The sequence below is a fragment of the Rhagoletis pomonella genome, unplaced genomic scaffold, assembly GCF_013731165.1.
Source record: "Rhagoletis pomonella isolate Grant_MI unplaced genomic scaffold, Rhpom_1.0 Rhpom_scaffold_00006, whole genome shotgun sequence".
Lineage (NCBI taxonomy): Eukaryota > Metazoa > Arthropoda > Insecta > Diptera > Tephritidae > Rhagoletis > Rhagoletis pomonella.
In genome coordinates, this window is record NW_023458560.1 from 9,125,871 (window position 1) to 9,197,959 (window position 72,089).

At 36.4% G+C, this 72,089-nt stretch overlaps 1 long non-coding RNA gene across 1 annotated transcript; it reads right to left on the minus strand.

Moving 5' to 3' along the window:
• Nucleotides 1-19,999: 19,999 nt before the first annotated feature.
• Nucleotides 20,000-42,968, minus strand: LOC118741620. The gene is made up of 3 exons (XR_004993303.1): nucleotides 42,917-42,968; nucleotides 20,276-20,516; nucleotides 20,000-20,207 (listed from the first exon to the last, which is right to left on the minus strand). It is a non-coding gene; the product is annotated as an uncharacterized LOC118741620 (long non-coding RNA).
• Between the last annotated feature and the right edge of the window lie 29,121 nt (nucleotides 42,969-72,089).

Here is a 72,089-nt window from a genome sequence, read left to right on the forward strand (position 1 = left end):
ACAAAATCAATAAAAATATCGATAACAAATCCGACAAAAATATCGATTATTATATCGATAAGTTCCGAGAATCCCGAAAATCTCAAGAATCTCGAAATAGTTCCCAGATTGAGTCTCTGTGTTTCTATCGATATCCTTTCCTCTATAATTACCTTTATTTTAATTTTTCTTTTCCTTTCTTCACCTTTACTTTTATCGGTATCCTCATGCTCATCTTTTTCTCTATATTAACCTTTTTTTTACTTTTATGTTTATCGTTTTCTTCATCTACTTTTTTTCCTTTCACCTTTGCCCTTTTATAAGTAAAGCGTTTAAATTTACCTTGATCTTCATTTTTGCCTTTATCTTTACGCATCTTTGTTTTTGTTTTTATTTTTACCTTTGCCTTTATCCTTTTCTTTACCTATGTACGTACTCACCTTTACTTTCATTATTGTATTGGTCTCTTTCTAAGTGTTATTCTTTAACCTTTTATAAGCAAGTTTTTGTTAAATTAATACCATGCGCATACAATCAAGAAGTACTTGTTTCAGCCCCAACCATTTCCGTGTGCAATTTCCGTTGAATTTGCCAATTTACTCCCAACCAACTAACCGCCGCGAACGAAGTTTCACTTCAAAAAGTTGATTTTCCTATGTATTTCTGGGCCACCCTAATGTACATATGTATGAAGTTCAAGTTTTATCCATACTATATAATGTCTTTGCTTGGTCTTATGTCGAAAGCTTATTTTAAATAAATCGCATTCATTGTATAGTTAGTGGCCGCTGTGGTGTAGAAGTAAGCAGTGCGCGCTTCCACTCATCAGGCGCTGGCAACATTTTTTTTCTTAACAGCGATCGCTCCTCGGCAGGCAATGGCATACCTCCGAGCAGTGTTGCCAACTTTTGATTTTCAAAAAGCACCAAAAACTTGGAAACAAAGCGTTTTACCACACTAAAAGCACCAAATGGTTTTGAATCAATGGATGCTTTTTAACCGACTTCCAAAAAAGGAGGAGGTTATCAGTTCGTCGGAATTTTTTATTTATTTTTCTTATAATACCGAAGTACTGCACATTAAAACTGATATATCTCAAGAAAGAAAAATCGCATCCCAACAAACGAAAATCATGCCCTAAGTAGAAATGAGCAAAAAAAATTTATGTTTTCATTATATAACCTCAAATATCGCCAAAAACCGTGATTTAGCACTTTGAGGTTAGGATATCTCAAAATTCCAGTGCTCGAGTAATTGTGCGGCCAGATTTGGATTCAGCACGATGTGTTTTAATCAGGTGGTACAAAAATAAAAATTTTTACAAGTAATTAGAAAAGAAAAAAAGAAATATAAACTTAACTTACTCGCATATCTACTATCATTTTCAAAGCGAATAGAATTGAACAAGGTGTATTTGCAAGTTCAGCTTTTTATCAATCATGGTTGTATTTAAATGCATTTAAATTTGTAGATTTTTGTAAATCCAGTGCTGCCACAGCTTTAAATATTTAAAAGTTATTTCAGGTTTTAACTATATCGGAGTAATTTTAGTTCAGAAAAAAAGCACTAAAAAATGCACTAGGCACTAAATAATTTGTTTTGGCGTTTTAATTTTCAAAAAGCACTAAATCTAGTGCTTAAAGCACCAAGTTGGCAACTATGCCTCCGAGTGTATTTCTGTCGTGAAAAACAGCTTCTCATAAAAATGCAATCACCGTTCTGAGTCGGCGTAAAACTGTAAGTTCCTCCCCTTTGTGCGATAACATCACTCCACGTCACAAATCGGAGGAGAAGCTCGGCCAACACTAACATATGTGTAAGCGCCATTCTATTATGGTACCCTTACTGGTATCTCGCGCTTCGATTGTACCCCTAATAGCACATACAATAGCGCCGCTACTGGCGTCCCACAGTGTGCTTTTTGAACACTCCATGCGAATTAATCGTAGCGCTTTCGACAGAAGCAATTTTTTGATATGACACGAAATAGCTTTGAAAGCTCATGTTATTCCCTTTCACAGAAAAATACTGCCATTGACCTACAACCAGTGTTGCCAAACATGGGCTTTTCCTACCAAAACTGGTAGGTTTTTTTCCATTTGGTAGGTTGGTAGGCTCGATTGGATTTTGGTAGGTTTTGGGACTACGAGTAATAGTTATTTGAGAAAAATAGAAAATATGTATCTCCAAACATTTTAGCAATTTTTTTACATGAATATTTCACCGGCCGTTTGTATAACGGCGGCCGCAAACATGATTCCTCAGTACAAACATATACCCTTATTATTGCCAATATACAATACGAACATCCATATATACTTTACGGCGTACTTGGACCAAGATTCCAGGAAAGTCTGTCAATGGGCTTGTACCCAACCATATTCTGGGCGGAGGTCTTCGCAATCGAAGTCTGTGTTCACGAATTTTATCGTAGAAGGCAAATGAGGCCAGAATAAATATTATGCCAGATATTCAGGCAGCGTTAGAAGCCTTAGAGTCTTTTAAAACGGCATCAAGGCTTTTGAACTCTTGAACCACCTGGGAGCCCACAATAGCGTACCTCTGTGGAGGGTTCAGGGACATGAAGGGTTTGAAGGGTTTGAAGGCAACGAAAGGGCTGACTGTCTTGCAAAGATCCCAATAGGTTTGCATGGTTCCGAGCCTTTCTGCGGTACATCTAAAGGATACACTGCAGACCTACTTAGGAGCTAGCTGGGAATTGCTGCACGCTGGCGGAAGTCGAAGGGAATAAGACAATCAAAGAGATTCATAACTTTTCAGGAGGTAGGTTTTGTGGGCCGGTGAGGAAAACCCCAGAGTATATTCTTTGTGCCTATCCACGAAGCATGAATAGTAGATTGATGCACCTTGGAGAAGGATTGTCTTCTCCATCTAAAATTTGGAAAATGGCATTAACCAACGTGCTGAGCTTTTTAAATAGCCTAAGGTTGGAGAGATTACAATTAGGATTTAGCACAATATATCTTCTTACGTCGCAACGCGGGTATCTCCGACGTAATAATAATAATATAGTCACTTGACACGAATAAAGACGCTCGGGTGTTTTGACGGCGAAAAAGGATGCGTGAAAAAAAAATTGCGAAAAAAAAGCGTGAACATGGGGAATTCGTATACTCGCAAACATAGTCGAAAATAAGTCTTCTTCGTCTTTCTTCGCTGTCAAATAGGTTAACGCGTCTTTCTTTGCCCTCGCCTATGTTAAGAGTCCTTCTTCGCCGAAATTTTTTTACGCGTCTTTTTTCGCTGTCAACTTTTCAGCTCGCGCCTTTATTTGTATCTAATGACGATATGTATATATGCACAGTAAAATGAAACATTATACGCAGTTAATTTGCTTTTATTGTACTAGCTGTGTTTTAGTTTTTCTAAATGTTATGTTAGAAAAAAAATATTAAAACTAAAAAAAAATGTTTGGTAGGTTTTGGTTGGTTATGGTAGGAAATTTTGGTAGGAAAAAAATGTATCGGTGGCAACGCTGCCTACAACTACTCCTTGACCTTAAAAAAATTGGTCAAAAATTGTGTTTTTCGAAAAAAAACGGATTTGTTCCAAACAAAAATTTCGTGCGTTTTATTACACTAATATTATAGAATTTGAAACAAGAAACACGATTCCACTGTTTAAAAACCGAAAAAAAATTTAACATGTAACAAATGTAATTGTAGTGTGTCCCTGGGACCCTTACGGGAATCTTGCGTTTCGATTCAAGGGGAAAATCAATTGCTTGGATTGAGAGCTCTGTGGGATTGTTGGACTGGACATCTTACATTGTCAAACATTTTTGAAGCGATTGCGCCAGCCTTATTTTATTACTAAAAGATGGGCATCAATCGAAAAAGGTTTGAAAATGCTTTATTTGTGACCTTTATTTAGGAGGGTTGCCATTTGTCCGAGCAATCAAATTCAAATTAGTTCATCAGTTTATTGAAATAAACACACATATCACAATATCAGACGAAAGAGAATTAAGAAGATTTTAGTTTGAGAATACTTTTGAAAAGAAATTTCAAAATAACAGGTCAAATTAAAGATCTCAGCCTGTAGATATATGATAAACAGGGCCGAAAGATTTAAGCTTTTGCTTGGAATTGCTTATTTGCTTTCTGCTTGGGTACAAAAATTGTAAACCAATGGTTTGTCTCTACGGGAAGGCACTGGTGTTTTGAAAAGATTAAAAACCATTTATCTCAAATGAAGAATAACGAATATTTAAAAGAAATTAATACGACCAGTGCAGATCTCTATTATTTCAGAATATCAAGCAACACTTGATTGTCCATTATAATTTTTCAATCCTAAACTGTACACTCAATTTTGTTGTTTTGCGAGCATATTTGCAAGCATATTTACCAATGTTTTAGTGCTTATCTAAGCGCTTAAAATGGATTTTTTCTTTCTTATTTTCTTCGGCCCTGGTGATAAAGTTTTATTTTTTGATTAAGAACTATTTCCATCGGTATAAGGTGATTTAAATTTGATGAAATTAAAAATATGCACTATGCGAGACTGCTTTTCGCTCAGAAACGGCCGCACGGTTTTAGATGAAATATGGCACTCGGATCTCTTATAATTCTGAGTAACATTTGGAATATTGTTTAAGTTTTTGAAATTCAATTTTGGACGTTTTAACGTCATCAGAACAAAATATGTATTATAGCCATAGGACCACCATAAATCCAATATAACTACATAAGTATACAATCGGGTGCAGCAAGACCATACAGAGTAACTTCTATACTCTTGTTCATCTTGGGACAATACCACAGGCCGACAAGGTTTCAGAACTTGAAACCTGTATATACTTTTCCGAAGGTTTTCGGTGCGCTAAATTAGAATATGAACTCATAATTTCTCTGTTGACTCCGGTTTAAAAGATATCCTAACCTAAAGGTGCAAAAATCGTTGTTTTCCCCTTTTTGAGGTTATGTAGCATCAGAAAAATTTATTTGTTCGCAAAACCATTAACGGAACCTTAAAGCATAACCCTTACCCTTCAAAACGCCGTTGAGTTTGTTAAAGTATGTTTTAATCTCGTCGAGAAATCGTATCTATAACTTTTTAGTTGTGTAAACTTTTTTCCACTACATACAAATATATCAAGTATACATAACCGAAAAGTTCAAAAAAAAAAAACTTTCGACGAGAATAAAAGATATTTTAACAAACTCAACGACATTTTGAAACGTAAGGGTTATACTTAAAGAAGGCTTTGGGATCACATCAGCATCTGTGATGCTACATAACCTCAAATATAGGTACAAACAGCTATTTTTGCACTTTTAGGTTAGGATATCTTTTACACCGGAGCCAACAGAGGAATTCTGAAATTATGGTCGAATTTTGTTGGCCTGTCTAATTTGAGATTCTAAGTTCTTGTTACAATTAAAATATAGGCTATAAATGAAGCTCTGTTCAGAATTAAGAATGAAGGTAAAATTTTGCTCATTTTCTGGAGTTTTGCAATAAAAATTGTACACAGACTCAATAAATATCGTATGCATATATAATACCAAGCTTTGAATTTTTCTTCAATAATATTTCAAAATCAAATTGCACTAAGTCAATTAAAACACCTTTATTTTACTGAGGCACACCTTATAAGATTAGACTAGTTCGAATTTTCTACAAAAGTTTCTTTTTAAACTCAACAGCTCTAAATTTCTTGCAGGGCATGTTATCTGCATATATCTGTGTAAACACATGAATGTGTTTATGATTTTATGATGGTGTGCGAAAAAATTTTGTTGCTTAAGTTTATTAATTTTAGCAAGGCTGAACTCAATAATAATTTACATATTGCATTAATAATAAACACATATGTATAAGCAGATAATTGCATTTTAATAAGATAATTCTGGGCTTCATTGCTGGATATATGTATGTATGTAATAAAATGCAAATCTACTGTGGCATGCATACACGTATAATATGTACATATTTTATTGTTTATTTTGAGTTGAATAATTGAATTTTTTTCCGAATAGCAAACTTCTGGAAAATCGTGTAGAAAAGAAGTAACAGTAGGGGAGCCCACGATGCTAAATCGGAATTTGCTCGAGCGTCATTTTGACGTGTTGGATTTTGAAGATTATATGATGGGAAGAAAAAAAGGGCGTGTGATGTTTTTCCTTCCAGCGGTGGGCTGAGGATATACAGGCTTCAAAAATGTAAAAAAAAAACAGTTACATGGATTTACTCGAGCGCATCAGATATTGATACTGAATAAATCAAACGTGTTTCTAATGACGGAAATATGCTAATCTGCCGGTCTGGATGGTGGGGTTGGGCGTACGGAAGGGTCAAAAATGGGTGACAAACAAATTTACTCGAGCGCGTCAGATATTCACAAGGGATGTTAAATGGACCCCAATGAACCTCCCATTCAATAATCGTGGCGTCTTCTTAAAGATGCAAAAAAAATCGCCATTTGGATTTACTCGAGCGCGTCAGATTTTCATACAGAAGATTCATCTCGATGCCCTGGTCGTGCTGTTCCATAATCTGACGATTATCTGGAGGGGTTTTCTTAATCTGACGGTTTAAAAAAATAACTTCGTTTCTGAGATGCACAGCATATTATTTAGTAAAATTTTAAAGTTCCACCACGAGTATACTATACTAAAGTACTATAAAAAGAATGAGCAAGAAGGAAGCGGAGTTTAACATTTTTTCATGTATATGTAAGTAAACTTAAGGTGGCCGTATTCAAAATTACCTGAAAATAGTGATTTTAGCTAAGAAATGAGTAAAATTCACATACACAAGTTAAAAAAGTAATTTTGAACTGATATTTGTTGAGCTAAAATTTACATCATGTGCTATTAATTTTTCTTAATATAATTTTAGTCTAATACTCCTTCGATTTACGATTATTTCAATCCTCATTCAAACTATTTTGAGACTGGGATTAAATTAATCGTAATCGTAGACGCACTTAATTACAAATGTAATTTCATCGCCCAGCTGAAATTTAGATAAAGGATTTGATTCGCAAATGCACATACGTATGTACTTATACATATACAGCGGAGCAACATACGAGCCTTTAGTGAGAGTTTGTTAGGGCTAATTCTCACATTTCACTCGCAACTGGTATCATTTGCGAGCATTTGGTCCGCTGGGTATACTTACAGTCATATGACTGTGACAAATAATATGAACGGAAACAGCAAACAAATCAAAAAATAACAAATTTCGTAAAAAAAAATCTGTAGTAGTTTTGAAAAACAGCAAGTGTACACGACAATCTTTGTTGACGTTTTTCGTCACTCCGGCTTGTGGAAATCGTCAAATTATATACTTCCCGTTATCCTTCAGCTGTTTGCTTCATAATAAAACAAAATATTGACCGCGCTCGAGAATGTCCAGGTAACGTTTTCTTTTTTTTTTTTTTTTTGCAAATTTGCGACCCTCCCAATCCCTTGCGTCACGCTCAAATCATCAGATTATTGAAATACACACTCTTCAGCATGTAATTAACCCACTATTTCCTAATCTGACGCGCTCGAGTAAATGCACCTATCAATTTTTTTTACTATTCCGATCGCCTCCTATGCGCGCGGCTCTACATAGATGGCTTAGATTTGGCAGAGGTACTCAACAGGATGCAGGATATCCCCCACATGTTAATCTGACGCGCTCGCGTAAATCCCCGAATACCCTCTTCGGCTGCCCTACTATAAAGGGCGTTTTGAAAAGATATACTTATGTAAGTATATTCTGATACCAATATTTTGTAGAATTCGTTGACATTGTCTCAATAGAAAAAAATTATAAAAAATGCATATGCGAAAAAAATAATTTCTTTAAAAATCTAATTTTCTTATAAGTAGCACATAAATGAGATCTCATGCTATGGTGTATACATATTTTGATGAGTATACCTAAGTATGTTTGTAGGTAAAAAATTGTGCACTGACCATTAAAGTTTTGCATGCCACTTATGGTTCGCTCATTTTGACTGGAAATCGCTTTCGGCTGTATCGTCAATGCCGCCTCTACTGCTACCATTTCTGGCTTTTCGGCTACCGCTAGCGCACTCTTGGCTCTGACTCTGTTTCTGGCTTTGTTGGCCGCTGCGGTGGCTATTGTGGCCGCGTTTGTTGTCGCTGCGGGCAATTTCGGAGTAGCGTGCGAATAGAGCTGCGTGCCGCGGAATTATATTCATTGATGAATTATTTGTATCGCCTTCAAATATCAACGCAGAAAGCACTGAATCTTTTGTTCTCCTTTTTGTCCCAGTTTTGGACGACATAGCCGCCGCGGCTGGCGCTTGTATCAATTGATTCGGCAGGCCAGCAGCCATGACGTCAGTTGTACACATTGACAGCAGGGATTTGTGTAGTGGATGGTGGTGCTGCTGTTTATGTTGCTGTGGAAGCTCTTCAGAATTGCAATTTGCGACCTGTGGCACCTTCTCACCATAGAAGTCGCGACATAGCCTTTCGTATTGTTCTCGTTCGGACTGCATAGCAGCGGTCAAATACTGAAAATTACTCGCATCAAGCATATCGGCTGTTGATAGCCTTAGCGAGGCGGGCGTTGCTGTAGGAACTTTTAAGCCAAAAATATTATTTAAATGCTGCAACGGTGTTGGACTACTACCGGCACCGGCACTTTGTGTTGACAGCTGTTGCTGTTGGAGCAATTGTTGTCGTGGTGGGTTGTAGTAGTATGAGTCACAGTGTTGTTGATATGAAAATATCTCCTCAGCCGCATGCGACTTTGGCTCATTGTCGGCCGAAAAGCACATTTTCGGCTCCTCCATCGCCCTACACGCCGACAAATCATTGGAATATTTACGGCAGTGCTCGTCATCAGCATTTATTCTATTCATCACGTAAAGATTATTGTAATCCAGTAACATTCCGTAAGCCACTTGAGTAGCAACAATACTCGTCTGGTGATTTGCTAGCAACAATGGCATACCGGCAACAATTTTAGCGACTACTTGGCTAAAACAACACCAGACATTCCGCGTAAGATCCTATTCTCATTTAGATTCTTAGTTAATATAGTTAATTTAGTTATTGACTAAATCTGGTGTGTAATTAGTCCAAATATATTTCATACTGTGCACATACAAACATTCATATCCATTAAAGCTTTTGTAAAAATATGAGATTTAATGGAGATGAAAATATTCAGTACGACATAGGGCTGATGATTTCACCCGGGTATTGTACTACCCGAGTGACCCGAGTAAAGCGGATACCCGGGCAGCGGGTACCCGAAAAAATGTGGAGAAATAAAAATTAAGTGGTGTTTACGATTATATACCGCAAACGAACGTACATAGGGACAATCTATAAGAATCTTCCATACCATATGGGGAAATATTATAATATACTAGATCGCCCTCACCCGCTTCGCTGCGTGTAATTTATTTCAATAAAACTCAACATACTTAAACTATGCCAAAAATAGAAGATTTAAAATTTTTGTTTAACCATCTTCAAAATATTTTCAATCTAAAACTCAAACCTCTCTTTTGTGATACTTTTTCAATTAACTTATATTCTGAATTGAATTTTAGTTTTAAAACAGGTGACGACCCCCTAACATGTAGTTTGGAGATGAAGTCAGTGTTGCCACCGCTCTAAGAACTTTCTAACCAAGATTAGACGAAAAAGTTACCAAATGTAAGGAAAAATAACCAAATTTTTTATTAGATTAACAATTCAGGTCATCACAAATTCTTTTATATAATACGTATAGAAAAAGTTTACAAACCAAAGAAAATCATTTATTTGCATTTTGAAAAGTAAATCCTTTTAAGGCTGTAATATGTAAGTACATATTTTAGAAAATCAGTCTTCCCGTATTAGATGCATATGTATGAATGTAAATATCTTCGTAAACATTACCAGACTCTAAATGACGTTTTTAAATAAGTACATAGGTACACAGTTTCCAACTTCTTTGTAAGAATCAATAAAATACCTAATCAGCGTGAACAACCACATTGAGTATATTTTAAGATTAAGACTAAACAAGTAAAAATTGGACTTATTGAACTATATCGTCGCTCAGCGCGAAATACCCCGTATACGCCAAACGTAGTACCGCCTATACGATGGTAATTAAATTTTAAAAGCGCGAAAACTCGATTTTTCCAAAACTGTGGAATGGTATTTTCACTGAACTTACTTGCTATAAGATAATTATTATTAATCTTAACCTAAATTAATAAAGTAAGCAGTAATGGGAAAAGAATAACCAAATCCCTTTTTTATTGTACATACATCGACAGGTCAATTAAAAACTACAGTAAATATTAAAAAATAACCAAAACGGGAAAGATCTTAACAACTTAACAGCCAAGAAAAAAATAACCAAAATTGGTTAAAAGTAACCAAAACGGCAACACTGGATGATGTCCTTTCAATCCCATTTCCATTGCTACACACATTGTAATAATTCGTTGAAATTAGTGAATAGTTTGAATTTAAAAATTTTAAACTACGTACTGAAACCTCTTTCGTCATTCTATAAAAACTTATTAAACCCCTTTCGCCTGACACCCATATTGGGACACATATTCCGATTGATACCCATATTGAAGTAATTCATTTAAATTAATTGAATTTAATTTTTAAACGGATGGCAATCCTTGTAAAACACCTCAATAATATTCTAAATGGTTAATCTAAAGTTTTCTTGGCAATCTTTGTTTCTCTAGTTTTTCAGATAGCTTGCGTATAACTTATTTAAATTTGACTTTTTAAAACTACAACCTTTTTAGGCATCTTTCGTCTGACACCCATATTTTTATACAAATTTCAAATAAATAATTTCTTTAACCTTTAACTGTGGAGGTGGTGGTAAAATTTACCCTTCCTTTAAATTTTTTTGAATTACTCTCCTATGTTGCGCTCCAGTAACTTGATTCTCTCAGTATCTTCTCATTTCGTTTCAGTTTTTTCAAGGAAGATTGACGTGTAATTTTTTACAATTATATTTTTTTAATATAATCTCTTGTATTTCTTTAAATATATATTTTTTGCTGAGAAAAGATGCCCCTTAAGCTTTGAATTAATTTTTATTTTACTCTTTTTTATAAGTTTACTATGTGATGTTTTCGTTCTTGTGAATAATAAAAGCCTTGTGAAATAAAGCGGGACTTTTGTTGATTTTAAAAGAAAAATAAAATTTTGTATTTATTTTAGCTTAAAAATCTAGTAGCTTAGTTTAAAAGGAAAAATAATTATAAAATGGCCAGTTTGCATTCAAATTTCTAACTGAAATTCGAAGGGGTAAAATTTACCACCAGGTCATAGACTAGTCCAAAAAATTCACCTCCATAGTTAAAGGTTAATTCAAACTGAATTTACTTTTTCAAACAGGTGGCAGCCCTTCTCCATGAGTATGGAACTGATTTTATATATCCCCATAACAAGTTCCAGTACTCTATCACAAATATTTCCTGAGATATGGATTATGAAAAATTCCGTTTATATAAGTCTAATCGAGATTAAATCTAACCTATATTTGAAGGTGACCTAAATGACACCAGCTTACAAAATTTCATGATGATCGGTTGAGTAGTTAAAGGCCTGTATGCAGTTCTTAAGAAAAGCTAAAATTCTATACAAAATGACGTACAAGAAATGGCTAAGAAATTTTCTTAAGTCAAATTTCCTTTAGGCAGTACGCAGTTCTTGAGAAATTTGCTACGCTTTTTACTACAGTTTTCTAAAGTTTTGTGTGAAAAAAGACCACAAGGCAACCCAGGTTTGCAACAGAAATATATGCCCGTTCCATTATTTATTGAGGAAAGCGTGAGGCAACAGGCTGTGAAGTATCAAAACTGTCAAAATTCCTTGGACACACACACGAAATAATGGCCAATTTTTCTTGACCGATTTCTTGAGAGCTGCATACCAGCCTTAAAGCGTGAAAGCGTAACAAACAAACAAACTCACTTTCGGATTTTTAATATTAGTAAGGATATTCGTATCTAAAGGTAGTAGCAATAATGAGAAGTGAAGTAATGGTTTCTTTTTATCCGTGACTGCATAGCTTAAGTTTTCCCATCGCTCGAGCAACATATTTATGATTAGCTTTATCATCGCTGATCACAAACAGATATATGACACATTTCAGATTAGCAGATAAGTAACGGTAGCAGTCCGTGGCCGAATTTATTGATATTTGTCAAACTTTAAATTGTGAGGGGTGTGTGACATGTGACGGGCGTGACCAACATAATATGTTCTTTTTACGCACATATTCGCCTATGTCTTAGCGCTACTTTCGTTAGCTTTTTTACACTATCCAAGATGTGTTTTCCTTCAAAAAATAACTAGTTTGTGTATTTTGTGACGGGCGTGACATTGAAATATGCTTTACTTCAATATATAATAAAATATTTAGTACTTGCACGAAAAACTTACAAATTACACTTTTGCAATGATGACGAATTGTTCTCTCCACTGACCGTTTAAATAATGCTAAAAAAAGAAAATAGACTACGAAAGTCAGTCTTGTCAGTTTTGAAGAAAACTAACCTCTGATTTGAGTTTGTAAATGGTACACCCTAAAGTATAAAAATATCTGATTTTGATATAAATTTCGAAATTTTGGCTTTCAGTATTGAAAGTTAGATTTATTTACTCTTACTTACTAGAAATAATACACTCAACTTCTTAAGTTTGTTTTCATTTCATTCGGTATCGATTACCGTGGAATGTGACATGCATAAAAATTGCCGAAATAAAGCAACTTAAGGCTCATTCCACGATAATCGATTCCGAATGAAACGAAAATAAACTTAAGAAATTTTGTATTATTTCTAGCTTTCCTTGCATTGTTGGGCGCACATTTTGTGCTGCACAGAGGTGGGTGCATATCTTGGCTACAACAAGATAGTGGTCCGAGTTGATGTTTAGCCCTCGGAGTGTACGTACGTCTAAAACGCTGGAAGCATGCCTTCTGTCTATCACAACGTGGTCGATTTGGTTTCTCGTTTTTCGGTCTGGAGACAGCCATTTAGCTTGGTGGATGTTCTTATGCTGGAAGCTAGTACTACATATTACCATGTTTAAACAGGGATTACTGGTATACTTTAAAATCCCTAATTTACTGGTCTCCACTATGCAAATCAACTTCAAAAAGTTCAACTGTTACTAGCTAAGTTAGCTTTAGAACAATCTTGGACATCTTATATATAGAAATGTTAAACCCGTTTCTTTAGCTTTACAACGATGTTAAGATGGAGTCTCTACGATGAGCAGAACGCGAGATATAACGATTTGAAGAAGTACATGATTAATCACGAAAAAATGCAAACTTTGCCAAATCATATCTCCAAAGATAAAAGTGAAAAAAATTCCTCGAACACGTGTTAGCTTATTTCATGTATAGAACCCATAAAAAAAATTGGAGCCAATCGAAAGTGTGACACCAAATTTGGTGTCCGATATGAAAAAGAATGTATCATATTTGTATCTAAAAAACGACTTAGCGGACCTCGGCCAAATTTGGCATACACATTGCGCTTAGCACCGCCTTGGAAATTATGAAATTATTCATTGTGCGGACTGGGAGATGTTTTTCTAAATTCCATTTCTACCACATCTACTACCGAAAGCTTAAAATCTACCACATTCTACAATTTGGCTCATTTTACGATGTGGACGATATTGCCTAAAGTAGGGCACAACGAAGTATCTCCTTTAATCAAAAACACAGTTAGCGCTATATTGACGGTTATGGTTTTGGAAAGTAGATATCTCTGCTTATTAGGGAAGCAGCTTTAACACCAATAATAATGTCAGCTCTGAAATCCAACGGAGAGTCGCTCTTCCCAAAAAGTGCTACTTTGAACACATAATTCCCCTGCTGGTATATGGCGCAGAGGCATGGACAATGAAAACATCTTATGAGGCGCCTCTTGGAGTTTTCGTGGGAAAAAGAAGTCCTATGCGTTGGCTTTAGTGACGGCGAATCCACTGGTGATAGAGCTTTATAATCACATGGACATAGTGCTGCGAATTAAAACACAGCGATTCCCGTTGGAGGCAGAGCAGGCCTTACGATTGGAATGTTGAGAAGGAAGGATGTGGCCTCACTTGGCATTTCCAATTGGCATCAGATAGCGCAGGAAAGAAACCATTGGCGTGTGCTACTGATCACTTAGGCTCGTGTCCACACTCATAACTGGTGCAATGAGAACAACAACATCCAAGGCCCTGTATGCCCTACTGAACATTCTTCCGGTAGATCTACATGCCAAACAAGTTGCAAGCGTTGCGGCAGTTCGTATGAATGGTTTAAATAAGTGGCCCAACACCAGTCATGGTCATGGTCGAATACTAACGGAGTTTTGGGAGCTTCCCGGATCGGTGGACTACGACGAAAGGGTTGGTGGGGTGTATGCTCCGAACACCTGGTAATCTCCCTTAGCTTTCCTCTTCCGGACCACTGTAGCGTCTTTCAGGCGGAACTCATGGCAATCGACCGAGCGACAAAACTGATAAAGTGTGGTATGATATCTCAATCTTATATCTACATCTTCACTGACAGCCAGAAGGTAATCAAATCCCTTAAGAAACAGTCGAAACATCCATGGTAGCCGTGAAATGCCGCACATCTCTTCACGAGGTGGCTGTCATTTCGCCCAAAGGTGATATGGGCTGCGGGACACTGCGACTTTGAAGGGAACTGTAAGGCCGATGATCTGGCGCGACTTGGCACCAAATTCTCTATTGCGGATATAAAAAATGAAATAGGAATACCCTTACAAACTTGCAAGCTACTTATCTCCTAGAAGCTCACTAAAGTAGCGAACAGCAGATTGCATGACGAAATCACCTGTAAAACTGCAAGGAAACTGTGGACAACGCTCGGCACTAAACGGACTGGCCTACTACTGAGCTTAAATAAGCAGAATATCAGTTTGTTAGTATCTGTTATAACAGGACACTGCCTAATTGACAGGCAAGCCTATCAAGTAGGCGTACGGCTACATGACTTCTGTAGAAGTTGTCAAGATGAATAAAAGGAGGATACGATTATGCATCTGTTGTGCCAGTGCTCTCCTCTATCCAGAAGAAGACTCTCCACACTGGGTAGACAATCCTTCGATAACCTGGAAGACCTTAGATGCGTCGAAATCAAGGATCTTCTAAAATTCCTGCGAAGCTCAAAATGGTTTTAGGAGGGATTGGGAGCTACTGACCCCACATGCGGTATCACAATGAGCCCGGAGCCTAACCGCGTAAACCTACCTACCTACCTACCTACTTACCTACCTTCAACTGCACATAAGTAACATATTTTGTAGCTCTTTACTACCACAACTTTTCCGTAAAAATTTATTCCCTTTAGTAAAATTTGAATTTCCTCACAAAGAAAACTAAGAAATCTATATGATATTTTCGGCTCTTTACAAGGAACTATTCGAAGAATAGACCTTTTATATTTAAGAAATTATATTTTTCTCTGTGCAAGAGATATAAAAATAAGTAGGATGAAGCGGTGTTGTAAGTAGAAAGACAAACAAATGTACAAATATAAATTTATGTATGGGTATTTTTTCAATTAGGAAAAATGGGTATATATGTATATGTACATACATTTGTATTTGCATGTGGTTTTAACCATCTTTTGATATTTGTCTGCAACCTTTTCTGAGCACAATTTCATGACATCTCTAAATTTTTAAATCGCATTTCCAGCTTAACAGCTGTAAGAGATGACAATAGCATAAAAAGTCTAATTTAATTAAATAACAAAAAATGCCCACTCATTGTATGGACATTAGGGTGGTCCAAAAACAGTAGTCGGAGTCGTAATGCTCTCACCCCCTAGGATTGTTCTGTATTGTGAAAAAGTATACCCCTATTTTTATATTTTGACATCAAAAAATATTTAGAGGTCGCTCAACGTTTTCCATGTATTTTTATATGGGAAAAAACAACTTTTCGTAGAAATGGTATAGAATTCTTGAAAATAAATATTTTTCGATCGGCAAACTCTTGTTCTCTTCAGAAACTTTCAATAATAATACCCCATTGCATTTTTCGGGGTTTTTGTGGGTTTATGGCTGACCTATAAATTATAGTTGCGACGAAAAAATGATTAAATAAAGAATTGGGTAGTATTATTGGGAATCTCCAATAGATAAATATTGATTTTTAAGAATTCTATACCATTTCTACAAAAAGTTTTTTCCCATATAAAATACATGGACAACTTTGGGCGCTTTGAGCGATCTCTAAATTTTATTTTTTTTTCTAAATAAAAAAATTGGGGTATATTTTTTCGGTATAGAACAATACTAGGGGGTGAGAGCATACCAATTCCGACTTTACTTTTTACATCCATTTTTGGACAACCCTAATGGACATACATAGCATCGACACCGACAGAATAAGCAGCTAATTTTTTGATAGAAAGCTAATAGGCAGTTCGTCGCCCGGACAATAACCGAGCAGAAATCATTACCTATCTGCCTAATGCGACAAATACATGCATTTACCTACATATGTACGCGTTTCTCACCAAACGATTTGTCATTTTAATTAGTTCGGGATTTAAGAAGCCATTGAACGTGTTCCAAAGTAGGAAAACACACTTTGAGATAACTTCAACACCTAGAACAGAAAAAAAAACAACAAACAGAAACACAAATTAAAGAACCAAAGAAAATAAGTCAGCGCAAGACATGGTGCGGAGTATATCGACCAAATGGAAAATATAAAGTCATCGTAATTATGTTTGTGTACGCTTTTTATCGCATTTTACTTATGAACCAATAAAGAATGTTGCACAGTAGTCAATTCAAATTAACGTTTACTTTTGACTTATTCTTTCGGTTAATTACTACAACCAAATATCATCTTTACCCGTTATTTTGATTCGTTTGTATGTATGTATGTTTGTATGAAGGTATATATATGTATATGATATATATGTATTTTAAGAATTTAAGATAAAACATTGTAAAATTGAAATGTCGGTAATATATGTAAACACGTATGTACATATATGTGGTATGGTTATTGGTGCATATGTAAAATTCATTTTATATGCCAAATACTCTTAAACAAAGAGTGACCGAAATACGTGAGCGCAAAAAGCTTGAAATTCTGGCCGACAGGAAGGGCGCCCCAAAATTTTATCACAGATTTAGGAGAGCACGTAAGGTTCCAAGAGCAGGCGAACTCCTATAAGAACAACCATGTCAACATATGTCCAGAACGTACTTAAATTAAGTTAACTTTTCCACTCTACTGAATAGCAGCAGCCCTGAAAGTTGTGTAGAAGACATACCCGAGCCCACACTGGACGAAAATTCCATCGATGTGCCACCGCCTGACTATGATGATACGCGAATTCCGCTAACTATCGCAGTATCAGTGTTCTAAGCCTAGGTTACAAGGTCTTATCGAGCCTATTGTGTGAAGAACACCGTCAATGATCAATGAAATCCAACTGAGAAACACTCATGACAACAAGTTCTACTTTGGGTTGCGCAGACAATTGAGAAATAAAGAATTCTCTCGTCGTAGAAAAATCACTCTATCAGGCCAATTCTGAACAGAAACTCCCTGGAAGTTTTCTCTCTTTTCCCTTTCCCCTTATCATGAATAAAAATTCCCTGAGGATATTTTATATTAAATGGCGGAAATGAGCTGTCAAAAGCGTGTCAAACAGCTCTCTCGAAGTTCGAATTTCCTCTTCCCAAATTTTCGGGAAATATACTACTCCCTGGGATTTAATTATTGTAGGATTTCTTTCTCGGGAGAAACAAGCTCCCTGGGAGTATTCAGAACTCGGCTGTATAAATCACTCATCATGTCCATGCTGGTTCTGCGAAAGAATTATGGGCCTTTGCGCCTTGGCAATGGCGAATATCGCAGACTATGTAACGATGAGCTGTACGAGCTTTTCAACGATATAGAGGTACAGTGTGGCGAATAAAAATACTTCACTTGGTTATGTCGTACGTATGCATAGAATCGCTCCAGCTCTGAAAGTATTCAACCCGGGTCGCATTTGAAAATGTAATAAGTCGCAAAGAATACAAAAACTTTTCATTCTTCTTTTCTATCTAAGGACGAATTTAAAACTGGTACCGATTTATAGATAAAGGTTCGAAACTATCGAAAATGGATTGCCATCTTTCGTTTACTTTAAATAGTTATTTGTTTCCTTCTGCACTTCACATACACTTTTTTATAGTTTCGAAACACAAATAGAAAATTTGTATTAACATTTTAGCATCTTGTGTCTAACGGAATTTGAGCCTGAGACCTTCTCGAATCTAACCAATAACAACATCACGTCTGCACACTCAGAAACTGCCAAAGGTACGTGTGTAAACGCGTTTTCAAATGCTCATTTTGAATTACATTTCTTGCAATCATTCAAACAAATTTGATTTCAAATTAAGAACACATTTCTTTGAAAATAATTTAAAATCGATACCATTGGAAACCCGAAAATACTCTGTTTTCGAACTAGTTCGGAACTGCATATATGTATAAAAAGGGATACAGCGACAACATTACAATCTTTGCTAGCATGCAATAGAAAATCTAAATTCTCTCGTATCTAACCAGTTCGGCACTATTGAGTTTCCCCACAGGGAAGTAGGTATGACCTGTGTAGTAATAATTAACATCGCCGTCGATGAACTAAAGTAATTTAAAAACATTTACTTTAAATACTTGAAACTTTACCATTTATATGTAAATATTGATAGTAAATACATATGCATAGTATAAATAAAAATTGTCTTAAGCTGAAAATAAACACCAACCGCTGAGAAGTGGAATATGTAGAGTGACGAGTAGTCTCAACAGTAATTTCCATTTAGGTATAACGTGATCGCGTTACTTTTTTTAAATTACAACAAGGTAAGTAAGCAAATAATATGATAATACCCTGGTAAAGGAATAAATAAAAATAAGAAATATGTATGTAAGTATATACTTTGTTGCATTCTCGCAGGTAAAAATGTACTTATAATGTACAGTATGTATATGAGTTATCATAATAAGAGAACTCATAACAAGAATATTCATAGCGATAAGGAGGACAAAGATATGGACTTCCATGGAAATCATATAAACATCGAACGGAACTGATTACATACTTGCTTTATTTATTGATGATCAAACAATGGATTTATTGTAGCAAAAAGTAAGATACTCGTATTCAAAAAATAAACGACAGGTTCTCAATACATACACCTGCCTCAAATGGGGCATTCTGCATTGGCCACAATGTAATTACTAATTGTTAGCAGCCAGTTGATAGCAAGGAAGAAAAGTACAGTAATATGTTGTGTATGTATAATAGTGCAAAACATGTAAGTATGTACATACATATGTACATATCTTTATTCAAATCGCTAAATTAGATCACCCTTTCTAATAAAATTTCATTATAGCATTTTTTAATTTAATTTTAGATTTTTCTTACGAAATCCAGCAATCGACGATAATCGCCTCAATAATATGGCTATAATTCCAATAAGTGGTAAAAAATTAATTTCCAGATAACATCGAATTCGATAAGCAAATCGCGTAACAAAACATTAAAATTGTCATTGGTCATTACTCACACCTTTGCACATATACGTATATAATTGTATGATTGTATATTAGGGTATCCGTTCTTTACCAAGCTGATTTACATATTTCAAAAGTTATATCAATAAATGCTAAAAGTAAAATTGTCGAAATCAAATGCAACGGGGTTTGCCACGATTTATATATTTTAATATTTAAATTTGTTTGGGACTCCTACTTGAATTTGGGACATAATATACATAATTTAACTTTATGAATAACGAACACCCTAGTCTGTGCATATGTACATACATATGTAGGCACTTCGAATTGTGCAAATATTTATAAATATATATTTATGTATGCATGCGCTGACGAATGCTATGTAAATTTATTCAAAGAATTCTAAAATCTTATCTAGCAAAGTCCCATTCTTATCGGCGATTTTTTTTTACTGAAAGAACCTGTTGTTTTCAAATAAGTAAAGCCCCCGATACTCGTTTATGTAAATATTTCTTTTAAATATGTATCGATTGTGAGTAATTATGGTAATAAATTGACATTTTCAATGAAAAGATGTTTCTGTTAAGCTGCATACTTGGATTTTCTGTTAAATATTTGTGTTTCACATAATTTTTTACGATCGCCAGAACCCGTTTAGAGGTTCTCAGGTGACAGGTAAACCTAAAACGAAAGAAGCATATATTACCTCTTCAATTTAAATACTTTCCGAAGAATGATTTTGCACTCACATAGGTTCTGCGACATTTTACTTTGATCAGACTGGAATTAGCATCTTTTTCTAATGGAGAATATTGCATTTATCCCATTTTCCTTAGTCGAGTTAAGCAAGTAACTAGTTAGTTAACTTGAAAGCACTCATTTGGATCAATATACTTTCCGCATTTCAGCTTTGCGACATTTTAAGAAAGTTAGAATACCCCTCGAGTCATGATAAACACAATCCCTCATGGTACGAGCAAAATGTAAAATCTACAAATAAAAAACGATAATAAATCTCCAATTTCATCGCATAGTGGTTCAAACCTGGAATTAACTGTTCATAATTCACTGGGGCCTTAATTTTTCAAGCCCGAATTTGAATTTATATTTGATTACATTCAATTAGTGCAAAGTGCAGCAACAGTATCAATTTTGAAGAAAATCGTTTCTCCTGTTCCAATTAATAAATGTTACATAATAAAAACTAGTTGAAAACAATTGTAGGATTCCTCTAAAATGAATAAAAATTTCACAAGAAAAATTTTAAAATCTATAAAAGAAAATTTGTCACGAAAAATAAAATAAAAATTTAGATTTTAGAAAAATTTTAGGTATGCAGTTTTATAAATTGCAAATTTCCAGCACGTTAATTTTTTATAATTTTTACCTGTTAAGTGGCTCAAGTCTTTAATCCTTGGCTAATCCATGTCTAATCCGTACTACTTAATGTAGAAATCTTTACTCCATATTTACTTTAGTAAGTATTAAACATGTAACAAACAATCAGTAGTAAGGGATTTTATTTTTTGAATTGTAACGTTATTGCAGAGGACCATCGATATGTATATTATTAAAAATCAACGCGAACTCTTAGCCACTTGCAACTTGCACTTTATTATACTAAAATTTAATGATCTACTTATAAAACTGCATACCCAAAATTTTTTCAAAAATTAAAAAAAGAACTTTACATTTTAATGAACATTTTTTTTATAACATTTGCGAAAATTTTTGTTGTTTTGGGGAACCCTACAATTTTGTTCAACAAATTTTTATTATGTAACATTAACTATCTGGCGGCCGCTGTAGTATAGTGGTAACCACTGCGCGCTTCCACAGGTGAGCTGCCGCAGGGCCAGGGTTAAAGGCCTGGTCAAAGCAACATCGCAAAAAAATTTAGAAAAAAGTATTTATCTTAAGAGCGGTCCAAGCAAGAGCCAATCTATTATTATTATTACTATCTGGAACACGAAAATCGATTTTCTTCAAAATGTTACTTTTTCTCCGGTAAACAAAATTTATATAATCAAAAATAAATTCAAAAATCAGCCTCAACTTTGCAAGTGAAAAATGTAGGCTCCAATGATCTATGAATAGTAAATACCACTTTTGAACCACTGTGCATGGGTAACTTGAAAGATGTTCTCCATTTTTTAAGGTAAATTTTATGATAAATTATATGTATAAAAAATACAGAAGGCAGTAATATTCCTTGGATGCATTTATGTCGCTGACTCCTTATAGAGTGCTATTAAAAACGTTGCAAACAGTTTCACCACTGAATACATTAGGGCTATTCGCGATTCGGTGTATAAGAGCTGACAAATTTATGCAATTGCAGAAATATGCCATGGATTGTGAGCGACCTTTATTAAACTGTTATGGCAAAGCTTTTGCAAAACAATTTTTGTGCATCAGCTTTGGTTTTGTTTATGAATGCAATGCATAGCATTTTTATGCTATGGATTTTTGGTATTGCAAATTTGCCAAGCCATGACAAATGCAAATGCGTGTATTTTGTTTGTGTATTGCAAATAATTTGCAACACAAATTTGCAATGCAATGATGCTAGGCCATTTGCACCGGATCGCGAATAGCCCTATTAAGCTAGTTGGTAATAGTTCGCGGGGCAAGAGACGAGGAAATTTCATTATAAAAATGGAATATGCTTCGTCTTGTTATTTGAGTCGTTTAAGCACACAGCTGATAAACTCGTATTCTAGATGTGAGATTTAGTAAGATATGAAATTAATGAAACATCGGCCGTGTTAAAATTCAGAAGAATTCAGCAGTTAGCCCTCACTTTTGCTATTACCAATTCATTTCCTAGTTATTACCTTTTGCTACTGGGTCCCCAAGTATGTGACGTCAATACATACATACATACTAGGGTGACCTTAATGAACCGATTTTTGACAACCAAAGGTTTTCGCACGGAAAAATATAAGGGTTGGGTATAAAAATAAATATGAAATTATTTTCGAAGCCTTCAGATAACTCTTAGGAGTTCCGGGTTGGACCGAAAAGTGACGAAATTGAAGCCAGTTTTTATGAATTTTCATATTTTATAATTTTAAGATGGCGAAGTTTTATTGTGTACCTTTTTATCGAAAATTTCATCGAATAACTTTTCCAAAGTTTCAATTAAGTTTCAAATCGGTTAAAATAACGCAGTATCATAAAATTGCAAAGGCCTTAGAAGTACGGAAAAACACACATCACTAATTTCAACAAGCGGCATTCTTATAATCCGATGTTAATGAAAAGTCAAAAGTGTAACAAAGAGCGTGAACGGCATTTTTTTTTACAAAAATTAAAGTGAACTAAGACAGAAATTTACAAAACAAAGTGAGTTTTAATCTGAAAAATGGCTTCAACATCGGCAAGCTCATCCAGGAAATAATTCCGATCCGATGATTATACAATTTCTTTAGTTGGAAAATGTGAAAGTGAACTCAAAGGTGCAATGTTGCCGAGCATGAAACAAGTTCTTTAATTATTTTTTTTACAAAACGCGGGTGGAAAAAAATTCGGTGAAAGTCGGTGTAAAAAATACAATTGATACTTCCATTTATTTTTATCAAAAAGCAAAAATTAATACGATGACCGCAACCAACTGTGTGAAACAATTTTAATGCCTGCCATCTGCTAGGATTTTTCTATACCGAAAAAAGTTTTACCCCTATTTTTTATTTAGAAATAAAAAAATATTTAGAGACTGCTCAAACAGCTCCAAGTATGCCATGATTCAATAATACAAGGTTAGATAATTATTGACAGCTGCGGTTTGACACTCCCTTACAAAAGGTTGCATTTACGAAGGACAGAGAAAGGGCAAGAATGCAATCCCTTGTTTCGAAAATGGTAGTAGAAAAGTACGCAAAGTAGGCAATTACTAGTGAAATTCCTTTTGTAAATTCTAATGTATTTGCAGGAAATCTGACATTTTAAATGAAATGTTGAACGTAATATTGATATATCTACGTGAATTACGTAATTTATATGCTATTTAGCCGTATAAAAACTACAAAATGACTCAAAATTAAAATAAGACTACTATGAGATTGATGTAAACATCCAATGCTTAGGTTTTCATCAGTTAAATATGCTTCATATGCATATACAAATAAACATATTGTACAAAAGCTTATACTTTTATTTCACACCAAAGCTACACTGTTTCCATGTAAATTTGCAAAGAAGCAACACGGTGCCACGGCTAAGGGAGCGGTGCGAGAGAGACAACTGTCAGTTTATCGAACCTTGTATTATTGAGTCATGCAAGTATGCCATGTATTTTATATGGGGAAAAACAAATTTCATAGAAATGGTATAGAATTCTTGAAAATCAATATTTATCTATTTATTAAACTCTGTTTCTCTTTAGGAGATTCCCAATAATACCCAATTGTTTATTTAAGAATTTTTTAATGGTAATAGTTGCCAGTTTTATAGGTCCTGCAAAGACCCTAGATCAAAAATGCAAACGGGGGACCAATAAAAAATCGTTAGTATTAAAAAATGGTAAAATAAAGAATTGGATATTATTATTGGAAGTCTTCTGAGGAGAAGTAGAGTTCTTCGATCGAAAAATATTGATTTTCAGGAACTATGCCATTTCTACGAAAACTTGTTTTTTCCATTATAAAATAGATGGAAAAAATTGAGCACTTTGAGCACTCTCTAAATAATTTTTGATCTTAAAATAAAAAATAGGGGTATATGTTTTTCGGTATTTAACAATCCTAGGGGGTGGCGGCATTGAAATTTTGACTTTACTTTATTTTGGGCCACCCTAACGTGCATACATATACATATATAACGCCTCATGAGGCGTTACTCTTTTTAAAGTTGAATAGTGTTGTGATTTTTTAACCGATTTAATACTTCAAAAGCTTGCTGTAAAGGTTATTTTACGTACATTTTAAATAAAACATAATGCAGAATTTTTCTAATATATACATAGTTAAAAAAAAAGAAATGCAAAGGCAAAGAAATTGGTGTAATTTCGACATTTTTTGTCGAACATGCTCAACCCGGAACCCCTAGGAGCCACCTGAAAGCTTTTAAACCAATAACGTATTTATTTATATCCCCAACCTCACATTATTCTGTGCGAGAACTTTTGGATTCATGCATATAAAATTTTTCATACAACATAAAGGCCACTCTAATACATACATATCCATATACATATGTCTTTATATGTAACAATGACTTTGTAGCAACCCTGTAGTCAAATGAATTAGTTGTACACTACCTCACAACTAGTATGAACCGCATGCCCAATTAGTTAGCCAACTATCTTTTTTCCATGCCATCAACTGGTATTTTTCAATTGTCAGATTGCGGTCAGAAATATACCAGTCTCATACCAGTTGAAAATATACAGAAAAATACTAGTCCAATTATGGACCAAAACCACTACTTTGGGAGTCAAAAAATAAAATGAATTCATGAATATACAATTAAAAAAAAATCGTTTGATTAAGTACACTTTATTTTACATATATTCTTATTTAGCAGCCTTAGACTTGCCAATAATTAGTGTTAAATTTTTTAAGTATTAAATAATAGCAAAAATTAGTACATAAATATTCGAAACTTTCGAACATAAATTTAAATGAATTTTTCTTTAAATGTTATTAAAAGTAAAAGGTTTCAGATACAATAAATACTATATTTTTAACCTTTTTAATTATATTCAATATGCAAAAGAAAACGTTTTAGTTAAAAATAAAATGAATACTCCAGTTCACTTTTGAGTGAAATAAAATAAAAATAAAAATTAGCATTAAACTTTGGACGTTTTAGTCTATTCTTTTTAAAAATTTATAAAAGTAATAAATAATGTTTATAATTTGAAATTTGGATAAGAATAAAATAAATAAATAGTTCAAGCAGTTATTAAGTATTCTTAATTTTTGTCTATAGTTTGGATTGTTGATTGGTAATAGAAATTAATCAAATAATTATATTTATCATGTAATTAAAAAAGTCAATAATAATTGAAAATGATCAATAATAACAAAATAATTACGTAATTAAAATTAATAAATTAATTAACATTTTTTTAAGTTCAACAATTTTTATGAGCTCGAGGCCGTTTTCAGTGAAACCTTATTGTGGAAAAGCAACAATAATTTGAAAAAATGGTAGAAGTGATAGCTATTTCGAAAATCACCACATTTCCTCATCAGACTTCTTTCAGTAGGATTCGAACCGACGATCACCACTGACTCCGACAGTTGCCTACGCACTGTGCTAAGTTTTCCTTGTTAATTCTTGTTGCTTATTTCCACTATTTCACTTTGCTAAGCCAACTACAATCAATCGCAGCTATTCCGCTGCAATTCACTTGATCATGTGGCTGTTGATTTTTGTTAATAATTCTATTACTAGAATGTTTAACTTTTTAGTGTGCTCGTCCTTAAGTTATTTGTTTTTGTTATTTTTATGGTCTTATAACAATTATATTCAACAATTTTTATGAGCTTGAGGCCGTTTTTAGTGAAAACTTATTGTGGAAAAGCAACAATAATTTGAAATTTGAATTTTTTTAAGTAATCAATTATTAATCAGGTGGTAATATCGGTAAATAAATATTTAATTTATCCAAAAAACATGTTTAAAGCATTAAATCATTATAAATATTAATCATTATTTAACAGGTGAGCCAGAATTCGTGAAATCGATCAGTAAAAATTTAAGTTTTTTGATTTTCAATTTGAATATGGTGGATGTGTAATTCAGGAGCATGGAAAGGGATTCCCATCAACAAAACTTCGAAAAAATATATATTTCGCAAGTTATTGCATAAACAATTTTTATAGCATTTTTTCCTCGACTCAAAATATCTCATAAACTATTTAACCGAATTGGATGAAATTTTCAGGGCTTATTCCTTTTTTGTCATAGTTTCTATTGGCATATTTTTTTAATGCAAATTTTATTTTTGTTCCTTTTAACTAATATTCATACTAAGAAAGTTGTTGCAAAACATCTTTCTGGAGCAACAAAAATTTTGAAAAAAAATTAAAAATATTCTTCCAGTCTTATTAAATAACATGTGCAAATTTCAAAGTGTGTGTATTTTTCGTTTGGAAGATATCAGCACTTAAACTTGGCTCTGCATGTATAGCATCTTTGTTTTTTCGATTTTTGAATACAATTTTTTTTTTTGATTCTTTAATTACATTGGCCATGAAAAACAGCTCCTCATAAAAATACAATCGTCGTTCGTAGACGGCGTAAAACTATAGGTCCCTCCCCTTTGTGTGACAACATCAAGGCGCCCGCCACAAATCGGAGGAGAAGTTCGGCCAAACACTAACGTATGTGTAAGCGCCAATCTATTGTTATTAACAGGGAACGGATTTTTAGGACCTAAAAACCTATAAAAAAGGCAAAATAAAATAACGAAATAGGCTGGAAAAGGCAAAATAAAATAGCGAAAAAGGCAGGAAAAGGCACTAGGTCTTGCAAAAAAGGCAAAACAAAATAGCGAAAAAGGCAGGAAAAGGCACTAGGTATTGCAAAAAAAAGCAAAATAAGGCACTAAAAAAGACATAAAATACGAAGAACAATCAAAAAATACATTTATTTTAGAAATGTTTATATTACAAGTAAAAAGAGAAGAACTATGAACTAGTTTCATTATATGAAAAATTTGTACTTTGAATCTTTGACTATTTTATCCTTTCGAGTTTCTAATTCATAAAACTTTAATCTGTATAGTTGTAGTAACATTGAACCACAAGATGCATTTTGAAATTTTCTGGCAGCATTTTCATTCGATTTTCGCGAAGAAAAGCCTTGAATGTACTAAATGTGCGCTCGCCTTAAATTGATGCAAGTAGAGCCCAATTTAAATTTGGAACGTTTGAAACGTTCATATTATCAGGAATAAGGGCGTTTTCATCGCCCTTTACAATTTTATCCACACCCCTTATTGTCTCCAAGCCTACGTTAGCTGAGAAAACGGCTTTGAATTTTTCCAACACCAATTTGGCAAGAGGTCCCTGTGCTTCTATAAGCCGTATGGGCATGTGTATACTTTTTAATCTTAAAAAAAAATTGTAAATGCTATAATCACTTTTTTAAAGGTAGAAAAGGCAAATATCTTAAAAAAGGCAACATCAAATGTGTATATATGGAATCAGGGAAAGCTAAATCGTGGACATTCTTAATCGAATATACTCTATCTCTTTAGCAGAAAAAAAGGCAATTTCCATAAAATCCGTTCCCTGGTTATTAAATACATATAAAGTTGGTTAAAAAATGATTGTGAGCTTTATCATATGATACTTCCAAGCGCTTATAAATCCTTTCTACATTATTATTATACACAAAATTAGAGTATATAGTTAGAGTTTTATTGCATCAAAGTAAATTTCAAAGTATGATGTTATAAACATGAAACCGATAAACTTAGAATTCATGAAATGATCGTGTTCTCAATAAGTGATTCTGATGCTGAATAAGTTCTGCAAGCGATCTTCTGTGTGTTAATTGGTACAAAAGAGTGAAAATTTCTGGTATTCTTTATTGTCGCTGCTCTAAGGAAACGTTTCTCCAACGACTGGCTTTCTACATCGTAATCGGCCTCTGTGTAAAAGACAAAAGCGATGGTTTTGAAGAAGCTTTGGCACCATTCATATAAAGCCTTTGGATTTATTATTTGGTCGCTTGTAGTCCGTTGCAGGCTTACACGTGTTGCATGTCCGCCTATTCCATCACACGCACCCTTGCCATGTGATGTAGCGAAAAAATGCCATTCTGCATTTATGCTAAAATCGTTTTTATAGTAAACCAAATTTGCCAGATTTTTTTGTTTTTATACTGAGCGCCAGAGCCGTCCGAAAAGAAAATTAATTTTTGTACTCCGTTGAAACCATGGTTTTGCTTTAAAAAATCTATCATTTTTTTGTTAAAAGCGTGTACAGATACTGCGTCATGCTTCAGGCAGTCAGAAATTACGACAAAACTGTGGTGATTGATGTTATTTCCGTCGTTGTAATAGATTACGTATGGGTGCAAAGTGGCTTGAATATTATTCCAATGGAAAGATTGTACCGCATCTTGTATCACGAAAGAATAGTTTTCGGAAAAATCCAAAGATACTAAGAACTCGCCTTTCTTCAAATTTTCCTTAATGGCAGCAAAATATTTCGATTGGCTTTTTGCAATGAAATCGTGTTTTGCGTAATTTTTCAGATTGGTCTCCAAATCAGTTAAAAATTCATCAACACTTGTGGTTGAAAATTCCAAATTGCATCTTCAAATGAAATAATTAAGTAAATAGCATTGTATACGTAGGTCTATCATTTTCATTACCTGTCAGTATTCGTCCATTGTCTGTAGCTAATTTCTTCAACATTATTTTTGGTTAAAGCTGTTTTAGTAATTTTTTTAAATTCTTTCGAACCAGGGCATTGTTCACATACAAGCAAATGACACGAGGCTGATGCGTTTTCACACATCATTGTGCTTATAACTGCTTTAATAACAACTCCTCCACGTACGCATTTTTGCGTAAACAATCATTTAAAGCGATAAATTTTAACTTCTTGTTTTGGTGAGTTTTACATACACAGACTGTGTGGGTCCCGGAAGATCCAACGGGTACACAATTCCGTGGACGACGTTTTGTGAATTTTGAAAGACATATTTTTATATCAGGGTATTTTAAACAAAATTCTTTGTAAATCTCTTTAATACCCGACAGCAGCAAACGTTTTTGAACTGAATCATGATGACCATATTCATCAATGACTTTACGTAGTCTCTTTTTCCAGGCATCATACGACTTATTTCATCACTAACGTAATATGCTTTCACTTTCAATACAATACGTTGTGATAGGCGACGACCAGTTTTTTTGACAGAATATGAGCCATACCCATGCGAAGAGCGTAATTTTTTGGCAGCCCGTGCTGTGTGATAGGATACTTTTAACTCATTTTTCACCTTTTGGATACTCCAGTGAGATGGAACGGTTGTCAATATTTGTACTCTCCTTTTCCGGTCATTTTCCTTTGCTAACGCAGTTTTTGTTTCTCTTAACAATCCTGCATCGCTACCATTATTTTTGTGTGAAGTTTTCTTAGAAACTTTTTCCAAAGATAACAAAAGTAAAGTTATCGGTAAATAGCTGGACTATTTTCAGAATATCTTTCTCAAATCTGCGTGAGAAAGAAGAAATACTTAATACCTTCAAATGAGGGATCAATGGATAAATCATCGCAACTTTCAGAATCCGTGCTGAAATCTTCTTCGTCACTCGTCTCATCCCACTGCATATCGGAAAAAGGATTTAAAGAAACATATTCAGCTTTCTGTGTTTCATTGAGCCCAATTCGACATCCTGGGCACATGCATTTGCCAATAAAAGAAAAATAACGGCTATCCCAATTTTTTGTCACGAGTCTAATACCTTTATAAACGTGACTATGCATAGTCTTATTATGAGGATTGCAACAGGTATTCGGAGGGGACATATGGGTCTGAACTTGGCAATATAAAAGATAACAATAAGCGAATAATGTTCGTTGCTGCTTTTTTGCTTACTTACTTCTTTTACGTACACCTGCTTATAAGGCAGTCGTTATTCGTCGCGTATAACTAACGTGACCAACCGTACTTCTTTCGGAAGTACTGTACTTCTTTTTGAGCCGTTGTACTTCGTACTTCGAAGTACAGTCAAATGTACTTCTTGGGCCCGCTCTATGGAATTCTTTGCCAGATCCAGCATATTTAAATACAACTAAAAAGTTCTAAAGTTAGAAAAAATTAATTTTTTATGCATTATGGGTTTAGAGGTAAATGTATTTGAAACTGCCATAACGTCAACAGGTTTTTTGCGGTGTTCCTTTTCAGGAATATTCGGAAACGACGATCGGTATCTTCTTGATTGAAAATTTCTTCTTCAATTCACAGACTGGATAAAAAAAAAAAAACAAGATAACAAAAACACACTTTGACTCCCTTCTCACTCCATATTCGGAGTGCTCCGAAAATGCGCTTTCAAGGTGTTGCTGTAGACGTCCTTTCTTACTCCATATTCTCTGTCTCTGTACGATTAGTAGATCGCTGGGAATAAGCTCCCTGTCTTCGAATAATAAATAGTATAGATTTTTAATTAATACAATTTATTTGTTGAATTGGTACACCGTTACCGTTTTTGTATATTCTTCTTTTACCATTTCCTCATTACTTTCATACTATTTTTAGTTTTCAGTTTCTGTACTTCTTTGAGCTATGTTACGTATAACCGTTCAATAATTTACACACGTAGAAATATGAATTACCACCTTCGCACAAATCCGTTAGCTGACTCAATTTAAACAGAAAAGTAAAATCTAAAAAAAAATTGATTCAAAAATCCAAAAATCAAGGATGCTATACACGCAGAGCCAAGTTTAAGTGCTGATATCTTCTAAACGAAAAATGCACACACTTTGAAATTTGCACATGTTATTTAATAAGACTAGAAGAATATTTTTAATTCTTTTCAAATTTTTTGTTGCTCCAGAACGATGTTTTGCAAAAACTTTCTTAGTATAATAATTAGTTAAAAGGAACAAAAACCAAATTTGCATTAAAAAAAATATGCCAATAGAAACTATGACATAAAAGGAATAAGCCCTGAAAATTTCATCCAATTCGGTTAAATAGTTTATGAGATATTTTGAGTCGAAGAAAAAATGCTATAAAAATGGTTTATGCAATAACTTGCGAAATATATATTTTTTCGAAGTTTTGTTGATGGGAATCCCTTTACATGCTCCTGAATTACACATCCACCATATTAAAATTGAAAATCAAAAAACTTTAATTTTTACTGATCGATTTCACGAATTCTGGCTCAGTCTGGTATAATTAAGTACGTACTCGATTTAATGGCTTACAATATATCCAAACATAAGTTGTAATATTTTGTGTACTTTATTGTATTAAACTGTCAAATAAAACAGGGCATGAATAAATCGTTTTGTACTTAGTACTGGATTGGTTTTTGTCAGGAAATTCTAGTTGTAAACTAGTATTTTTCCTGACTAGTTTGGGATTTCACTGCAGGGAAAATGCATGGCTGTCGAGCTGAGGAAAAGGATATTATCGGGCTACCGTCTACTCACTTTTGGACACATAGCACACGATCTTCAAAAGTTACGCAATTCAAAATTTTTCATTTTTGAAATTATGCGCTAAAAATGTACACAAGGCTTTTATTTACCTTTTGTGCCACCTTTAAAGACCCTGCATACATTGGGACATGTGCAAGTGCTAGGTCCTTATGGTCCAGGTTGTATAAGATCAAAAGGTTCCCTATCCTTACAAAGACCTAGCCCCCGCCTGTCACTTTCTAATAGGCTGTCCACCTTTCATAACGAATACTGAGGAAATATTGGGAATTGATGTCAGGCGACGACACGTCCGATTGACGAGTGATTTCTGTTCAAAATGACGTGGTCATCTGCCGATGATTTTCCATGAATTTTTCTAATGTTTTCTGTTGACTAGAGAAGGTGTGACTCCGAATATTTACCTATAAATCGTATTGTCTATCAAAACCTCCCCTGAAAAATGTATTACTTACCATACTTGAATACAGAATGAATGATATGAGCTTTATTATGGTAGATGGATCCTAGACCCCTTAAATATTTTTAGAGTTTAAAAGTTCTTCTGTTCCATAAAAAAATCAAATGAGTATGTAAGTATTAGCGTGGGCCGAAAGTCCTATTTTTTTAATTTTGATTGGTAATCAGGGTGTCCAGATTGTTAAAAAATCGCAATTTTCGAAAAAAAAAATCTCCAATTTTTTTTTAATAAGATTCATGAAACTGATTTAACAAATCTTTTATTTTAAAAATTAGATCTTCTTATAATATAGTTTTTAAAACCAAACACTAATATAATACCTTCAGAGGGTAATAATAAATAACACAAATCAAACAATTTTCTTCAAAAATACGCATACTTTTTAAAAATATTTGATTCAACACATTTTGCGGTAGGACTACACAATTACTAAATTTATTATAACTCGTATTAATTGATTAATTGCACAATCCGCTTTTAAAAGCTCGGCGCTAAAAATTTAATAAAAACCTATAATAAGGCGCTGATCTCGTCTATTTCCACGATTTCTTCAAAATCACCTGTAGTGTCTGAATGATTTACATTTCAGGATAAGGCAGAATACGAATTTACTTGTATTTCTAAACATTTTATTGCCTACTGCGATTTTCACTCCGTAAGTAATTATCCAAAATTCTTCAGAGTCGGATGGAATGATTGTGGGAAAGGTTATTCCATGGAAAAGTTTAAAGATTTAAAAATTCAGTTTCTGCTACTTTTTCTTTCCTTCAAAGTCAAATAGTGAATTGACAGGTCCCTGAAACTCGCCCTATTGTGATTCACACACTTTTCTGGTGACAAAATCAAAGATTTTTTAAAAGTACTTACTTGACTAGGTAATCGTTTCAAAAGTTCTTCGATTGGGGTGATTAAACGTTTTTGACAGTCTTAAGTCAAGTTTATCTTAGCCTCTTCTGTAAATTGTCGTGAAAAACTAAGATTTGTATATTTTTATTTGGAAAAAGTTTATTTGAAGGAAAAAAAATCGCCAATGGTGATTTCCTAAATTTTTGCGCGCAAATATCCAAAAAAATCGCCAAATTGGCGTGAAATCGCCAAATCTGGAAACCCTGTTGGTGATAGAAAACGTATTTTTCATTGTGCTCTAAAAACTATCCATATAAAAAGATGGCAATTTCATAGACACGCCCAAGTCCATCAAAGTTCAATGTGCTCAAAAAATAAAAATTAATAAACACTTGAATTAAAAAATTTTTATTAATAAAATTGCAAGTATCTTCGAAAGTACTAGTCCCACATAATTTGGTATATGGACCTTTTTTGTAGAGAATCGAAGAACATTTTTTTTTTGGCACTTGAAAATTGGTGGGCTAGGGCAAGCCTAAGATATTGACCAAAAATTGCCATCTTTCATGCATATTGTGTGTAGAGCATAATGAACCACATTTTTGTTATTACCAGGGAATGGATTTTATGGAAATTGCCTTCTTTTCTGCTAAAGCGATAGAGTATACTCGATTAAGATTGTCCACGATTTAGTTTTCCCTGATTCCATATATACACATTTGAGGTTGCCTTTTTTGCCTGTTCTACCTTTAATTGGAAAGGGCAAGGTAATAGCGCTTAATCTTAATAATATGAAAGTTTAAAACGTTCCATATTTAAATTGGGCACCACTTGTATAATTCACGTCGAGCGCACGTTTAGTACAATCAAGGCTTTTCTTCGCGAAAATTTAATGAAAATGTTTTTAAAATGCATCTTGTGGTTCTATGTTACTAAAGCTATTGAGATTCAGGTTTTTTGAGTTAAAAACTCTAAAAACGAAAATAGTCAAAGATTCAAAGTACAAATTTTTCATATAATGAAACTACATAGTTCATAGCTTTCACTTTTGATTATTTGCGGTTTCTAGTGCCTTTTCCTACCTATTTCGTTATTTTATTTTGCCTTTTTTACAGGTTTTTAGGTCCTGTAAATCCGTTCCCTGATAATTACCAATCACAATTCTAAAAAAAGGGATTTTCAGCCCCGCTAGTAAGTATGTATGTAAGTATATGTTACAAACCGTTTTAAGAACATTTTCAAATATATTAACATAGTACTTATCTCGATGTACATACATACGTATGTAATATACATATGTATGTATGTATGTTGTAAAGTAGATCCCTATTTATACAATACTTATTATCATCGTCCGTAGCATAAATGGCAGTGTCCGAAACGTCAATGACACTGTCACAGGTACAAAGTCTATTAATAAGTTCACATACACGTGTACATGCAAGCAATATATGTATCTCCAAGAAGTACCAACGCACTTTATTATGCATATATACGGTGACCAGATTTCTGTGGGCGAAAATCGGCATAAAGCATCGAATCCGTGTTTTTAGAATAAAAAGATATAACATCTTTTAATACAGTTTTATTTAAAACGAAATAAAGGGGAAAAAACTTGAAAAATTATCGCAAAAATGTATACACACAGTATATTCATATCCATGAATTTTTGAGGTCATATTTGTATGGGTTGATTAAAAAAACAACAAACTTAATAATTATGGAAACCTTTAAAAAAAAATGTTCGAGAATGAGGGACTGAAATATAGCGAAACTACCAGTTTGAAAGAATAAAGCATAACCAAAGATTATGGCATATAGGATGCTATGTTTATCACTCCCTTATATTCTATTATCTTTTTGATAACGAAAGCGCTACTAAAGGTCTGATTATGCATACTTCGCATAACTTCGCACAACCATTTGTACCAGTGTAATAAAAATGTAACTTAAGAATCGTGAAGCAAAATCTAAACTAAACAGATCGCTAAGTTTTTACAAGTTCTGCTAATTTCTGGGTAAAGGAATACATACAAAATACATACAAAGTACATACGAAATTACAGTTTGAAGTTTATGCGAAGTTGTGCGAAGTTATGCGAAGTATGCATAATCAGACCATAAGTTTGTCCGAAAAATGGTTTTTGGCCGAACTAAGTTGCGTGGGGCTAAAACTTTTTCAGCGGCGTATTATTGCTCTTTAATCCTCCTTAAATATGATCGTTATGAAATGCTGCTTATAAACGTTTACAAAGCTTCCTAACAAAACCCAAATACATTTGTCAAAGTTTTATATTTTTATTTCATTTTTTAAATGTTGCAGAACCACTTTGAGCTACATTTATGTAACAGAAGTAGTTAAAACGAAAAGGTGGTGAAAATTAATTGGGTCTACAATTGTGGCAAGAGGTTCAGCTTTTTGCCTTCACAACATTCTAAGGAACAAATAAATAATCCAAACAAGATTTATAAATCACAATGTCATTGTCGCCTATAAGCAAGATCGGTCCACAAAGGGTTAGTAAAGAAAAAACTGAAAATCGGGATTTAATCGGTACAAATATCTTAAAGCGGGACACTTATACGTCCCGATTTTAAAAAAATATTCAGCGGGATAATTTTCCTAAAATCTGTACTGTACCGCCAAAATCGGTACGAATGGTCACCGTATGCATATACGAAATGGTAGATATAAAAAAAGAAAAATTAAATAAAATAACTAAAAACACAAACACTTGGGCGCAAATAAAAACCAAATAAACAATTAAACTGATAAATGCGCAGGAAATATTGGGGCAGCAACGGTGAGACGGTCTTCGGTATTGTGGTAATTGGACACGTAGAACGTGCATTGAGTGATGTTGCAGGTATGCGCACACATGCATACACACAAACATACATTGTATTAAGTACTTCCCTGCAAAAAATTGGACTAATCCGAGATGACTCCGGGAGCAATCGCAAAGGAGCATGCGACTAATACCACTTTTGATCTCTTTATATGGAATGAACTGTTCGCTTATGTTCGAGCATGTCCTATGAAGAGACTAATTGTTCACCTTTATACCCGAATGGGTATAAAAAGCGACTAGTCACTTTTAAAAAATAAAAATAAAAATTTGCGCCAGCTGAGATTCGAACTGGGGTGCTCAGTTTTGTTAGGCGGATAGTCTCTCTGTGTGCCAACGCCGCACATGAAATTTCATTGACTAAGTGCGTACATATCATTAAATCATTAATAGTACCCGTGAGAGATGAGTTGGGGACTAATTGATCTCCAATTATACCCATAAGGCATGAGTCGAGACTAATTGACCTCCATTAGTAGCCGTATGAGACTAGCTGCGACTAATTAAAGCCCAATTGTACCCGATTGAGAGTAATCTCGGAATACTCTCTTTAGAGATTAGTCGCACAATTTTTTGCAGGGTTGTAGCACATTGCATATATTTATGATTTATTTACATATACCCACAAGAATACATATAGAGTTATGCATATGTACGAATATGCAAAGACACGCTGCATGAACGCAAGTGTTTTGTTAATAAATGATAATATAAGTCAACTTTTATCGGTCTGAAGTAAATAAACGATATATGTATACTCGGACATAGAAACATTACTGCAGCTATTGAAATTAATATGGAGCATTCATTTGTTTATCTGTGAAACACATTTATCTATACAATATCTTCGGCCGTATCGAGTGTAAACAACACAGTTTGAAAACGTCTTATCTTTTATTTAAACTCAATTTTATTAAACGCTTTTCTTGTTAGTTAAACAAAATTTACATAAACATTTGTATAAGTGACATATTCAATGTAAATCAGAACACAACCGTGTCGTTCAATAACTCCGATCCGAGTACATTCAGCATAAGAGAATATCATATACACTTATGTACACATATACACATATGTATATGTACGTATATAGAGAGCTGGATTTAAGGTGGCGCGGCACGTACGGTCGCCCGAGATCCCGGAATTTAAGGGGCGCCGCACACTGAGAAACGAATTTAGAGTCGACAACTGTAGAGATTAAGGCAGGTTCTGCAATTCACTTTCGAGTACTGTAATTCGAAAACTAGTAAAGATAGGTTACTCCGGCACACAAAAAAAAAAGCGGTGTGTGACGTCCATTTGATTCGCACACCCTCAAAATGTCGAGTAATTTGGGAAAATTGCAAAAAAAAATATTTTTATGTACCGGTGTTATTGAAATTTTGCAAAAACTTGGATATTTTAATAACTACAAAAGCTTCCGGTGTTATTGAAATTTTGTAAAAACTTAGATATTTTACTAACTACAAAAGCGCTAATACCAAAATTGATGTTTGAAATCGCCTATAGCAATGAAATATGTCGCTAATATAGTATGGACTGCTTGCCAATTTCAGGTTTTTTTTCTGAGTAATTTCTCTATTTTCCCAGATTGACGATTTTAAGCATTTTAATAACCGACTTCAAAAAACGGAGGAGGTTATCAATTCGTCGGAATATTTTTTTATGGATGTTACCGCACAACTTTGGACTACGTTAACCGATTTATATAATTTTTTTTTTTTAAGCAAACGTGGTACCTCAGAGGTGGTCCCATACTAATTTGGTTCAGAGCGTATCATTGGATCATGACGGAATTAAAGGGTCCTCCTAAATTTTTATATGACAATTGAAATCCGTTGTGTTTTTTCTTAAAAATTACTTGTTGTCAATTTGAAGTTGGTGGTCGCAGAGCATCATTCTATCCAATCAAAACAGTTTTAAATGTACGTTTTTGTACATTCAAAGGCTTTCCTGGGCGGTTTTGGGGTCCGAGGAATCTAAATTTGCAATTTAATAGTAATAATAATAATAATGACACTATGTAGCAAAATCAAATTTTTGTTTGGATATTGGACCAAACCAAGCTTTTTTTAACAGATTGAGTCATAATTAAAAAGTTATTTCTCCGTTTTTCGAAGTTAGCCTCCGAAATCGAGATATGGTGGACATTCGAAGTTCTAAATTGGACCTTTGGTAAAAAATTGGCAATTATTGTATGTGAATTATTAAAACACTAAAAATATCGGCGTAGTCCGCTTTTTGCTCTTATTTAAACGGTATATAACTTTTTTTGTGCAAACGTATATTACATGTGCAATAATAGTCAGATCTTCGAAAAATTAGAAACCTTATACATATATCAAACCATTTTGAACTGATTTAAAAAAAAAATGGTATCGGTTTAAAGGGTATTAAACCCTCTTTAATCTGATATCTGTATACTTCGTATATAAAAATTTTAGAAAAAAACACTTAAAAAAGGAAAAATACCTTTTTTTAATATTTTAAATACTAAAATCACTAATTACTAATACAATTGAATACTTTATTTAAATAAAACAGAAAATTTCCTTGAATTTTATATATACAGTGAAACTAATAAAAACTGGGATGCGACATTTAAGCAGGTTTTAACTACTTTAGTTTATTCAATGCTTATTATTCTTTATATTTATTTATTATTCTTTATAAAAGAATAGCTGATTACTTAACAAACACGACGTAAATCCAATCAGACTTTGCGCAAAAATAATGAAAATTCTGCAAAGTTCGAGCAAAATTTTGATTTGGCAATGTTTTTTTTTTTGTTGAGGTCTTCCGCATTTTTTCCTAAAAAAAACATTTCGATGGATAAAATTTATATGGATAAAATGCGGAACACTTCCAAACAAAATTTTCCAAAAATCAACGATAAGTCCTTCTTCTTCTTATTTGGCACTACAACTATTTGTCGGTTTGGGCCGAGACCAAAAAACATCTCCAATCGCTTCTTTCCTGTGCGAATTTGCGCCAGTTGGTTATACCGACAGGTTCTTCTGTACCTGGTCCTTCCATTGTGTTCGTGCGCGCCCTTGCTTTCATTGTCCACCCATGGGTGCGAGAGTCCAAGGATCTTTTCACCGGAACATCGTCATCGATGCGTACCACATATCCAAGCCAGCGGAATCGTTGTATTTTTGTGCGCTTAGCTAAATCGATGTCGTTAAAAAGCTCGCACAGTTCGTTCTTCCATCTTCTTCGGTACTCCTCGCCCACGCGAACGGGGCCATATATATTGCGAAGAATAGTTCTCTCGAAAACCCCCAAAGCCTGCTTATCTTTGTTCAACATCGTCCAAGTTTCTGTGCCATAGTATAAAAGGACAGCCATTATGACAGATTTGTTTAGCGTGATTTTCGTTCGTCGAAAGAGGGCTCTGCTTTTCAATTGCTTACCGAACCCAAAGTAGCACCTGTTGGCAAGAGTTATTTTTCGCTTGACTGGAGGTAGACAAAGTCCTTCACTACTTCAAAGTTATAGCTGTCAACAGTGACGTGTGTCCCGAAACGCGTGGACTATTTATATGTTGCCAGGAGGTACTTTGTCTTGCCCTCGTTCACCTATAGACCAACCTCTTTAGCTTTTTTTATTAAACTGAAAAATGCTGCGGTTATGTCCTTTTGTTTCAGACCTACGATCATCTGCATACGCCAGCAGCATCGTTCTTTTACTCTATATGGTGCCGCTGCGATTCAGATTAGCAGCTCTTATTACGGTTTCCAGCATCAGATTTAAAAAAGTCGCACGAGAGTGACTCACCTTGTCTAAAACCTCGCTTGGTCTCAAATAGCGTGGAGAGGTCCTTCCCAACTTGGACGGATCTGAAGGTTGTGCTCAACGTCATTCTACATAGCCGTATTAGTTTTGCGGGGATCACAAATTTGGGCATGATGTCGTACAGGCAGCTCCTCTTCGTGCTATCAAAGCAGCTTTAAAATCGAAATAAGATGGTGTGTATCGATTTGCATATCAAGTGTCTTCTCCAGGATTTGACGTGCTGTGAAAACTGGTGGACTTACCAGGTCGGGCTGATTATCGTGCGTCTAACGCTGAAGATTATTATCGAAAGGAAATCTTTATACCGCTATTGGATAATATTTTTCTCGATCTCCGAGAAAGATTGAAGAAGAGACACACAAGTTCCTATGTGGATGTCGTTTAAATAAGAGCAAATGCGGACTATGTCTATATTTTTGGATTCGAACTTCAAAGGTCCATATCTCGATTTCGGAGGCTAACTTAGAAAAACGGGGAAATAACTTTTTTAATTATGACTTAGTCTGTTAAAAAAAAAAATGGTTTGGTCCAATACCCAGCCAAGTGCTGTACAGTGTAATAGATTAGCGCTTGCACAATATGTTAGTGTTTGGGCGAGCTTCTCCTCCGATTTGTGGCGAGCTTAAAATCGTTTACCTGAGAAAACCGAGGAAACGCTTTTCTATATTACAATCCAGACTTTCAGAAAAAACCTGATGTCATCAATTCCCCAGCTGACTGCCGAACAATGGTATGGTTGAATAAAACGTAACAGAATTCTGCGCGGTAGCCTTCGAATTGGCTCAAATTTTGCTTTCAGCTTAATTTCATGATACTTTAAACTGACAGAAATGGGGTTAAAAATTAAAAAAAAAATGTTATGGCGTTATGGGTTCCATAGGAAACTGAGCCTCAGAGCACAAAATGTTTTCTTTATAAAACTAACAAATATGTGGATAAGACATGTGTACAAATCTTAAACCAACCAAAAAGTAAAAAATTAAAGCTTTAAATGCATTTTTATTGAATTTTTTTAAGTTTTAAAATTGTATTATATATTAAATTGTGTGAGTGCTTTATTTATATTATGAGTAATAATTAAGCAGTATTGGCCTTGTCCCACCCGTGGCAAAAAAGGTAAAAGTTGTTATATTTAATTACGGAAGTTGAAGTTGTGTTTCGGGTTTGTTACATAATGTTAGAACTGCATTGCCAATGTTTACCACAACTGCATTTTCGTTTCACCATAGTTAGATAAGAATAATTCAACAGTCAAGACTGTCCCACCCGTGACGGCTATGGATGGTACAGTTTCCAGAGGGAGGTTTACAGGGCTGATAAGCTTTATTTGTTTGTTGGGGTGGACGCAGGGGAGAAGGGCGGAAGCGCGGACTCGTCCATTACCTACATATGTATATACCCTTGTGGTCAGCTGATTAAGTTAAGTGACACTTTGACCAGTTTGGGTTTTTTCTTTTGTTTCTTTAATGTTGATAGTTTTTTTTTTATAAAAGTCTAGCACATTCCATAACCAGAACCACATAAATCCACATTTCAAACTTCGTACAAAAATTATAAAAATTCAACAAACTTTAACAATTACATACACCCAAAATTTTAAACTTTTTGTTCAGAATTTTTAGAAAAGTTCTAGGTCTGCAGTTTTATAGCGCATTAAATTTAAGTAGGAAAAAGTGAAAATTTCAAGACGCTAGGAGATCGCGTTGATTTTTAATAATTTTTTGCGCTGGGGGTGCTGGGCTTTTTCTTCTATACAAAAGGCCCTATACATGAGTGAATTGAACCCCTACTTGGCCTCTTATATTTTTTAATAACTAATCTTTAATATGGACCAGACTAAAAGCTCCTTTTCATATACAAATTCGTACGTGTCCCACCCGTGACAAATGTTTTCCCACCCGTGACAGAGGAATTTCGGATTTTTTTTATAATAGAGCCATCCTTTTTGTTGTAGTTTTTGCTTTGTTTACATTCGTGGTTCTTTGTCTTATTATACTACATCAAGTTCACGCAGAAAAGTGAAGTCCCACCCGTAACAGAAGAAATAACTCAGATTTTTTCCATATAAAAGTGAGCTGGCATTTTTTCGTATTTTGTAGTAACTCATATAATAGTCAATTAGGTGTAGCTTTATCAAAATGTAGAATTGTTGAGTACTTTATTCTTAAATTTAAACAAAAAAGAAAAATTTTATTCTGTTCAAATGTCCCACCCGTGACGGAATCGCCCTTTTGTTGTCTCGCGATTTCTCGCCTAATTATTTTGGTGAAAATCAAGAATCATTTTTATTACGCTGGTCAACAAAATAGCACTTTTGGGCTGATGAATGAATTATGAGGGACTATGTTTTGACGTTTTGTTTTGTTGACGTCGCTGATTCTAAATATACCCTCACTTGTTTTCTAACAGCTCTTGTTTACGAGTTATGGCTTTCGCCTTCGTACGATGGAGGAACGCTATTAAGACCTCTGAAACGCACACATGATGGCTGACTATTGTTGGAGCATTCAGAATAGCTCTCTGGCAAGAACTTCTGCAAGGAAGTCTTATAAAAGAAAGTTTTTTTTTAAACTTAAGATCTTAATAAAATTAGATTAACTACACTGGCACAGGGAGTTTTTTACAATATATGCACAATTTTTATTTACATTTTTTTCCGCCAATTTTTTATAAAATTATGATTCGTACTACAGCAAAAAACATGCATGCAATTTTTAAACTTTTTAATCAGATTTTTAAGAATTATTTAGAGTATGCAATTTTGTGGCCCGACAAATTTTATTACAAAATGTACAAATTTTAAGTACCGTTCATCGTTGCTAATTTTTTTCGCGCAGTTTCTCACTTACAAAAAAAAATCAAAAATATTTTGTATGGAAAAAATTCGTAACACCATGTGCCATATTTTCTAAACTTGAGCCGATACAGAAATTTTAATTTTGAAATCGTTATTAAAAATTAGGCTAGTATCATGTAACATAACCTAATCATCAGAATTGCTGTTGTGCGGTGTTACTAACTGACTTCAAAATAAATTTTTTTCATTATAAAGGTGACACCTATGTATACTAATTAGGTTTTATAACGATCAATGGAACAGGAAGAAACTAACGGTTATCCTTAATTTGTATGTCATCATTGAAGTCGGTTGCTGTTTTTTTAATAACTTTTTCCCCATTTTTTATTTTAGTATAAATGTGAGAAAAAACGTATTTAGGTATAAGCATAGATATTTATGTATGTATGTACATATATAGAAAAATCTGGAGATACTTTATATCCAAGTATATCTACCTTTATTCTTCAGTTTTTAAGGGACGTCCATTTTATTTAAATCCATTCGACCAAAAGGAACTTTTCACATAGATTATATAAATACGGATTTCGGGAAATCTTTAGCTATTTGTACAACGATTAAGGGGAAGGGGGCGGAGGGGGAGGAGGTGTGGCTTCCCAAACCTCCCTAAACGAAAGAGGATGGACGCCGCTTTATGAAAAGCCACCCCTCAAGACCCCTTGGGAGCTGTTTGAAAACAGCGGAAATTTGGATTTTTTCCAAAACGATTATAGCCTTCACTACTCCTTTCTCTGTTGCCTAAGAAGAGGGGCTGAACACCTTTTGCAGAGAGCACCTTTCTGCGTAGGCGGCCTTTGGCCGCACTAAGAGATTATAACCCTCACTAAGTAGAATTCTCCTTTCTGTGTTGCCGAAGAAAAGGGGCTGAACAGCTTTTGCAGAAAACAACTTCCTACGTAGGCGGCCTTCGGCCGTACTTAGGGATTATAACCCTCACTAAGTAGAATTCTCCTTTCTGTTTTGCTAAAGAAGAGGGGCTGAACACCTTTTACAGAGATATTTCCTGGATATTTTTTTTTTTGACAGCTCAGCTCGGAAACTTGCAAAAAATACCATATTTCCAACCGACGTTATTAATAATTAAGTGCACAGATATAGTAAATTTTATTTTTGTAATAAAGCGTGAACTGTTGTCTATAAGTGTGTGTAAAAGGTTTTTGAATCGATTGCCGCGTTTGGGCACAGCAACCCAAAATCGTTGTACAAATTCATAAAGAGTACCTCGGATTTCTATTCGTATATAAATATGTACATACATGCATACTACAAACTTGTATGTACATAAGTAAATAAAATTATTCATAAGCTTCATAAAAGCATGTCCGTGGAGCTTTTTCGATTCACTTATTAAAACACTTGTTGCATCTGCATCGAAATGCCGTCGCCGAATCGCACATAAGACGCGCGCGTGTTGTTGTAATTTGTTGTGAATGGTTTTGCTTCCGCAAAAGCACAAATACTTTTAATACAAATTCAGTTTTCTTAAATCACCATCGAAATAAAGCAAAACTTGACTATAATACATTTTTATTCAATTTTTTTCTCTTTCATTTGCAATTACGCGCGCTAAATTATATATGTATATGTTTGTTTTTTTTTCTGTTTATTTGCACAAACGCGCGATCGTCTCGTGCGCCGATCAAACAAACGCACCGGCAGACAATCAATCGAACAATAAAATGAGCGCTCCAGCTGGCCGGACACCTTCTTCCCATTGCGACGAAATCAAAGCTTAGCTGCACATCGTTGTTGGAAAATGCCACAAGCAACGAGGATAACCCTCGTATTCGCGGCTTTGGTTGCTCAGCGTCATTAGGAAAAGACTAACTCAAAACAATAGCAAATACAATTTAAATCCACACTACCAAGAAAAGAATGCATAAATGCAAAAAATATCTCTGAACGGGAGACATACTCGCATACACATACTACATGCATAAATGCATACAATAATACATACATTCATATGCACTTTGGGAGAATTATCGGCTGTCATCTACTACAACTTATACACACACACACACGCACACAACTGTAAATAATGCAGTTGTGCATATTTAAATTTGGAGCTGTGAGCAATAAGTTCCACAACTTCGATATTTCGCAAAATGCTTTTCAATATTTTTTGCATGTGTGCATATATGCGTGTATGAATGTACGTACGTAAGTACATATGTATGTGCGAATTGAGTGGAATATTTCTTCACTCTGAGAAACTTGTGGTCTCTCAAAACTTTATCAGCTCTTTGTAGTCAAAAGCATTCTTATGAGCAGCGTTGCCATTTTAGCCGTTTTCCGGCTAGATTTAGCCGGTTTTGATAGCAACTAGCCGGAGAAAATTCTATCTAGCCGGCAGCCGATTTGTTAGCCGGTTTGTAAAAAAAAGTTAGCCGTTTTTAGCCGATTTTACTATTTGCCTAATTTTCAGGTGCAAAAAGTAAACAAGTTGTTCGAAAGCAATAATGCAGACCCAATGAAGATTTTTAATGAACTCAATGTTTTACTTTCGCATCTATGCTCCCTAGTGGTTATTAGCGCGGACACATTTGATCCTATATGCTCCCCGTTGGAACCATACCTTGCTCCAATTCCTCAGTTTTATCACAGTTTTGTAGAGTATTTAAAAACAAAAGTAAGCACAAACGCTTTTGACCACGAAGCCGAGAAAATGGTCGCTATTTTATTATCACTTTAATAAAGGAATCACGCCAACGCCTCCCTACAAATATTGCCACACTAAAAAAAATTGACTTTTTTCGGTTGGAAATGCATTAAGAGTAATTAAACCAAAAGTATTTGTTCAACTACAGCAACAAAAACACAAATATAATGCCGACGAAATAACATCCATAGAGATGCAATGGCAACGGTTAACGTTACATACCTGGAGTAATTTAGACTCAACTGTAAAATTTTGGGCCGAAGTTTATCAATTTCGAAATGCCCTAGGAGAAAACCCTTTTGCTGACCTTTGCAACCTAGTTTTTAGTTTTCTTGTTTTGCCTATAAGTAATGCAGAAGTAGAGCGAATATTTAGTTCAATGAATAATAAATAAAAACTAAGCAAAGAAATCCAATGTGCGTTAAAACGTTAAACGCTATTTTATATATAAGATACGGTTTAAAACGTGAAGAAAAATGCTGCCATAATTTTACTGTAGATGACGATCTCTTAAAATTAATGAATTCAGGTGATATATACAATAGTGATTCATTTGATGATGAGGAATATACACTCGATATAAATTAATGGTGTTAACTAGTCTTTCGTTTCTTGCGATTTATTTAAATAAAGCATGTGAATTTTCACTAAAACATTTTAGCCGTTTTTTGCCAGAGTCTATGTGAAATTTCACTAAAACATTTTAGCCGTTTTTAGCCGCTTTTTTTTGCCAATCTAACCGGTCGGCCCAAAAAGTTCTGGCAACACTGCTTATGAGCAGGCATGGGCAGAGACTTAGCAGGTGCTAAAAGAGCGTAAGCAACGCTTGTACGTATACAAGCGAGAGCGTAACGATGAGAACGCGACAGCATAAAAATTAATTGGACACACATACACATTCTCACTTTTAGCTCAGGCTTGTTTGTGGTCGTGCCCACCTCTGCTTATGAGTATGATCAGAGGTGGGCACTACCACAAACAAGCGTGAGCTAAAAGTGAGAATGTGTTAGTGTGCCTAATTCATTTTGCATGTTGTCGTGTTCTCATCGCTGCGCTCTCGCTTGTATACGTAGACGCGACGCTTACGCTCTTTTAGCACCTGCTAACTCTCTGCCCATGCCTGAGTATGATACATGTAATTCAAGAAACTTCTCCAAAACAGAAAACGCTCAAGCTTCTCACGATCGCTAGTTTTGGCTTTAATCGGTTTGTGTGTAGGTCTGACTATCCATATACAACAAAAGTGGTACTTCCACCTACACCTAGTACTTTACTAACATTAAAAACAAGAATTAAAATTTCAAAAAATTTGGTATTTAAAATTGTCTCTGTTATTTGTTAGTTTTTTACTACCCTTTACCTTTATGTATAAATTTATAACTCAAAATAATCAGCATTCATTGATCAAACCCTCCTCCGGCCAAAGTTTATCGCCAGCTACGCCTCTGCCACTAATCCATGTCATCTTATTTTTTATAATTTGTAGGTACTCCAATGGGTGGAGACTTGCGACATTCTTTGCTACTGACATATATTAATGAAAAAAAGTCTATTAAGCATAAATATTTTTTCTTATCGTTGCCCAATTACAGTGTCGGTAGCTAAACGGGTTTAGCACTCTCTTATAATAACTGCATCCACTTGGCTTTATTCTCTCTCTCGTCTCTATTTGGTTAAAAGGGCGTAAAGGGGAAATTTACGAATAGAAGATCACCAATAATTTTAAGCATCTTGTGCACACAAACACCCACGAGCGAATTATCATACATACATACAGTGTTGCCACACATGGGCTTTTCATACCAAAACTGATTGGTTTATTTCATTTGGTAGGTTGGTAAGCTAGATTGGATTTTGGTAGGTTTCGCAACAAAAATAGTTATTTGCTAAAAATATGTATCTTCAAACATTTTAACAACCTTGAAAAAGACTTGTCAATAAACCCACTGACGTCCTCCATTGTCCCATTTACCAAAAGAAGGAAAGTCAACTTGACTAGACCCACCTTGGCAGGGACAGAAATTTAGTTTTCAGAAGAGACATAGTACCTAGGAATAGCTCTGGACAAAAGGCTCTCTCGAATGTTATAAACAAAGCGACAAATGCGTTTTATGCCTGTCAGAGAATTCATGGTAAGACTTGGGAAATATCACCCAAACTAACGTATTGGTCTTTCAATACGGTTGTAAAACCCGTTGTTACATATGTGGCACTGACCTGTTGACCCTTGGTGTCATTTGGAGGTTCTCAAGCCATTCCTGGATGATCCGAAGTTATCCTTCTACAAACCCTACAAGGTCAGAATCCTTGCTTTAAAGCGATAGTAACTATGATTGACGAAAGGTCACAAGTATGGTATACCGACAGATCGACGACAGACTGCGGGAGTACTGTGGCAGGCATACTTGGATTCCAAGAAAGTCTGCCAGTGGGCACATACCCAACAATATTCCAGGCGGAAGTCTTCGCAATTGAAGTCTATGTTCCCGAATGTTTTCGTAAAAGAGCAAATGTGCGTTAACCCTCTAGTAGGCCAATTTTTTATGAGTTGAAAAATTCATTTATTCATGATTTTAGCACGAGAAATGGTCGGCAAAAATCCTCCGGCTGAACCCTCCACGAGGGTGCTGACTGGTAATGGGCACTACAGAGGATTCTGTGCGATGTCAGAATGGTGCTCAGCTAAAATCAGGAATCAGTGCTATGTGCTAAACTCCTTAATAACGTAGTCATATGGAAATGGTTTCTGATCGTGGCTTGGAGGTCTGAAGGGGCTGGATCAAGGCGTCACGCGCACCGTACCGAGGATCGGCCAGGCTGGGGGCCCCTAAATAGCCCAGTCGCGAACGGAGCCCTCTGGGAGGCGGCCACACCCAGGATGTAAGTAGGCCTTACCTGGGCATCGCGGATCTCTGCCCGGGTGGACGAACCCCTTTCTCCGCAGCCCGTGGGATCAATTATGGACAAGAAACAAATAACAACAACAACAACAAAAACAGCAACAACAACATCAAAAACAATTTATAAAGGGACCGGCCCCCTTAAAGCGTCGGAAGGGTCTCGGCCCACTAAACAAGGAGCTCAAGCGATGCAGAGTACCTCCACCAGCCGTAGTGCGGTGACAAATAGCGGGAAACCAAGGCCAATGGTGAAACCGGGCCATGCTCTCGCAATAACGAAGGAAAGTGGCGGTGGGGCTGCTCAAAGGAGTCCACCCCGGGAAACTCCTGGCACCAGTGGACGCCAACCTGGCATGCAGATTGCAGCCGGGGATAAGGCTCGGTCCTCCCGCGACACCCACGGCCTTCACGAGGCCCGACCAGAGGCCAGAACCAGCTGCAGCGGGCTATCGGCAGAGGAAGCTGGCTGCTCGAATCCTGCAAAGGTTCACCGCAACGCCTGACCTGTGTAGCAAGGCGAAAGAAGAGCATGTGAAGGAGATCCTTACAGAAATCGACTGGGCAAAGGCAGTCCTGCCCGACTACCGCAAGCCGGAGGAGAAGCAGCCGCAGGCGCCCTCCAGTAAGCGCAATAGATCGGGGGAAAATACGCCCAACCAATACGCAAAGAGGGTCAGAACGCAGGGGCCTTCTTTTGCTGAAGTAGACAAGGAGCAGATCCTGCTCGGCGTCATCGATGAGAGCAATGAAGACAGCCTCACCCTGAGGCAGCAATGGAAGTGGGTTAAGGCCGCGATGGCCGACATTGCTATCAACATTATGTTGGAGAATCCGGGACCTCCGCCAACCTGCAAGGGAGCGGGGTGGTTCCAAAATAACATCCGCGTTATAGCATGCGAGGATGCTAGATCAGCGGAGATCTACAAGAAAACAGTCGCAGGTATTGGAGAAGTCTACCCTGGTGCGAAGCTCAGGGCGGTCGACTTCAAGGACCTACCGGTGCGACCGAGAGCGAGAGCATGGTTGCCTTGCAGGCCAGCGGAGCCAGAAAGGATCCTCCAAACCATAAGGCTCTATAACCCGGAGCTACCTACCGATAATTGGAAGGTGGTAAAAATCAACGAAAGCGGTAAAGCGACGATGCAGGTTGTCCTGCTTCTAAATAAGGACTCCATAGAGTTGTTGGAGCAAAAGAGCGGGGTCATACGTTACGGCTGTGACATGGCCAAAATTAAGGTCTACAGCAACGACGTAAACGCAGCGAAGAACCTGATCGCGGAGGTAGAGCCGGAAGAGGCCAACAGCGACGTGGGGATGGAGGAAGAATCCGAGCAGGTTGATCCGATGGACGACCTGACCGGGGGTTATGCCTCATCGACGTCTTCGCTGGGGGTCGGACGCATGCTTCGGCTTTATACGGAGGAGGAGTTGATCGAGATGTCGGAAGACGCGGTCAACTCCACCCTAATAGGCGACGTGGGCGATAACGGCCAAGATGGTGAAGGTACTGCAGATTAACCTTCACCACTGTAAAGCAGCTTCAGCTGCACTGCTGCTCCATCTAACAGCTAAAGGGGCAGCCGACATCGTCCTAATCCAAGAACCTTGGGTGGTGGGACAAAACATTTGTGGGCTGAAAGCGCCGGGCTACAGACTGGTAAGTGGAGCCTCAACGGGGAAACCAAGGACGTGCATATTGATAAGTATCACACCAAAGTGTCTCTTTCTTCCACAATTTAGCGACGAGGACACAACAGCGGTCAGTCTAAGTGCAAACGGACGACCAATTAAGATGGCATCCATGTACCTAGCGCATGACAAGGAGGTGCCAACTACCTGCATTAAAGACCTAGTGGCCAGCACGAGAGAGGCGCTAATTTTGGGAGGTGACGCGAATGCCCACCATCACAACTGGGGCAGCTCCGATGATAACGAACGGGGTGAGTCACTTTTTAATTTCATACTTAGTTCTAAGCTTGTTATTGCGAATAGGGGGAATGATCCCACTTTTATTACAAAATCCCGAAGGGAAGTTCTGGACGTTACCCTTATCTCTGAGAATGCGGAATGTCTGGTCGGGAAGTGGAAGGTGCTTGAGGAGCACTCCTTATCCGACCACCGATATATCCAATTCGAGGTATTAGGGGAAACGCCCGAGGCTCCTCTAACTAGAAACTTGCGAAAGGCCAACTGGCATAGGTATCGGAAAGAGCTGGATAGGCTTTTGCCACAAGATAGAGAGCCGGCTACTCCAGCAAACCTAGAGGAGCTGGAATATCTTGTCGACCATTTTACGGGGGCCTGCAGTAAGGCAATAGACATTGCATGCCCCAAAAAGCAGCACCGGGGTAGGAAAAAGCCACCCTGGTGGAATGAAGAAATGAGGATTTCACGCAAGAACTGCAGGAAAACCTTCAATCAGGCTACTGCGTCTGGTAGTGAGGGACATTGGGAGACCTACAAGACAACGTTACGGGAGTACAAGAAGCTCCTAAGAAGGTCGAAAAGAACCTCATGGAAAGACTTCTGCAATGGGGTGGAGTCTATCTCAGAGGCAGGCAGGCTCAGAAAGATACTCTCAGGTACTGCCCAGAAAGCCCCAGGATGCTTGCAAAGACCTGACGGCTCCTGCACAGAGACCGAGGAGGAATCACTGGATCTGCTTCTTTGCACACACTTCCCGGGTGCCACGGATAGCATGCCGGTACAGCCACATCTAACTGGAGATCTTTCGGTCACTGGAGATTTCCTCACTAGGGAAAAGGTCATCTGGTCTATTGGGACATTTAAGCCCTATAAATCAGCAGGTCCGGATGGCATTGCCCCCATACAGCTGCAGCAAACACTTCAGCTAAGCTCAGCGTGGCTACACGCTATAATTAAGGGAGTATTAGCTCTTAACCATATCCCTAGAAAGTGGAGGGAATCAAGAGTGGTGTTCATCCCAAAGGCAGGGAAGGTGTCTCACAATAACCCAAAGGATTTCAGGCCCATCACCTTGTCGTCATTTCAACTGAAGGTTATGGAGAGACTGGTGGAGGTCCGTATCAGAGAGTCGGTTGGTGACAGACTCTCTACCACACAACATGCTTATACGAAAGGTAGATCTGCAGAAACGGCGCTACATGAAATAGTGTCGTATATAGAGAGATCACTAGACATCAAAGAATATACGCTAGCAGCCTTCCTGGATATAGAGGGCGCCTTTAACAACATCATGCCGGGCGCGATAACGGCAGCACTGGCGGGCCTGGGCATCGACTCGCGCTTAGTTGCGCTCGTAAACCAAATGCTGAGATGCAGGGTGGTCCGGGCGGAGCTGGCGGGGGTATCGTTGACCAGGTTCGTAGAGAGGGGCACCCCGCAAGGGGGAGTCCTATCCCCTCTATTATGGGTCGCAGCGGTAAACTCACTGCTGTGTGGCATGGAGGGGGTGCCTGTAAGGTTATTGCGTATGCGGATGATCTTGCACTAACAGTAAGTGGGAAATTTCCACAGACTCTATGTGACATTATGCAGGTAAAACTGAAGGAAGTCGAGAGTTGGACAAAAAATAACGGGCTAGGGGTAAACCCAAGCAAGACAGAACTTGTACTGTTCACAAGAAGGTACAAAATCCCCCCATTGATAACACCAAGGCTGGCACAGACCACACTAAAATTAAGCGAATCCGCTAAATACCTGGGGATAGTCCTAGATAAAAAATTAAGCTGGATTCAAAACACCGAAGAGCGGGTGCGGAAGGCCACGGTTGCCCTATACAGCTGTAGGAGAGCAATCGGCCAAAAATGGGGTTTAACCCCGGAGCTAGTGCACTGGATATACACCGTCATGGTGAGGCCCATACTTCTGTACGGGGTAGTGGTATGGTGGCCAGTGCTGGAGAAGAAAGTAAACATTATTAAATTACAAAAAGTGGAGAGAACGGCCCTGATCTGCATTAGTGGTGCTCTCCGCACAACACCTACTATGGCAATGAACACGATCCTCAACATCATACCCATAGATATTATGGGACGACAATACGCTGCGTTTGCAGCCCTAAGACTACAGGGGCTTAAAAGCTGGAAAGTGGCTCGCTGTGGTCACACTACAATTCTGAGAAACCGACAACTACCGAGTACAAAGGACTACTGTGTACCAAGGCTCACTTTCACTAAAGGTTATAGCGTAACGCTACCTAGCAGGAAATCATGGCTCGAAGGAGTTCCGGGGTCTAGAGATGCCATAAGATTCTACACGGACGGCTCCAAACTAGAAAATAGGGTAGGAGGAGGCGTCTACTCGGAGAAATTGGGAATAAAAAGATCATTCCGACTACCTGACCACTGTAGTGTCTTCCAAGCCGAATTGGCAGCCATACAAGAAGCCGTTGACAGCCTAAAACTAGCTGTTATCGCCACTACGGAAATATATATATACTCAGACAGTCAGGCGGCCCTTATGGCGCTTGACTCTGTCACTATAAAATCGGAAACAGTTGCCAACTGCCGCAAATCGCTTAACGTGATGGCAGAGCAGTTCGCTTTGCACCTGGTATGGGTACCGGGGCACAGTGACATACCAGGAAATGAGAAGGCAGACGAGCTTGCAAGGGCGGGTACTTCCTCTCCACTTTCACCAGCCTGGAAGAGGGTGGGTATGCCACTCGCTTCCTGCAAGCTCTTACTAAGGGAGAACTTCCTTGAAGAAGCGGCCTCCAGATGGGAGCGCACTGAAAACTGTAATACAACGAAGCTTACATGGCCAAAAAGGGATGTACGGAGATCGAGAGAAATTCTCACTCTCAACAAAGGCGATATGTCACTGGCCATTGGTCTGCTCACAGGACATATTTTGATAGGAAGGCACGCAGAACGCCTCGGGGTTAGTCACAACGACTACTGCAGGAGCTGCCACGACGAAGAAGAGCCTGAATCAATAAGGCACTTACTCTGCGATTGCCCAGCACTGGGCAGGAAAAGACAGAAATTCCTAGGTATAGGTCTTCTAGACGATCTAAGCGCGACTGCTAAGTTTGGAATACGGCAGTTGCTAAGGTTTGCAGACTCCACAAACTGGTTTAAGGAATAGGGGTTTTCTTTGGATCCATGTGGTATCACAATGGGCCCTGATCGGGCCTAAGTGTGCTGGCGCCCTCTGGGCCTAGCAGCCACTTCAACCTAACCTAACCTAACCTAGCACGAGAAATCCAAAACTGATGTCCATTTCGATCTGTGACAGTAACTTTTTCCTACAGGGGATAAAAACCATGACCGTCTGGAGACGGGCTCGCCGATATACTTACACATATTTTCAGCTTTCTCTTACACAATGTTGACCTACGAACCGGCAATGCCCTCTCCCGACGGTCAAAAATGCAAACTGGGGTTTTATATGTCGGCAAGCCGGTCTGTAGACGGTCTGTGTTCGAAAGCAATTTTCTCCATTTCGAATGGTGACATAATTATAAAACTTATATTAAAATACGGTGCTTTTAACAACGAAATCCACCGAATTTTTTTATATCAAAAAATGTGTCAAAAGAAAAAATTTCTGCAATTACGAAATTACTAAATAGCAAGAAATAATTAATTTTAACCGTGTTTTCAAAATTTGTAATTCAACTCCCGATTAAAATAAAACGGATTGACATAACGGATTAAAATTTACTTCGCCGTAAGGGTACGATTTTTGTCTAAAGATTGTGCCTTACGAATATAGGAAAAAATTATTATAGGTGCATTAAAAAGGTGTTTAGTTAACGACCGTCTGGGGGCGGTTCTGCCTACTAGAGGGTTAAATACCTTAGACTCTTTTAAAACGATGCCTGTAAACTCCTTTTGAACTACCTGGGAGCCCACAAGAACATAACGATGTGGCGGGATCCGGGACATACAGGGTTTGAAGGCAACGAAATGCCTGACTTGACATTGAAAGAAATTCAAAAAAAAAAAACAAGTAAGAAAATTTAAGTTCGGGCGGAGCCGAACATTAAATACCCTGCGCAAGTAGGGGTGTATAAATTTAAAGTAAATTAGCGTCCTTAAATTTCGAAATATTGAAATTTCAAGCTTTTCTGAAATTTACCGTTATATGAAAAGCGGCCGTAATTTTAGTCCGATTTCAACAACTTTCAACGGTTTTCTTTTATGTGGCAAGCACAATACCATACCGAGCTTGGTACAAATTGCTAGAACGCTTAGCGAGATACATATATGTGATCACAAGTGGGCGGTGCCACGCCCATTTTCCAAAATTTTATCATAAACGTATTTCTTGGTAAAGAATTGTTGCATGCATCAATTTTGAATAAATTAGCTTAGATGTGGGCGTGGTTATAGTCCGATTTCAAAATTTTTCGGCCATTTAGTATGCTGTACCCGCACCAACAACTGTGCCAAGTTTACCAAGATATACTAATATAACCATAAGTGGGCGTGGCTATGCCCATTTGCCAAAAAAATTTAATATTCTTCTTTTCCGTCTAAAACCCATTGTAAATATCAATTTTGAGTGAATTATCTTCAGTAGTTACTAAAATATCGCAGTTTTTGTATTTCTGAAAATTACCGTTATATGGGAGGTAGGCGTGGTTATTGTCCGATTTCGCCCATTTACCATCCGTCCTGCGCCCAAAAGAAGTCCACGTACCAAGTTTCGTTAAGATATCTCAATTTTTACTCGAGTTATCGTGTGCACAGACGGACGGACGGACGGACAGTCACCGCTTAATCGATTTCTCTTTTCATTCTGATCATTTATGTATACATTTGTCTCATTTGTATCTATCTCGATTCGTTTTGCCTGTTACAAACAACCGTTATGTGAACAAACTTATAATACCCTTGTGCACAAGTGCGCTCGGGTATTAAAATATTTAGTAGGTTTGGTTGCTCTTGGTAGGAAAAAAAATTTCTCCCTGGCAACACTTCATACATACGTTGGCGAGAGCGTAAATAATTTTCTTATTTAAAATGTGCAATACCTTTAACAAAAAACATTTTCAAAAATCATCGGTAAGTCCTAGCTACTCAAAATTTGCACTTCGTTATAATAAAATTTAATGGGCTACAAAACTTCCCTCTCTTAATTTTTTTAAGGAGTCTAATGAAAGTCGACTTACTAGTCTTTGTTAGATATCGAGCTACTCATTCAAAAAAAAAATATCTTCTTCTTATTTGGCACTACAACGCAAGGTTCTACAACTGTTTGTCCAAAAAGCTTCTCCAATTGCCTCTCTCCTGTGCGAATTTGTGCCAGTTGCTCATACCGAGTGCAGACAGGTCCTTCTGCACTTGGTCTTTCCATTGCGTTCGTGGGCGCCCTTGCTTTCGTTGTCCACCCATGGGTGCGGAGTCGAAGGATCTTTTCACCGGAGCGCACAGTGGTTTAGCCCCATACATCGTTTCGAGAAAATTAGAAGGAGTAGGCGTAGGGCTTTAATTTTTCGGCTGTAGCCTCTAAGGACATAAATCAAGAAAAAAACGAAAAATGGGAGTGATCGGCTTATTTTAAAGCCTACCTCCCATACAAACCTAACCTCAAAAACGCCTTAGAAATATCATTCAAAAAGCACCGATGAATCAAGGACTTCCAAATTTCGTCCATATATTCACAGTAATGGAGTAAATAAATATTCAAAAAATTAGCAAAATCGATTTACTTTAACGCATACCTCCCATAAATGCACAACTCCGAAATTTTGGCCATATATTGTAAATGATAATATAGGCAAACACCCTTAAAATGGCTGTAATCGGTTTATTTTTACGCACACCTCCCATACAAGCCTAACCTTAAGAAACTTAAAAAAGTTATTAAAAGGTAAAAAAAGTCTTCGTACTATACAAACTGCATCCTTGTGCAAGCTGAGTTATACAAGAAGGGACAGCAGAATATTTATATAAAAATGGTGCCTCAGGGTGGGTAAAACTGTTTAGACTTCAAGGTTAAAAAACAGAATTTTTTTTTTTTTACTCGCTGTGCAACATGGCACTTTTTTGTAAAGGTAGGCAAACAAATTTACTTAGTCCAGTATAAATTTTCTCAATAACTCTTCTGTAAGGTTTGGATATCTATTTTTAAGGCATTCGATACACATATGCACTTCAGGATTACATATTTGCCATTGCCATTTCAGCTGGCACTGAATTAAAAATGTTGAAATATGCCACAATTTCTAAATTCGGTGTTACTTTCTGAAACAAATAATAAAAGATGAAGTAAAAAATAATAACTCACCCTTTTATACTTTGCCACGTCGTTTAAAAGTCAATTACCTTCATTATTTATGATTTCTACAACAAATCGGACGGAGCAGAGAAAAAGATGTAGTCCATTGAATTAAGAAGTGGAAAAAAATACTAACTTATTTTAATTAAATACTTATGTATACTGGACGGAAAATCAGGTGATGTTGACATTTTCAATGTCAAGGTGATGTGCGCTTCAGAGTTATGTCACTTAAAACAAGTATGTATTTTAAAATTTTTTTACGTAGGTATTCAAACCCATGACTTTACGGGCTTAGTTTTCAAACTTGTGATTATATTTGCTGCCAAATCTTGTAAATTCGGGTCACCCGAGGGGTGTAGTATTGGTAATAAGTATAAAAAATGACAAAATGTGATCTTCACCGAATTACCACTGTAGAGCGTCGTCATCCATGCGCTTAACTATGTCCATATCGTTAAAAACCTCATACAGTTCGTCATTCCATCTTCTCCGATACCTGTCGTCACAAAAGCCCCCAAAGCCTTTTCGTCTTTGTTCGACATCGTCCACGATTCTGCGCCATATAGAAGAGCGGGCATGATGAGAGACTTGTAGAGCGTAATTTTTGTTCGTCGAGAGAGGGCTCTGCTTTTCAATTGCCTACCGAGCTCAAAGTAGCACCTGTTGGCAAGAGTAAAAAAAAAATAAGAAACATTAAATAAACGAAAGGGCAATAACCAAAAAGTTCTAAAATGTCTCTTCCCTATTTATATTTTCGCCACTGTATGTGCTTATGTATGCACGCCGTTGCATAATTATAAATCCAGTACAAAAGTCTTTGAAACAGTAGTCACAATCAAGATAGGTAAAACTTTCTTCTGTTGCTTTTGCATGGTAAGTGCCCGCTTAAAATAGAGTGGTTAATTTTTTAATAAGCAAAACATAATTTAAAGGAAGTCAACAAATCTAAAAATTACATGTTGCAAACTATAAATCCAAAAAAGAAATTGTAACAAAATGAGTAAGACATTCAAATGTGTCCTTCTATTACTATATTTGTGCTCCATTGACTTGAATTAGCTGGAATATGGGTTTCCTCAGCAGGCAATGGCAAACCTCCGAGTGTATTCCTGCCACGAAAAAGGTTCTCATAAAATCCATTTGCCATTCGGAGTCTGCATAAAATTGTAGGTCCCCCTCCATTTGTGTAACAACGTAAAGACGCACACTACAATTTTGAGAAGTTCGGCCAAACACTTAGCAAAAGTGTAATCGCCAAAACATTATAATACTGATAAAAATAAAATATTTCACCCAAACAGGGTTGAAATTTTGAAATTCGTGCCCGTATTTTGTTTGTAAGTCCAATATTAGCGTCATTGTGCTACTATGATAGCACGACCGAGTAATCATAGTCAACTTATGTACAGTAGTCGAAAAAATTATAGCCGTTCCCAATTTTGACAAGTTTTCAAATATTATTTTTGTTGCTACTTAATCTTAGTTAGTTTTTTACAGTTCATTCTTTAACATCATCGTATAAATATCTCTAAAGCAGGTTACAAACGGACAACAAATTGAAACGATCGGTTGAGATTTTAGTGTTTGTGGCGTGGTTTGCAAACCGATCGAAGGTTGACAAAAATGTTTATGTGTTTCAAATTAATTTTAAATAATAGAAATGAAATGAAAGATAGCGCAACAAGCCACCGACGTAAAATTATAGACCGTGTCAGCTGACACGGGATTGGCTGACTTCCAAAACGTATCAATACAATGTTTGGAAACTGTTATACTGCGGTATTCAAACTGTTTGTATATGCAGAGTTGCGACACATTGCAACAATATACATTGCATATTTTAAATATTCAATATAGCAATGAAAAATTTTTCTGAATTTTCCATATTTAAAACACCAATGCTAACCAATAATAAACGAAGCATCAACTTTGTTTCTGATGCGCTGATTGCTCTGGCGATGCGTTTCGATAACTTTTCGGATGCGTTTTGGAAAAGTATACAATGTCAATATTTTGCAGTTCGGCGTTTTGGAACATTATACTTTGTACGTATGCAAATCAATTGAAGTTTTGGAAGTCAGCCATTCTCGTATTAACGAGAACTCACCACCGCATGAAAGAGCTGTCACGACTCGTAGGGCTGCCAGATATCTCTGTTGCCAGTGTAGTGATTTTGGAACTTTTATTCAAATTTGTGCAATCAAATCAAAAACCGGGACACTAAAACGAAATCCGGGACATTTTAAGGTTGGACCGGGACACCGGGACAAAGAGTCTAAAATCGGGACATGTCCAGGAAAACCGGGACGTCTGGCAGCCCTAGTCACGACGGATGAGGGAAAGATCTAATTGAATGCGCCCTCTATACCTAGGAATGCTACAGGACTATATACCTGGAAGGATAGTAGTTTTTCTATGTGAAATTAAATATAATCTAAATTTTAACTGAGATTGTGGGATGGATTAACACCAAAATATGATAACCATACCCAACAAGATGCGACTATATCGTATATGTATATAGGTTATACCCGAAACTCCCATACATTGAACGCGTTTTTCTTGAAACCAAGACTAACACACACACGTAACGCTTAATTGTGTAAGAAATAAGGGGATAAATATCACACGTATACAAGAGTTTCGATTAGCTTTGTCAAACTCATAGAAACTTTCATTGAAATCTATGGTAGCGGTCTCGGTTAACTCAAATGTATTTACCCGATAGAGTTCTTGCTGGGACGCAAATATTCTAATGGTGTTCACTATCGATAGTTTGCCACCACTAGTTGTCGCCAGCTTGTCCATAACTGCCTCCCTGCAATGGGACTCTATAAGCCATATTTAACATCCCTCTACTTAGTAGAGCCCCCTCTTCATTTCGTAGAGCCTCAGGTTTTCTAGTTGTGGCACCAAGAATGTAGAAGCAGATCTAGAGCTGCTTTTCTCGACTCTGTCCACCTACCACTGGATTTCTGCAGCCATCTTCGAGCTGTCGGGGGTGCCTCGAAGAGTATCTTTCGAATCAGTAGCGCTTAACTTAGGGTGCTTTTACACTCAGGTTCTGTTTTTACGCTTCCCAGTGATGCTCATTTTCGGAAGAAGTGGCTAAATTGAAGGGATTCGTATAAATTTTGCAGGCAATCGATCTCTTAATTCCACCAATGTGGCTCCTTCCTACCTCTGTGCTTTCACCTTGGGCCATCTTGACCTAGTGCCCTGCAACAAGAACCAGGGAACTCGTCTACCAGTTCCAGCTAATTCTTCGGTGTGCCCACTCCGGGCAGCCTTACCGCAAGAGTTTTTCGAGCTTTTGCCTATACACATGCCAATCTAAGTTTCCAATATTTCTAGTTCTAAATGGGGGCTCCCTGTACCGTTGATCGGAATAGGAGTGCCCTGAAGAACCCTCTAGTTCCGGATTACCTCCCCCATATTTTCCGAGACCTGAGGGACATCAAAAACCTACCGTGCATTTTTGGTGATAAATATGGGGTCATTGACCTTATTACTGATAACGAACTAAGCACAAATTAGGAATTCGAAAAGTGACTCACCCCTTTCCTTGAGCGCTTACTGTTCGCTCTCTCCTAACTGGGTGATACGGTGTCGGGATTCCTCATTCCTCCATCGTGGACAGTCTGAAATTCTTCACGTTAATGTTCAGGTTGATAGTCATGGTGTCCTCAAAGAGGCAGAAATAACATATTATGTTTATTACTGACAAGGAAGTAACTAGGCTTACCAGCTTGAATTTTGTCGATTTAACCCTTAATTAGACGCATGGGGTCAAGGCCATTTCAAATTGAAAAAAAAAATGTCTTGAAGTGATTGGAGTGTGCTCGCAGTCTTTCTAGCGTCGGATAAAATATATTACCTCAAACGAGAAATTTGAAAAAAAAAATATATATTTTTTTTTAAATTTTAATATTCAATCGGAACCATTTTTTAGGCTTGCACAAGATTATTTATAGAATAAGAAATCGTGTAAAACTCTTCGTCAACGTGAAAAATTAAAACAATGGGTATGTAGATACTATCAGGCCGATTCTGAACTGGAACTACCTGGGAGTTTTCTCTCTTACGAAGTTTGAATTTTCTCCTTCCAAATTTTCGGGGAAAATGCTACTTCCTGGGAGTTAATTATTGAAGGATTTCTTTCTAGGGAGAAACAAATTCCCGGAGAACAAACTCCCTGAGAGTATTCAGAATTGGGCTGTATGAATGTATGTATGTATGTCAAATCGAACTTTCTGATACATACTACTTTTTGTCTATTTCCGCGGTGCACGTATGTAGGAAATTTCACTTTCAACAGACATTTGTATGCGCATAAAAAAATTAATGACTTGAAAAATATAATAAAAATTAAAAAGTTAAATTAAAAAATTAAAAATTAAAAGTTTACTTCTCCAAGCGCCCTCGCTTGACTTGAATCGTGCTAGCGAAGCAGTCAATGCCACCATGGGCGTAGCCAGGTAGGGGCAGGGGGGTGCTCGAGCCCCCCCCTAACTTTCAAATTTTCCTTATATATATATAAAATAGTACCCTGAAATGCCAGCTTAATAGGGTCGAGCCCCCCCTAAATTTCATTCTGGCTACGCCGATGAATGCCACTGTGAATATTCTTCGAAATTATAGAGAAAATACTGACACACATTTTTCTGATTAGTTACCGATATCGCTAAGGAATTGGATTTTAACATTTTCCTTTCTCGGAGAGGAAATAGACAAAATTTTCGGGCTAATAATCGTGCGTCTAACGCTGAAGATTATTATCGAAGGCAATATTTATACCGACCTCCGAGAAAAATTGCCGAAAGAGACATTAAACATTTTAGATTTGAACTTATTACTTCCATCTAAAATTGGGGAATATAACGACGAAACTGACGAGGAAAAAAATAATACTATCGAACGCGTAAAATCGCTTGGAAAACGATGCGAACTTTTATTAGAAAAAGACGGTATCAATTTGGAAGGAGAGTATAAAGTAGTAGTACCATGAATGAAGAAGGACTGATAGGTCTAGCACTTTTACACGTACACTTAGGTATTGAAATTGACACTGAAAGGATAATAGAAAGCTTCGCAAAAGGAAGGCCCAAAATTGAATTTGCAATTTAAATTATTACAATAAAAATTCTGAATAAGTTGTTAAGTTACTTAATTACATCCTTCATTTTACGAAAAATGTAAGCAAGAAATAAGTATTTATATGGATATGAGCCATTCTTTTTTAAGTCGGACGGATTTCGTAAAATAAATTATGTCATGTCTCCGATTCGCTTCCAATTTTTTTTTTTGTGGGTTCTATATGTACATGAAATAAGCTAATACGTGTTGGCGGAATTTGTTTCTTCTTTTTTTTTCTTCGGAGATATGATCTGTCCAAGTTTGCATTTTTTCGTGATTCTGACTAATCATGTACTTCTTCAAATCGTTACATCTCGGGTTCTATTTACGGTTTCCAGACGTACTGATTTTATCAGCACAGTACTGATTTTTCAACTTTTTTGCTGATTTTATTCATTTCTTCAATCAGTACGCTACTATCCTGATTTTTTTAAATTTGTACTGACTGGTACTGAATTCTCAAATCAAACAAAATACTTTAAGATTTCCATAAGATTTTTACATAACGTTTTTAAGGCCGAATCCTGTTCACGTCTCGTCATGTTATACGCTTATTCAGTATCTGGACTCCTTCCGCCGAATAAGCTGCCTCTACTATATGGTTATAGCTCAACAGGAGTTTTAGACAGCCTTAACCAGGGCAGTGTTTTTTGTACACTTCTTGGAGAACTTGTCGGACCTATGAAAAGAACATATTAACAAACTCGCTACAAATGTTTTTCCCAAAGCTTTACATGCAGGAGTATACGTTTGTTCACGATAGTACTTACCCAGTACAGTATTCTGCTTTTCGGGTTTTGAGTGTCCTATTTATAAGCACTAATACTAAGCTCAGAGCTGTTCTTAAAAACTGGTAGAATCAATCAGAGAGTGAACTACTTAATGTTCCTAATACACGGGGGAAAATTTCGGCCATAATTTCGGCCTCTCTCTTCTCTTTTGCGTTTGGCCCGATCGCAGCGATGCCGCCTACATCTTTTTCCTATGCAGCTTTGGAACATTCCTCATCGTACCAGTTGTGCTTTCGATGTTAAGCTTTCCTTTCAACAAGAAAGTGGTCCCAGTCGATATTTGGACCTCGGAGTATAGGTACGTCAAAATCACTGGAAGCATGTGTTCCAAATACCGCAACATGATCGAATTGGCTTCTTCTCTTTCCGCCGTGACCGAAGGCTCCACTCGGATTGGTTACCGCATCTCGCACATGGGTTGCTTACGTTGCCCAGAGTGCGCGAACGAGGACGCAAAGGTCGGAATTGAGTATAGCTCTGCAACTGTAACTCCAAACTTCTAGACGACTGTACCCCATTGAAGTCCAACTTTTCTGAAAACCATGACGTGATGGGAACTTTCAACTATAAACCCACCCCTATCGACGCCGATACACGCTCGCATTGCACCATTCTTGCGCCTTAAATTTACACGTTGCATCTAGCACAAGAAGTGCACGGACTTTACCACTTTATTGGTACATATTTTTTATTTTCTACCAGTTTTACCAACAAAGGCTAAACATCTATTCCAGTGATTCCCAAAGTGGTCCACGGGAGACTCGACGGGGGTCCACGGTGACGTGAAAATAATATGGGAGTCCATGAGTTGTAAATGGGGGTCCTCGAAAATGTATCTGGTTTCGATGTAAAGATCCTTGATAGCCTTTTATTTAACTTTAATTTGTTTGAGTGGTGTATAGTGCTCTTGACGCACTGCTGCACTTACCGTAACCTTGTGTTTTCATACGTGGCGAAGCCTTAAAGGCCACCTGCATACTAAAAAGAACCGGATGCTGGTATGACAATGAGTGGCGCGCCGAAAATTGCTGGCGGCAGAGATTTAAGCACTTGTGTCTTTTCAATGCTACAGGATAGTACGCCACCATTACATTTTTGAAGAGATTCTATAATGTTGAGTTCACTGAGACTGAATGCTGGTTTGATTACATCGCTGAGACCAGACTCATACATTGTCCAATCTTCACTGATGGCTCCAAACCTGACTCTGGGTCATGATCTGAGGTCTTTTTCGAAGTTAATGGAGATAACCTTTCTTGTAACTTTTCTGTAGGGGAATATGCTTCGGTCTTCCAGGCTGAGGTAATTGCAATACTCAAAGCCATGGACTACGTGGTGGAACATAGGTGGAGAGGAAGGAGTTTACGTGATTGCAGTGACAACCAGGCTGCACTTAAGGCATTGGACAGCCCTCTATTTAAATATTTCCAAACTAGTTCGGCAATGCAAGTCTCGACTAAAATGATGATGGTGAACGTAACGAGGTTGTTTTACTCTGGGTGCCAGGTCACTCAGGAGTAGGAGATTATGAGACATCTCATCACTTGGACAGAGTTGGCTCAGACCTGGCACTCCTCGGTCCGCAACCAGTTTTAGCACTCCCACCTTCGGCAATCGAAGCCACCATCAGAAATTGTGTGAATACTTCGTTCAGCAAAGACTGAGAGGCATCGAGGGGATGCAGGTGGGCAAAACTCATGTTGCCTTCAATCTCACAAGGTTTATATAATTTTTTGCTCTCACTGAGCAGACGACACTGTAGAAAACTTGCTGGACTACTGACTGGTCACTTCACGTGGCACAAACACCTGACTGTGATAGGCGTAAATGAGAAGTCCATTTGCCCTTCTTGCTTGCTTGGTTATTTGTCATCGATTTTTTTAAACTCGTTATTTTCTCTATTGTCAGTTTCTGAATTAAAAGTTTGGCGTAAAAAGCTTAGCCGTTTTGATGTTTTAAGTTTTGTATTTTAAAAATGTGATAAATATTTTTCGCCTCACTTTAATACTCGGAGCGACAAAAATAAAAATGATGCCATTAATACAAATAAACTATTTTACATATACTTCACGTGCAAATTCATGAGTGAGCCGAACATTTGATGAGTTTATGGTGAAGATAATGTAAATTAACGCTAGCGCCCGCAGTGTTCTTAAAAAATATAACTCCGCCGAGCGAGAGAGTATTTTGATGTATTTACGAGCTCTATTTTTTAAAACCTACAAGTGTGTAATCACATTATTTTTATAAATAGAACACAAGAAAATATTTTACTTTTATTTTGGCCACTCTGAGTTTAGTTTTGGAATTCACCCGCGAAGCAAATTTACATTGTTAGATCTAATTTTCACATTTAATTTTGTTACGAGCTTTGGGAATATTTAGAAATGTATCAGCAGGGGGTCCACCGAAACCAGTAAATTTTTGAAAGGGGTCTACGAGAAAAAAAAAGGTTTGGGAACCTCTGATCTATTCGAATCGCTTCGAAATTTATTTTACAATTTAACCCTCGAAACTGACCTCAGAAATTGCATCGTGCTTCAGACTGCACTCATTTAACATACACATGTGTAAATATTTAAATACATACACATGTACATGAGATCACGGTAATTCTTCAAAAGACTTCAGTAAGCAAATTTAAAATCGGAATTCCTTCAAATTAACGAAGATATCAAATTATATAAACATACATACGAGTACTTAAATATGTACATTAGAGTAGTGTTCTCAATTTTTTTTTATTTTCGGGTCATGTTAATGTGAAGCTGAAAATGTTTTTTGTTTACATGTAATTACTCAGGTATTTTTGAAGAATATTCCCTTAATTACATACCCGTCTTGGATAGTTATGGGCTTAGTGTCCGAAAATATGCTTTCGAAAAGAGACTGCTAAAATTAAAACGTTGATACTGAACGTTTGCAGCATTGTCATGGGTTAAAACTCGTTACCAGAGGTTTTTTGGGTTCGCTGATTACGCATCTGATATAAATTTTTCAAAACTCAAAATGGCGGATCCAATTTGGCGATCAACTTAAAAAGAAGTTTGGATTTGTTTGAAACTCGGATCCGCCATTTGAATTTTGAAAATCTTACATCAGAATCGTAATCAGAAGCCCCAGAAACACACTGGTAACGAGTTTCAACCCATGACAATGCTTAAAAAGTTCACCATCAACGTTTTATTTTAGTAATTTTTTAAGAATAGCCATATTGGATCCGCCATTTTTAATTTTAAAAATTGACTTCATATTCGTAATCAGGGACCCCAAAAACTGGCGGGTGCCGATTTATCGCCATTTTGAATTTTGAAAAACTAACTTCAGATTCCTAATTAGCAACCCCAGATAACAAGTTTCAACCCATGACAATGCGTAAATCGTTCAGTATCAACGTTTTAATTTTAGTAGTCCCTTTTCGAAAGCTGTCCAAGACACGTATGCAATTAAGGGAATGTTCCCCAATAATACCAGAGTAGTCACATATAAAAACAGCATTTTTAGCTTAATTTTAACATGTCAGGTTTCTCTTTTTGTTTATCACAAATAACAATAATTTAAGGTAGCGCTTATGACTTTAAAAAAATTTAGAATTTTAGAGGGGTGTACATGTACAGACATATGCACATACTTATGTATGTACGCATTTTCATAGTACAACAATGGGTAAGTCAAGTCAACACACTAGTACGCATCCCAATCTGTCTGCAGATAAATACGCAGGTCAGTTCTAAATGCTGCGTTCTGCATTCCCTTTTACAGGCAAACATAGTTATATATAGACATATATATAAATACATACAAGAGCTTTCAAATTGTCCAAATCAGCATTTCGATCCTCGCAAATGGCTCATATAAATACATAAGAATGTACTGTACATTAGGATGGGTCTATCCCCTTATAAACAAAGTTTAAAAAACTATCACCCCTATTTGAATGATTATTGATTTTTATCGACAAATGCGATTCAAGTTCGATAATCCGAACTAGAGATGGGCACGGGACTAAATATATATTCCCGATCCCGTCTATCCAGAAATTAAATTTTTAAGTCCCGCACCCGCCCATCTCGACGGTTTTCAGAATTGTACCACGAGCCCCGAAATCTATCACTTAGAAAATTTCACATGTCTTTCAAATGAATGTTAAATAATAAAAAAATAATGAAAGATCTGGCATCTTCCGATTATTTGGTTTTGGTTTGCGGTTCCTTTTCGTGCATATTTTATGCATCGTTTTTAAGGAAGATTTTCTGAGTTTGCGAAGGTTGCGGTTTTATCGGGAGTATCGGGAAAGGATTTTGGTCCCGTCCCGCTCGAAAAATTATTTTATGTTCTCCATATATGCTTAAAATAGGTGGCGGTTTTTCGAATCTTTTTCAACCCACTCTAATGTACATAGAGACATTCATATGTACATTCTACTCATATGTATGTATTCAAATAATCGCCCATTCTGGACAACACATTTCGGTAGCCTCAATGTGACTTTATTTGAATGCATCGAGTATTTAAATTCTTTATAGGAAGGTGGAATTTAAGGAAATTCCATTCATATATGCCGTCTTCAGTGTGTATGTAGGCGATTTGCTGGGAGATCGCAGGCGCCGCTAAATACCCAAACAATGAAATGCCAGTTGATCCAATGACTTTTGCATCATGGCTTGATTGCGATTGAATACATATACAAATGCGCATACATGCATATATGTATGCACATTTGTATATGTATACTGGCATAAAAACATACAATTGATCTTATACTCATGGATGTAAAAGCCTCGTCTAAAGGCAGAGTTTGAGGACATCTTGGTAGCAGAATTCCAAGGTACTCATTGACTAATTGTTTGGCAATAAGAAATTGCCATATTTCAAAGTTCAATGAGATCGTAAAGGTCATCTGTTGCCGTTATTCGTTATTCACCTGTAGGCTCAAGTGCTTTTTATTCAATCATATAAAGAATTCATTTTTCGTAGAATGCTCTAATACTTCAATAAATATTTACTTATCTAATAAATGTTTTTAAATTCATTTTATTTAAAACATAGTGAAGAAGAATTATGAATGCAATCTCAACTTACTGTTGCTTCTCTCAGCATAAGTGGGTTTGCGCCTTTTACTTCAACGGTCTAAGCGAACAAGTTTCAAAAGCCTTATTTAGATGATACACGCATGTTTGTATGTTTGAATTCAAATGTACATACATACACTACGCACTTGCATGTATTCATACCTACACATGTACGTACGTATGTGCATCTATGTTGACTAGCTTTAATTTATGGTGATACAAGTAGAAATACTTGTAATTATAATAATTGTGATGACACCGATAATGATGGCAACAACTGTTAGTCTTGTATGTAGTTACATATGTATTTAAAAAACAAATGCCTACTCTTATTTATGTATGTATATCTATGAGTCTACTTGCATACATATATATATACAATTGATTTATAAATATATGTATTTGCAACGATTAAATATGCTGTGAAACATTTCCATATTCGTTTTCCAGTTTAAAGTGTTTCATAAAAGTAGATGATTGCAATGAGTGTATCAATGCCTAGTACATACATAGATACATACTACTTATGCAGTTCCTTATTGTAGACCGTGGGAAAACTAATCAATCATCATTTAAAAGAAAGCCGAAGTTCAGAAATAATTTAAATAAAACAAGCAATTCATAAAGTGTAATGACCGTCTTGAGATTAAAAAAAAGTTAAATTTTCGTATGTACAAATAATCACTTCTCCTGTGCGAACTTAAAAATATTTTTTTATTTGGTTGACGAGGACGTATTGATACTGCAAGTGCCCTTTAAATTATTTTTATATATTTTACCCAGCCCCAGTGCAGTGACTTTACCTGCTGTACGTTTTGTTATTTTGTTCGATGAGTAAACATTTTTAGTTTTAATTCTGATTAACTATGTTATGTTTAAGAGGAAGGTATTAAAGGTTTTGCTTCCATTTTCTTTCATTAGACTTGAAGTCTTATTTTTAGCTTTTTCTCCATGTTGTCAGGAGTAACAAAAAAATTTATTTTCGCTTGAGCTTTATTAACAGCCTTAAGGTATCCACACACCTATGCGATTCTGTCGGTGCAAATCTGTTCCGACAAAAATTACAACAATGCCGACCAAAGTTTTAAATGTGGAATCACACACTTATACGATTTTGCTGCAGCGATTTATTCGAACATTCACAGTTCTTCTTTTCGTCATGCCGAAATCGCAGACTACCGCATTTTGAGAACGAAAAAGGTCAATAGAAGGATTTTACAATATTAAAACAAAATTGAACGTAAGAAAACAAAACATATTTGATGTATGTAGAAAAGTTAAGAATCTTATTTTTGTTAAAAAAATATTTTTTGTTTGTCTATAAATTGACAGTTTTTACTGCGATAAAATCGGACAGATGTGTGCGTACTTGCGTTTTCGAAGCAGTAACGTCTGTAGCTTCAAAAACGGTGCGGATTCGTTCCGACAGAATCGCACAGGTGTGTTGTTGCCTTTATTCTGTATCACGAACGATTCGCCTGCATAGGAATGGTTCAAAAATTAATCCGGCGGCATTTTTCTAACCGGATTGAACGCAGCCGTGACCATTGCAACGTAACATATGAAAAGCAAGACGAAGACGACCGATAGAGTAATAAAATCGCAATCGGAGATGTGGTCGTCCGCAGACGAATAGTTCGTGATACAGAATAAGGTTGTAATTCTTTGATTATTTTATATTGCAATAGCTTAATATATACCTTTAAGTTAAGTTAAATAATTTAAATAAATAATGCTTTTTGTATTTTTGGAAATATAAAATGTGAGTCCTGAGGACTCAGGGTGGCGGTTTAACAAAGGGATATTCAAGGCAACATTTTGAATATCTATTACGCCTCATCCACCGACAAATTAAAAATTTTTTAATTCAACAGAATTTTCCCTTCCATTTGGTACCCATATTATTATTCTACATTGCACATTTTTAAAATATGGTTTGGAATCAATTGTATCTTTGAAATTTCAAAGTCCTTTTAAAAAAGTCCTGACGCCAGAGATAAAAACTAAAAATGCACTTTTACTATATTTAGCTCCTAGTTTTGTGAGTATATCAATTTATGTGTAAAATTAACTTTGACTCAGTGAAACCAATGATATCATGAACTTGATATTTTTTTAGAGTAACTTATACCACTTTGAAAATCAACATCTTTGTTATACCGTTGATTAGCAAAACTTCTCTCGAACAAAACCTAAGTAGTTCTAAACATTTCAGTGCATTTATTAATGTTATGCCGATATCGTTTCTACCGAAAAGTGCAACCTTCTCTTTGCCCTCTACGCACAAACACTAAGAAGAGGGCGATGAGAAGGCAACATTTTTTTTAGAAACGAAATCGCACTTAGTGTTATCATTAACTACATTTTTTTGAAAATGTGACTTATGCCTAATGTGACCAACTATTTCATAGCTCAAAGAAGTACAGCTTAGGTTGGGTTAAGTAACGCCGCGAGCCAATTACGAAATTTCGAATGCGGCTAATTTCAATCCCTGAGCCTCGCGAAGGTTGGACAGTCTAAAATAAAGTGTGGATATAATTCCACTTCATCTTCCTCTTGACAGCTGATACAAAAGGATCAGTCGAAACTGCTAGTCTCACCGCATCAATACCAATCGTACAATGGTCTGTCAGAACCTTCTTCACTAGCCCTTGAGAGGTAACGTGCTTTAAAATGCCCTATAAAAACATTTGTTGCAGCAGACAAATGTCTTCTTTTAAATTTTTTATGTCACAAAAGGACCCTGTTTCTCTTAGCCTAATAGCAGTTCGTACTGCGACAATTCTGTCTGCAATATCCGCAGGCGCCGTGTTCTACATATGTATGTCAAACGCCAGTGTAGGTTTGGTTCCTAATGCTCCGCTAATTCCTGTTTTACAAGTGCAGCCTTCTCTAGTGAGCTCCACCACAAGGGCTCCTTAAAACAATATAGGCTTAAATCTGATTTCCTAGAGCTAATGAATTAATTTGGGCGAGAGACCCACCCTTTTACCGATAGCTCCCCTACAGCAGTACAAGGTAACCGACACTTTTCTTACCCTTTCCCCAATGTTGGGCTTCCACGACACCCGCCGTTGATCACCCACTGAGTTACCTGGGTCATGAAACCTTAAGCCAGATGAAAAAAGGGTGTATAGAAATCGTCTCTTAACCAAAAGTTCCACATCGTCTACATAGGCGATCACCTGGCAGCCCACTTTTTCCAGTGACTCTGCACTGAGTGCAGACGCTCCCCCTCTCCGCCGCGGTAGTCCTGTCACGAAGTAAGCGGTAGATAAGCCTTATTAGGCTGGTTTCGTCCCCATATTATGAATATACTTGACTATTGCCTCTGAACTGACATTCGATATCGAATAAGGCCCCTACTGCATAATTTTCATGCTTGAAGGCTTCTTCTGACCACTTTACCAATACTTTACTGATAGGCCTTAAATCTCTAGGGGAAACATGAGAGCTTTTTCCGGCCTCCAAGCCTTTGGATGTACCCGATTCTCACGCAGTTCGTATAAATAGGATCCAATCAAATTCACGACACCTTTAGAGCCCTTTGCAGCTGCCCAGGTATGATGCCATCGGCCCCCGGCGACTTTAATGATTTAAACGAATTTATCGCACAGGCCATGTGATGATCGTCCAGAAGATCGGAGAAGTACAGGACCTGGGGAGAGATTCTGTAACCAGTTAGCGACAATTTTTGAATTGCTATCGCACTTTCTGACGCCAAAATACTTATATCATGCGTCAAAAAGTGCGTTAACGATCCGAAAATTATCGCTAACTGTTTACAGAATATCCCTTCTGAAGTACAAAATATCGCAAAGAAGTATATTTGACTGTACTTCGAAGTACGAAGTATAATAGCGAAAAAAGAAGTACTGTACTTCCAAAAGAGGTACGGTTGGTCACATTACTTATGCCACTTTGAAATTAAATGGCCCATACAGTGTTTTATTCCTGTTTAATACATTTTGCTGTAGTTACATAGTTGAGTATTTTGACTGTCAGATTCTAATTCTACAACATTTTTCTGTATTAACATCAGGGATGATAAATGCGTTTTTTAATTTTGTACCAAATGACTAAAAAAAGTGTACTAAATAAGCCGAAAAAGTACCAACATTTAAAACAATATACATACATAGTTACATATACATATGTTTTTAGATTTTCTGTATAAAAATCATGATATAAAACACAGCGTGCAAATGAATTGTTTGAAAAGACCACCAAAACGCCAAGTTAATCAACAAAAGTATACAAGATATACTTATTAAGTGCTAGTAATACAAAAATGTTCAAAAAAAACGTTGAATTTAGCGGAATGGAAGTTTCACAACAATATTTTGCTAAATATTTCCTTTTATAGAAATTAACAAGTTAATAGCAGTGTTCTCGTACCTAAAATCTTGCGAAGTGGGGCAAATCGAGAGCGCTGCTGGAAAAGAATTTACCTGCGAAAACTTACAAGTCAAAATGTCTGCTGATCACAAACATGTGTTCGTGAATAAACAAAAGAGAGGAGGAAAAGTTTAGTTTAGTTAATTTACTATTAATCTCTGATTTTCTAATTTTGGTGTGTCAACTATGGCTGCCGTATAAAATTTTTCAATTGTACCATATTTTTCCCAGAAATATACCAATATAGATAATAATACTGAAAGTTTCTGACCGAATTTGTCAGTTAATCGTTAAATCGAAAATGGGATAATTTTAAAGGCACATTTGTAGCTATATCTACTTAATTTTTGTGAAACAAGGAAGGGTGCTTGGAGGAGATTCTTTTATTTTTGAATGCGTCATGATGTGGCATCAAAAATATTTGTTAGAAAAAA